Consider the following 60,948-nt stretch of genomic DNA (forward strand, 5'->3'; position numbering starts at 1 on the left):
GCCTAAGTCATGTGGGTCAGCGATGCCCACATAGTGTAAATGATACAAAATTAATACCCTCAACACCATTGGATCTTATTAAGTAGTCTTTTGTGCGGTAGCCTTAACAAACGTTTTTTGGGAAATCCAAGTATATTTCATCTACTGATTCTCCTTTATCTACCCTGCTCATTACCACCTCAAATATATTGAATAAATCTATCAGGCATGATTTCCCCTTCATGAAGCCATGCTGACTCTACTTGATTATATTATGTATTTCTAAATGTTCTGCTATTACATATTTTAAATTGGACTCTCCCTCCCTTTTTGAATAAGGGTGTTACATTGGCAGTTTTCCAATCATTTGGGACTTTCCCAGAATTTAAGAATTCTTGCATCCATTATCTCTGTAGCTACTTCCTTTAATATCCTCGGATGAAACCCATCAATTCTAGGGGACATATCGTCCTTTCACCCCATTAGTTCCCCTAGTACTTTTTCTCTCATGATAGTTATTGTATTAATTTCCTCCCCACTTTCATCTCTTGATTATTTAGTATTTTAGTCAGCAGTAAGCAGCACGATCAAAACATAAGCAGTAAGTCGCTTTAGGGAGACTGTGGAAATGGTATGATTCATTCAAATGGAAAAAAAAGATCCCTTTCAGAAAAGAACATTCTGTGAGCAAGGATTGAGACATGACATGTGGCGCGTGGAGCAGGTTTGGGAGGAACAGGCGACTTTGGGAATATAGTTTCCAAATCTCTTCCCCAATGGGAGTTTTTCTCACCTCATGTCTGGCTCTGTTGTCAAATCATAGAATTTACAGTGCAGAAGGAGGCCATTCGGCCCATCGAGTCTGCACCGACCCTTGGAAAGAGCACCCTACTTAAGCCCCACACCTCCACCCTATCCCTGTAACCCAGTAACCCCACCTAACCTTTTTTGGGGGGATACTAAAGGCAATTTAACACGGCCAATCCACCTAACTTGCACATTTTTGGACTTTAGGAGGAAACCTGAGCACCCGGAGGAAACTCATGCAGGCACGGGGAGAACGTGCAGACTCCGCACAGGCGGTGACCCAAGCTGGGAATCGAAACTGGGAATCTGGAGCTTTGAAGCAACTGCGCTAACCACTGTGCTACCGTGCTGCCCATTGATGATTCGTCAATAACTTTATCATCATTATATCGTGTGACTGACGGGATGGAAGAAGGTGAACTGGGTGGTCCTTAATCTCTTTTCATCCAGTGATTCCTATGTTTCGAATGGGAAAATGAATTTAAAGCTACCATGAGCTCTCTCCTCTAAGTCTTTTTAAACTCCTCCAAAAGTCTAATTTCTCTGAGAGCTTTGGGAATGTTTGCTCAAGCGGCCGAATAGTTTGCTCTTACCAAAGCATGTATTCTAGCTAAAAATAAAACAGTCAATATTTTAAACTGATTCCCGATCCGCTATTGGGGTAGTACATGATTTGGGCCAGTTATGGAAAACCAGGGGATTCATAACTTCCTCCGGCCAACCTATTAAACATGCTAAATTGACTTAAAATTTACTAGACGCTGTTCAGCTGCCCAGCGAGATAGCCGTTTTAAAGTGTGAAGCGCATACTACCCCATACGATGAAGTCTCATGCGGCAATAGATTTGCTGATAAATTGGCAAAGGAAGGGGCTCTCAAACATCAGCCACAACTGCAAGCGGCTGCAATTGAACTTCCAGCCACCATAACAGAACCAAAGTTAAAACAGGCACAGGAGCAAGCCTTCCTACAGGAGCATCACTCTTGGCTAAAAGCAGGTTGCTATCCAGACAATTTTGATAGGTGGATAAGGGCTTTGAAAATAGACCAAACGTATGAAGCTCTCAGAGAAATTATACTTTTGAAGGAGTTTAAAAATTCAATTCCTGATGTAGTGAGAACTCATGTGGAAGAGCAGAGGGTTAAAACTGTGAGATTAGCAGAGGAAATGGCAGATGATTATGAATTAGTTCATAAATCAAAGCTTGGTTTCCGACATCAGTTTCAGCCTGTGAGGGATAGAAACTGGGGACATGAGAAATACTCAAGTGGTAAAAGTAAAGGTGATCTGATGGGAGACAATAAGGAGAGTGTACCTCAGATTAAAGAAGAAATCCAGGAGGGTGGAAAAGAAGTGAAAAGTTTCAAATGTTTTCACTGGAATAAACTAGGCCATGTAAAGTCACAGTGTTGGTGGTTGAAGAAAAGCACTGGGAAGGCTGATGTGGTAAAACAGGATAAGACAGTGGGGTTTGTTAAAGTGGTAAAGGAAAACCGAGGTGAAGCGAAGGAGGTGCAAAATATTGTACAGCCTGATCAAGAGGTGATTGATAAGAAGGTGCCAGATCTTTTTAAATAATTTATTTGTGTGGGTAAAGTTTACTCATGTGTATCAGGAGGAGCAGGTAAAGAAGTCACAATTTTAAGAGATACGGAAGCTAGTCAATCTTTGATGGTAGGAGATGAGGAGTTATGTAGTCTGGGAAGAATGTTGCCAAAAAAGGTGGTGATATGTGGAATTCAGGGTGAGAGGAGTAGTGTTCCATTATATAAGGTAAGGTTGGAAAGTCCAGTGAAGAGTGGTGAAGTGGTAGTAGGAATAATAGAGAAACTATCTTGTCCAGGAATACAGTTTATCTTGGGTAACTATATAGCTGGATCGCAGGTGGGAGTGATGCCTACTGTGGTTGATAAGCCAGTGGAAAATCAGACAACTGAAGTGTTGAAGGACGAATATCCTGGGATTTTTCCAGATTGTGTAGTAACAAGGTTGCAAAGTCACAGGTTAAGACAAGAGGAGAAATCAAAGAGTGAAGATGAAGTTGAAGTGCACGTATGATTTGTCAAAGGAATAATCGGTGATAGTGGACGTGTTTTGATGGTGGGTAGAGGCTTTTCCAACCAGAAGAGATGATGCTAGAATAATGGTAAATATTCTGGTGGCAGAGAATGGTTAAAGGAAATAATACCTAGGTTTGGGATACCAATGGCTATTAACAGTGACAGGGGAACTCATTTCACTAGCAAATTGACCAAAGCCCCAACAGAAGCCATGGGATTTGATTGGAAATTGCATATCCCATATCAGCCACAATCCTCCGGAATGGTGGAAAGGGCGGATGGAATAATTAAAACTGTAGTTACAAAAGTGTGTCAACAAAATGGGCTGCTATGGCCAGATGCCATACCCATAGTAATGTATGCCCTGCAAAATCAGAGAAATCGTAATACGGGTTTAACCCCATATGAGATATTAATGGAACATCCTATGACAACTGAAACTAAACCCCCAATAACTCCAGCGGCAGTAGCCTTAATATGGGCAGATGAGGCATCACTAAAATATGCCCAGGCCATGTGTGAAACCGCTGAAAAAAAAAAGAAAGAAAAAAAATGAAAAGGTGCAAAAGGCTCAGATGCATCCAAAAGAGGGAAATACACACCCTTTAAACCTGGAGATCAAGTATATGTCAAAGCACTAAACAAAGATTCTTTTTCTCCTCGGTGGAATGGACCCTACCAAGTGCTGCTAACAACCCGAACAGCCGTTAAAGTAAAAGAAAAGCCAGATGGGATCCACGCAACTCGTGTAAACTACATCACACGGAACTTTGAGAGTACTAGTGAGATGCTAACCTGAAGAGAATGACGGTGTTGATGTTTTTATATTATCATATTAATCCAACATCATGTAGAGGGTAAACTGCATACTAACACCTTAATATACATGTCTCACTCATACGCAGAGAGGGTAAATAAATTCAGTTGTTGGGTTTGTACACAAATTCCCAGATGCTTGGAGGAGGGTTTCCCTGTGCGACCTATCCCATTCACCAGTAAAGAGATAGCAGAATGGGCTCTAAGACAAAATAGTACAGGACGTGGAGAAGATACACAGAATATGTTCGATTGGAGATTAGCTGGATACGATATGAATAGATTCGAGGAATGGTGGGGGTCTAGGTTTAATGTAACACGTCAAACGCCCTGTTTGATCCTTCCCAATTATACTGGAGTCCCAAAGGGTAGCATATGCTTTAGGAAACATAAAACATATGGGACCTACCCAGTCGGCACAAGTCAGTGCGACCAGACCTTGAATTGGCAAACCCCTATGTTCCACCTTACAGCTAAAGGACTATTCATCTTTGGTTGGTCAGGAGTTGAAAATCAAACTAGTGGAGGCTCCTGGGAAGGGGATCAATTAGACTAATGATGACTGATAGTAAAGGAAACCTGACTGCGTATAACGGCACATATTTTATCTGTGGCCACACCAGAAAATTGGGAAGGGTCCTGCTATTTGGGATAGGTAGTCCCTTATGTGCATCACATTCAGCAATTCCAGGACCATCCCCATCATAGGACGACACAAAGTATTATGACATGGGCACAAATGCTGGGAATAATGATACCACCATTAGGAATAGCCACTAATGCATACGAACTACGCGAACTATGAGACATCCTTGAGCAGGTCGCTAATGACACTGCAGACGCTGTTAACCAGATAGAAACTGAGATGGTTGCTATAAGAGCGGTTGCCCTACAGAATAGAATAGCTCCTGATTTCCTGTTAGCTGAAAAGGGAGGCACTTGTGCACTGATTGGAAGTGACTGTTGCACGTACATCCCTGATAACTCAGAAAAAATGATAATCTGGTGGATCACATTCGTAGAGAGGTAACAAGATTACACAAAAATGAGGGCTGGGACTTTAGCTTTGGATGGTAGGATCGTCAGAACAGAGGATTATATTCTGGATTATAATCGCCATTGTAATCTTGATTGTCGTATGGTTACTGTTTAATTTGCGCAAGATATTTTTATTGTACGAACACGGGAGAACAGCCCTAGTCGCCTTGCGTCCTTGCTACCAGGCTCATAACATGGAGGGAACTGTCATACATCTGTTCCCCTTACATTATAAACCACCCTTCTCTACGGAGGACATGATAATTTACTAAAAGGTGTTGATCAAAAGATCAACAAGGAGGGAATTGTGGAAGGGAAGTTAATGAGTTACCAATTTAGAAGCATGCTGGGAATATTAACTACATTTTAACACTGCTTTTGAGCGAAAATAAGTAGGTCAAGTAATGTAAACTAAATACTGCTTAGTATTTTGTACTCTGCATTATTATGATAATAAGTTGTTCTTCCGAAGGACAACAAAATGCGTACTCGAATTGTTTTTAAACCAAGGGCAAAACATTCATATTTCCTCTTGCGTATGTTCCCAAGCTTTATATCTTCAAAGTTGTTTATTTCAACCTATAAATATAATAGTTTTTGACTGCATAACTCAGAGTACAGTGCCTTGGCTTTGCAGCAACACCGTCTCTCCACAAGTATCTTTGTGTAAATAAATTTCCTTAAATCGAACCTCGAGGAATTTGTCTTTATTATGATTTCTTTATTATTATTATGAACATGCACCTCCATATGCAAATACAACAGTTTGAACAACCTTAGTTTTGAAGATCCATGATGAATTGTAACTTGTGAGGTCCTGGAAGACTTAAATAACAACATTATTTTTCAGTCCCAGGATAAAGCACTTACACAGAAATTGATGCAGTTGAGTTCATGTATTGAAATTTATTTTCAGGATTCACTTTAAAACATTCCTGCATTTATTTCAAACATCTCAGGGAACCGCACCGCAGGAGTTGCGCAATAAGGCAATTATACCAAACTCAAAACCAAAATATATAGTGTCATAATATACACCAGTATATTATGGTGCAGACACACACACACACACTGATGGACATGCAGTGGGACCAATCAGCATACACAACACCGCAGCCAATCACCAGTGAGAGCACACGCACTATAAAGACAGGGGACGGGAGAGTTCCCACTCTTTCTGGTAGCAGCCAGCTTGGAGCACAGAGCTCACAGCCTGCAACACAGACATTCACCATGTGCTGAGTGCATCACCTGGTTAGGACTAGGCAAGGGTCAACAGTTAAAGCTGGTATTGCATTTACCCACAGTTCAAGTATGTTAATATAGTTAACCTTATAATAAAATAGAGTTGCACCACTTCCAGTGTTGGTGACCTGTTTGTGATCCAGAACACCCAACACATCATGGTACTAAGGCGTGGTTGCATACTAGCACTTCTGAGACCTACCTGGCAACTAATCAGCGTTCCGGCATCCTGCAGTATGGAGAACATCAACCTGCCGCCGCCACTCCGCATCGCCGGCACCTCAGCGTACAGTGACAACAAGCAACGATATCCAGGCAAGATGTTGAAGATCCGGGTTCCGCAGCAGCTCCAGTGCCACGGCGATCTCCGCGATCGGGCATTCCGGCAAAAGTTTGAAATCTTCCTGCTGGCAGCCGAACTAGAAGACCTGACCAATCCTGTAAAAACAGAGCTTCTCCTCACCATCGCCGGTGCCAGAGCAGAAGAAATCTTTTAAAAATTCAAGTTCTCCAAGGGGCAAAACAGGAGCGACTTCCAGGCAGTCCTGGACAAATTCGGCAAATACTGTGAGGAAAACACGCTCCAACCAGCAAGGAAAGGTAAGAGAAGCACCAGTACTCACCTCGAGGCCGAAATCCCGGAGCAGAGAACGATTTTGGTCGGCGGCCATCTTTCTCAAGGAACTGCACTTGCGCAATTGAGCAACGCCGCGCATGCGCAATCACGAAAACGGCCATCAGTAAAGGAACCACGATCTGCGCATGTGCTATGTCACGCGCGTCATGGTGTCAGAGGCCCCGGACCACGCCCATTTAAAGGGGAAACGTCCCAAATCAAAGAAAAAATCTTTTAAAGCTGTAAAACAACCTTCCTTCACCTGGAATGACAGCATAATGCCTCAAATTGAACCAGTAAATGAAATAAACCTCCGAAGAACCCAGCAACAAGCAGTTACCTACCCCCAAACCGAGTCCGATTCCGACTTCCCGCAGACCAGTGACTCTGAGGACCTGAGGGAGCCTTTTCGAGTCGCTGTTATAACAAAGAACAGGCTGTCCCCGAATCAAAACCACCAGCCGATGTTGGTGCACAGCATTGATCCAGACGACGAGTGGTGTGCCACCCTGTCGGTCAACCGACCCCAGATACGATTCCCCCTGGACACTGGTGCTTCCGCTAATCTCCTAGCGTGGTCAGCCTTTCAGACCCTTGGGATTAAACCAACCAATCTTCCGTCGGCCTGCCAACTAGTGGACTACAATGGCAACGTCATTCCTGCTACCGGTTCATGCCAACTCGAAGTGACGCACAACTCGCAAAAAGCCATCCTTCCCTTCGAGATCATGGGCTCCTTGAAGGACTCTCTGATAGGCGCACAGGTGTGCAAACTCCTAAACCACGTTCAACGAGTACACTCTCTCTCCAGAGGACACGTCTGCCTTCCAGGATGCGGACTTCAGGGCGCAACTCAATGTCATCATCGACCAGCACCGCGACGTTTTCGAAGGCATGGGCACGCTTCCATACACTTACAAAATCATGCTCAAACAAGACTCCACGCTTGTGGTTCATGCACCTCGCAGAGTCCCAGCACCCATCAAGGACCACCTCAAGCAGCAACTGCAGGACCTCCAGGACCAAGGACTGCTCTCCAGAGTGGCGGAACCAACCGACTGGGTCAGTTCCATGGTGTGCGTAAAGAAGCCCTCCGGCGAGCTCCGGATCTGCATTGACCCAAAGGATCTGAAACGCAACATAATGAGGGAGCATTACCCTATCCCCAAGCGCGAGGAGATCATGTGCGAGATGGCTCGGGCCAACATCTTCACCAAACTTGACGCATCGAAAGGATTCTGGCAAATTCAACTAGACAGGTCCAGCAGAAAGTTGTGTACCTTTAATACCCCGTTGGGCAGATATTGCTACAACAGGATGTCGTTTGGGATTATATCGGCATCAGAGGTATTCCACCGGATCATGGAGCAAATGATGGAGGGCATTGAGGGTGTGCCGTCTATGTTGACGACATCATCATTTGCTCCACCACCCCGCAGGAGCATATCAGTCGCCTTGTAGCCACTTAAATTGGCCAACTCCCGATTTAAAATGGCGAAAGGCAAAGGCTGATGGGAAAGTCAGCCAACAAGACAAAAACCAGCAGCTGCAGGTTTGCTGTCTATTTACCTCTGCAAAAACCAGACAACATCGAGACCAGCGGCCATCAGCATAACAAAGTGAACAGCCATCTGCATACTGATGAGCAATCCCCGGGAACAATAAGTAACATTTTGACACACAAAGCAAAGCCAGACTCCTCGGCGCCAGCAGGAGCCAAAACAAAGGAGGTGAACAAGCACCTCAAGACCGCCCATCGATCAGGGAACCGCTCCAGTATTGGAGAAAATCGAACCAAGAGATTGGGACAAAGTCCAATCACTTGGGACCAGGTACAGGGTCCACCCCGAAAGGCGGGAAGCCCCTGGGGACTATAAGAATTGAGCCCCAAGTTCAAATCGCTCTCTTCTTCACTCGTCACCTCTCTTCACCGCTCTCTTCTTCCTGCCCGGGTCACCCAGCAAAAGGAACCAACATTGACCGTGACCGGCGCAGTGACTCCAGTGATCATCGAAGCCAGTAAGTCTTAATTCAACGCTCGCTACGAGATAGGCGCTCCAAGCTACCAATCCGTACCAACTTCTAATCCCGCAGACTCAGAACCCAAACTAAAGGCCATTTGTTCCCCTGACCTGGTGGGCCAGTTCAAAGTTAAGTATAGGCCTGTTAGTTGTAGAAGTAGCTTAGACGTAGAATTTGTGCATGAGTAGCGATTACTGTGTATAATAAATGTGCTTTGATTTAAATCTTACTAATCGGTGTATTGGATTATTGATCATTACTCGGACTTGAACCTCGTGGCGGTATCATAAAGATACCTGGCGACTCGAGAGCAAAGGTAATAAAACAGAGCAATTGAACCAAGGAGAAAATTAGCAACATTATTTGGCGACATCCTGACGGGACCCAATCTATAAGTGGAAAACCACTCCGGGAGAACCCAGAATTTGAATTTGAGATCCAATTGGAAACAGAAAACCACAAGTGTTCAAGCAGTTCTGATCAATACTCATAAATTCGGAAGTGTGTGTATGCATGCGTAACTAACAGGGCGATAAGGTAAAACTGATAGATTTTTTGTTGCGACAAAACGTCCGGAAGTTTGTATATCGGAAAGTAGTGAAAGCCGTACCCGTATTTACAGCACCGCCTTAATACCCCTGTCCCAAATTTGAAGGGCAGCATTCGGATTAATACCCCTGTCCCAAATTTGAAGAGCAGCATTCGGATAGGAAAGATGGCAATGCAGGCAATGCAGCGCCTAATGAACCCAGAGGAATTTGCGGTCGCAGCGACCAGCAGCAGTAGAGTGGGACAATGTCCCATTTGGGAAGAAGAGATCAGGAAATATCTCAAAGGGAAAGGATGGCCCCTTTGGAATGAATTCTGTGACAACGAGGAATCAGGCCCCGGGAGTATAGGACATACTTGGTGGGAGAACCTGAGCAAGATCCACAAAAAGAGCTCAGGGAAAGCTCGCAAGCCGATGGCAATCGTGTCCTGCTTGGCACAATTGCGAGGCACAGAGGTGGTCGTTAGGATGCTCCGGAAAGAAGTTGAGGGCATACATCGAATGAGTAAGGTCGATGTAAGCGAGGTAGAAAAGGAGAATTTGGAATTGAGAAGGAAGTTGGCAGCAAAGGATGGAGAGGTGGAGGATGCCAAAAGGGCACACCAGTCTTGTCTGGCGCACTTAAGCAGCTTCAAGTCTCAATATGAAAAGGCCTATCAGGACACACAACGGGCAGTCCTGGTACGTGAAGAAACGGAAAAGGTAGAAGCATTACAGAGACAGTGTAGTGACCACAAGGCAGCATTAAGAGCACTCCATGCTGCCACCACAGAACAAAGACAAAGCACGCTAGATCCGAACGGGTAGAGGGCATCCTGAAGGGGGAGGGCAAACAGGCAGAGGTCGTTGTACATATTGGTACTAACGACAGAGGCAGGAAGGGGCATGAGGTCCTGCAGCAGGAGTTCAGGGAGCTAGGCAGAAAGTTAAAAGACAGGACCTCGAGGGGTGTAATCTCGGGATTACTCCCTGTGCCACGTGCCAGTGGGGCTAGAAATAGGAAGATAGAGCAGCTAAACACGTGGCTAAACAGCTGGTGTAGGAGGGAGGCTTTCCGTTATCTGGACCACTGGGAGCTCTTCCGGGGCAGGTGTGACCTGTATAAGAAGGACGGGTTGCATCTAAACCAGAGAGGCATAAATATCCTGGCCGCGAGGTTTGCTAGTGTCACACGGGAGGGTTTAAACTAGTATGGCAGGGGGGTGGGCACGGGAGCAATAGGTCAGAAGGTGAGAGCATTGAGGGAGAACTATGGAATAGGCACAGTGTGGCTCTGAGGCAGAGCAGACAGGGAGAAGTTGCTGAACACAGCGGGTCTGGTGGCCTGAAGTGCATATGTTTTAATGCAAGAAATATTACGGGTAAGGCAGAGGAACTTAGAGCTTGGATTAGTACTTGGAACTATGATGTTGTTGCCATTACAGAGACCTGGTTGAGGGAAGGGCAGGATTGGCAGCTAAACGTTCCAGGATTTAGATGTTTCAGGCGGGATAGAGGGGGATGTAAAAGGGGAGGCGGAGTTGCGCTACTGGTTCGGGAGAATATCACAGCTGTACTGCGGGAGGACACCTCAGAGGGCAGTGAGGCTATATGGGTAGAGATCAGGAATAAGAAGGGCGCAGTCACAATGTTGGGGGTTTACTACAGGCCTCCCAACAGCCAGCGGGAGATAGAGGAGCAGATAGGTAGACAGATTTTGGAAAAGAGTAGAAACTACAGGGTTGTGGTGATGGGAGACTTCAACTTCCCCAATATTGACTGGGACTCACTTAGTGCCAGGGGCTTAGACGGGGCGGAGTTTGTAAGGAGCATCCAGGAGGGCTTCATAAAACAATATGTAGACAGTCCAACTAGGGAAGGGGCGGTACTGGACCTGGTATTGGGGAATGAGCCCGGCCAGGTGGTAGATGTTTCAGTAGGGGAGCATTTCGGTAACAGTGACCACAATTCAGTAAGTTTTAAAGTACTGGTGGACAAGGATAAGAGTGGTCCTAGGATGAATGTGCTAAATTGGGGGAAGGCTAATTATAACAATATTAGGCGGGAACTGAAGAACATAGATTGGGGGCGGATGTTTGCGGGCAAATCAACATCTGACATGTGGGAGGCTTTCAAGTGGCAGTTGAAAGGAATTCAGGACCGGCATGTTCCTGTGAGGAAGAAGGATAAATACGGCAATTTTCGGGAACCTTGGATGACGAGCGATATTGTAGGCCTCGTCAAAATGAAAAAGGAGGCATTTGTCAGGGCTAAAAGGCTGGGAACAGACAAAGCCTGCGTGGAATATAAGGAAAGTAGGAAGGAACTTAAGCAAGGAGTCAGGAGGGCTAGAAGGGGTCACTAAAAGTCATTGGCAAATAGGGTTAAGGAAAATCCCAAGGCTTTTTACACGTACATAAAAAGCAAGAGGGTAGCCAGGGAAAGGGTTGGCCCACTGAAGGATAGGCAAGGGAATCTATGTGTGGAGCCAGAGGAAATGGGTGAGGTACTAAATGAATACTTTGCATCAGTATTCACCAAAGAGAAGAAATTGGTAGATGTTGAGTCTGGAGAAGGGTGTGTAGATAGCCTGGGTCACATTGAGATCCAAAAAGACAAGGTGTTGGGTGTCTTAAAAAATATTAAGGTAGATAAGTCCCCAGGGCCTGGTGGGATCTACCCCAGAATACTGAAGGAGGCTGGAGAGGAAATTGCTGAGGCCTTGACAGAAATCTTTGGATCCTCACTGTCTTCAGGGGATGTCCCGGAGGACTGGAGAATAGCCAATGTTGTTCCTCTGTTTAAGAAGGGTAGCAAGGATAATCCCGGGAACTACAGGAAACAGATAGTTGACAGTAACTTTGTAATTTAAAAAAAAAAAGTATTTCAAAAAAAAAAAGACAAATTTTAATTTTAATTAATTGACGCAATGTCAGTTAGAGGGGTGCTGTGCTCTGACTGTGAGATGTGGCAGGTCCGGGAGGCTTCCAGCGTCCCGGATGGCTTCATCTGCAGAAAGTGCACCCAACTGCAGCTCCTCACAGACCACATGGTTCGGTTGGAGCAGCAATTGGATGCACTTAGGAGCATGCAGGTGGCGGAAAGCGTCATAGATCGCAGTTATGTAAGTGTGGTCACACCCAAGGTGCAGGCAGAGAAATGGGTGACCACCAGAAAGGGCAGGCAGTCAGTGCAGGAATCCCCTGTGGTTGTCCCCCTCTCGAACAGATATACCCCTTTGGATACTGTCGGGGGGGATAGCCTATCAGGGGAAAACAGCAGCAGCCAGAGCAGTGGCACCACGGCTGGCTCTGATGTTCAGAAGGGAGGGTCAAAGCGCAGAAGAGTAATAGTTATAGGGGACTCTATAGTCAGGGGCACAGATAGGCGCTTCTGTGGACGTGAAAGAGACTCCAGGATGGTATGTTGCCTCCCTGGTGCCAGGGTCCAGGATGTCTCCGAACGGGTAGAGGGAATCCTGAAGGGGGAGGGCAAACAGGCAGAGGTCGTTGTACATATTGGTACTAACGACATAGGCAGGAAGGGGCATGAGGTCCTGCAGCAGGAGTTCAGGGAGCTAGGCAGAAAGTTAAAAGACAGGACCTCGAGGGTTGTAATCTCGGGATTACTCCCTGTGCCACGTGCCAGTGAGGCTAGAAATAGGAAGATAGAGCAGACAAACACGTGGCTAAACAGCTGGTGTAGGAGGGAGGGTTTCTGTTATCTGGACCACTGGGAGCTCTTCCGGGGCAGGTGTGACCTGTATAAGATGGACGGGTTGCATCTAAACCGGAGAGGCATAAATATCCTGGCCGCGAGATTTGCTAGTGTCACACGGGAGGGTTTAAACTAGTATGGCAGGGGGGTGGGCACGGGAGCAATAGGTCAGAAGGTGAGAGCATTGAGGGAGAACTAGGGAATAGGGACAGTGTGGCTCTGAGGCAGAGCAGACGGGGAGAAGTTGCTGAACACAGCGGGTCTGGTGGCCTGAAGTGCATATGTTTTAATGCAAGGAGCATTACGGGTAAGGCAGATGAACTTAGAGCTTGGATTACTACTTGGAACTATGATGTTGTTGCCATTACAGAGACCTGGTTGAGGGAAGGGCAGGATTGGCAGCTAAACGTTCCAGGATTTAGATGTTTCAGGCGGGATAGAGGGGGATGTAAAAGGGGAGGCGGAGTTGCGCTACTTGTTCAGGAGAGTATCACAGCTATACAGCGACAGGACACCTCAGAGGGCAGTGAGGCTATATGGGTAGAGATCAGGAATAAGAAGGGTGCAGTCACAATGTTGGGGGTATACTACAGGCCTCCCAACAGCCAGCGGGAGATAGAGGAGCAGATAGGTAGACAGATTTTGGAAAAGAGTAAAAACAACAGGGTTGTGGTGATGGGAGACTTCAACTTCCCCAATATTGACTGGGACTCACTTAGTGCCAGGGGCTTAGACGGGGCAGAGTTTGTAAGGAGCATCCAGGAGGGCTTCTTAAAACAATATGTAAACAGTCCAACTAGGGAAGGGGCGGTACTGGACCTGGTATTGGGGAATGAGCCCGGCCAGGTGGTAGATGTTTCAGTAGGGGAGCATTTCGGTAACAGTGACCACAATTCAGTAAGTTTTAAAGTACTGGTGGACAAGGATAAGAGTGGTCCGAGGATGAATGTGCTAAATTGGGGGAAGGCTAATTACAACAATATTAGGCGGGAACTGAAGAACATAGATTGGGGGCGGATGTTTGAGGGCAAATCAACATCTGACATGTGGGAGGCTTTCAAGTGTCAGCTGAAAGGAATACAGGACAGGCATGTTCCTGTGAGGAAGAAAGATAAATACGGCAATTTTCGGGAACCTTGGATGACGAGTGATATTGTAGGCCTCGTCAAAAAGAAAAAGGAGGCATTTGTCAGGGCTAAAAGGCTGGGAACAGACGAAGCCTGTGTGGCATATAAGGAAAGTAGGAAGGAACTTAAGCAAGGAGTCAGGAGGGCTAGAAGGGGTCATGAAAAGTCATTGGCAAATAGGGTTAAGGAAAATCCCAAGGCTTTTTACACTTACATAAAAAGCAAGAGGGTAGCCAGGGAAAGGGTTGGCCCACTGAAGGATAGGCAAGGGAATCTATGTGTGGAGCCAGAGGAAATGGGCGAGGTACTAAATGAATACTTTGCATCAGTATTCACCAAAGAGAAGGAATTGGTAGATGTTGAGTCTGGAGAAGGGGGTGTAGATAGCCTGGGTCACATTGTGATCCAAAAAGACGAGGTGTTGGGTGTCTTAAAAAATATTAAGGTAGATAAGTCCCCAGGGCCGGATGGGATCTACCCCAGAATACTGAAGGAGGCTGGAGAGGAAATTGCTGAGGCCTTGACAGAAATCTTTGGATCCTCGCTGTCTTCAGGGGATGTCCCGGAGGACTGGAGAATAGCAAATGTTGTTCCTCTGTTTAAGAAGGGTGGCAGGGATAATCCTGGGAACTACAGGCCGGTGAGCCTTACTTCAGTGGTAGGGAAATTACTGGAGAGAATTCTTCGAGACAGGATCTACTCCCATTTGGAAGCAAATGGACCTATTAGTGAGAGGCAGCACGGTTTTGTGAAGGGGAGGTCGTGTCTCACTAACTTGATAGAGTTTTTCGAGGAGGTCACTAAGATGATTGATGCAGGTAGGGCAGTAGATGTTGTCTATATGCACTTCAGTAAGGCCTTTGACAAGGTCCCTCATGGTAGACTAGTACAAAAGGTGAAGTCACACGGGATCAGGGGTGAACTGGCAAGGTGGATACAGAACTGGCTAGGCCATAGAAGGCAGAGGGTAGCAATGGAGGGATGCTTTTCTAATTGGAGGGCTGTGACCAGTGGTGTTCCACAGGGATCAGTGCTGGGACCTTTGCTCTTTGCAGTATATATAAATGATTTGGAGGAAAATGTAACTGGTCTGATTAGTAAGTTTGCAGACGACACAAAGGTTGGTGGAATTGCGGATAGCGATGAGGACTGTCTGAGGATACAGCAGGATTTAGATTGTCTGGAGACTTGGGCGGAGAGATGGCAGATGGAGTTTAACCTGGACAAATGTGAGGTAATGCATTTTGGAAGGGCTAATGCAGGTAGGGAATATACAGTGAATGGTAGAACCCTCAAGAGTATTGAAAGTCAAAGAGATCTAGGAGTACAGGTCCACAGATCACTGAAAGGGGCTACACAGGTGGAGAAGGTAGTCAAGAAGGCATACGGCATGCTTGCCTTCATTGGCCGGGGCATTGAGTATAAGAATTGGCAAGTCATGTTGCAGCTGTATAGAACCTTAGTTAGGCCACACTTGGAGTATAGTGTTCAATTCTGGTCGCCACACTACCAGAAGGATGTGGAGGCTTTAGAGAGGGTGCAGAAGAGATTTACCAGAATGTTGCCTGGTATGGAGGGCATAAGCTATGAGGAGCGATTGAATAAACTCGGTTTGTTCTCACTGGAACGAAGGAGGTTGAGGGGCGACCTGATAGAGGTATACAAAATTATGAGGGGCATAGACAGAGTGGATAGTCAGAGGCTTTTCCCCAGGGTAGAGGGGTCAATTACTAGGGGGCATAGGTTTAAGGTGAGAGGGGCAAAGTTTAGAGTAGATGTACGAGGCAAGTTTTTTACGCAGAGGGTAGTGGGTGCCTGGAACTCACTACCGGAGGAGGTAGTGGAGGCAGGGACGATAGGGACATTTAAGGGGCATCTTGACAAATATATGAATAGGATGGGAATAGAAGGATATGGACCCAGGAAGTGTAGAAGATTGTAGTTTAGTCGGGCAGTATGGTCGGCACGGGCTTGGAGGGCCGAAGGGCCTGTTCCTGTGCTGTACATTTCTTTGTTCTTTGTTCTTTGTACAGGCCGGTGAGCCTTACTTCAATGGTAGGGAAATTACTGGAGAGAATTCTTCGAGACAGGATCTACTCCCATTTGGAAGCAAATGGACGTATTAGTGAGAGGCAGCACGGTTTTGTGAAGGGAAGGTCGTGTCTCACTAACTTGATAGAGTTTTTTGAGGAGGTCACTAAGATGATTGATGCAGGTAGGGCAGTGGATGTTGTCTATATGGACTTCAGTAAGGCCTTTGACAAGGTCCCTCATGGTAGACTAGTACAAAAGGTGAAGTCACAAGGGATCAGGGGTGAGCTGGCAAGGTGGATACAGAACTGGCTAGGCCATAGAAGGCAGAGAGTAGCAATGGAAGGATGCTTTTCTAATTGGAGGGCTGTGACCAGTGGTGTTCCACAGGGATCAGTGCTGGGACCTTTGCTCTTTGTAGTATATATAAATGATTTGGAGGAAAATGTAACTGGTCTGATTAGTAAGTTTGCAGACGACACAAAGGTTGGTGGAATTGTGGATAGTGATGAGGACTGTCGGAGGATACAGCAGGATTTAGATTGTTTGGAGACTTGGGCGGAGAGATGGCAGATGGAGTTTAATCCGGACAAATGTGAGGTAATGCATTTTGGAAGGTCTAATGCAGGTAGGGAATATACAGTGAATGGTAGAAACCTCAAGAGTATTGAAAGTCAAAGAGATCTAGGAGTACAGGTCCACAGGTCATTGAAAGGGGCAACACAGGTGGAGAAGGTAGTCAAGAAGGCATACGGCATGCTTGCCTTCATTGGCCGGGGCATTGAGTATAAGAATTGGCAAGTCATGTTGCAGCTGTATAGAACCTTAGTTAGGCCACACTTGGAGTATAGTGTTCAATTCTGGTCGCCACACTACCAGAAGGATGTGGAGGCTTTAGAGAGGGTGCAGAAGAGATTTACCAGAATGTTGCCTGGTATGGAGGGCATTAGCTATGAGGAGCGGTTGAATAAACTCGGTTTGTTCTCACTGGAACGAAGGAGGTTGAGGGGAGACCTGATAGAGGTGTACAAAATTATGAGGGGCATAGACAGAGTGGATAGTCAGAGGCTTTTCCCCAGGGTAGAGGGGTCAATTACTAGGGGGCATAGGTTTAAGGTGAGAGGGGCAAGGTTTAGAGTAGATGTACGAGGCAAGTTTTTTTACGCAGAGGGTAGTGGGTGCCTGGAACTCGCTACCGGAGGAGGTGGTGGAAGCAGGGACGATAGTGACATTTAAGGGGCATCTTGGCAAATACATGAATAGGATGGGAATAGAGGGATACGGACCCAGGAAGTGTAGAAGATTGTAGTTTAGTCAGGCAGCATGGTCGGCACGGGCTTGGAGGGCCAAAGGGCCTGTTCCTCTGCTGTACATTTCTTTGTTCTCTTTGTTCTAGATCACGCAAAGTGCCGGAAGCAGATTGCAGAGCTGCAATCGCTGCTTTCAGTTCAGAAAGGTTTCCAGGAAACCTTTGGAGAAAAATTAGATCAGGAAGATGGCCCTGATTGGGAAGAATTGAACGAAACAGCGCAGAGATATGTTCAGGGAACATGTGCGCAGGGAAAGCCACAAAAGAGGAAAGCGCCCCAACCCCCCACACAGCAGATAGTTCAAGCTCCAATGAACCCAGTAACCACCCACCGCACAGATACATCGGACAATGCGAAATTTCTATACTCCACCCCCTTAACAGTGACCTAATTACGGCACGCGTGCGATAAGATCCCACCGTTCCTCCCCACCTCAGACCCCCACCATTTCTTTGCCACTGTTAAGCATCAGGCGACCATGTACAGCCTTGATGAGCAAGAGCATGTAAAGCTCACAGTTTTAAGTTTAGATCCGTCAGTAGCGGCAGCCCTTCCCAACCCACAGAATGTAGGAGGAGGCACCCTTGCAGAAATGCATACCGCGATCCTGGATGCGATCGGGTATAACCGGGGTGACCCCGTAGATGGCCTCAACAAATGCAGGCAAAAGAAATCCGAGCACCCCACAGCGTTTGCTGGACGCCTGTGGATCCACTTTGCAGCAGTCTTTGGAGACTTTGACCGTGCCCATTTGTCCCCAGACAACATGACCAAATGGACCCGCACCCTTATCTCCCATGCCACAGAAACAGGACAGAAAGCTTGCGCGAGTTATGATCCCTCAGAGGAGGCCCATAACGAGAAGTGGGTAGTGAAAAGATTGTCCTGCGCTTGGGAGCAATCTGTACAAAGCAAACCCGCAGTCAAGAATCCCGAAGAAAAGCAGGCCGGAGCAGATATGCAGGCAGTAAAAACACACCAGAACCCCGCACGGGTGAATGAGGGAAAGAACAGCCCCCCACCCAAGTCACAGGAGTGTTACAACTGCGGCCAGTTGGGACACTTCGCAAGAGGGTGCAATGCCTCTAAAAAGCCACTGAGAGCCCAGCAGACGGGCACTCTGAGTAAGAAAAAGACAGAGCCCATTCATAGCGTTAGCACCCGTTCAGATCAGACGGACCTGACCGGAACGGACTGACAGTGTACGGGCTTCCGCCAGTTGGGTCTGCGACACCCTTTGGGATAAGTCCGGACGACCGGTAGTTGCAGCGAAAATTCGGGGGCAGCCCATCGAATTTCTCTGGGACACAGGAGGGTCCCGCATCACAATAAATTCCTCCACCCTGTTTCAAAAAGACACGTGGCCCACTACAGCCACTATCACCCTCAGCGACTTTACAGGCCACTCACAGCTGGGACACATCACAGCCCCTGTACCCATTCAAATCGGTACCATCACAACCAAGCACCCCGTAGTTTTAGTTGACCTGCCCCACACAGCAGAACACATTCTGGGAATCGATTTCATGAATTCCCATAATCTTTCATTCGATCCAGTCAACCAGTGTGTCTGGAAGATGGCAAAATCCGCAAGAGTCCCCCCAACGCTCAACATAGGAGAGTATGCAAACAAAATTAGCGCAGTAGGCGAATTTTGGTTCAACCCGACCACGCTTAGTACGGACAAGCAGGTTAGGGCAGTTCTGCAAAAGAACAGGGCAGCATTCGCGACCCACAAGCACGACTGTGGACGGATGACTGGCTCCATACAAATAACAGGACCTGACCCTAGACCCCCAAAACAATATGGATTTCCTGAAGAGGCAGAGGGAGAAATCTCAAAGGTAATAGAAAGCTTATTCGAGCAAGGCGTCCTTAGATCAGTAGCCTCCACTAATAATGCCCCGATTTGGCCAGTGAGAAAGCCCGATGGATCATGGCGACTGACCATCGATTACCGGGAACTCAACAAAATCACCCCCGCAGCAGTCCCCACAGTAGCAACAAGTCCCAAGACCATGCTCAAGCAGGGACTCAATTCCCGATTCTTTACGGTTTTGGATGTCAGTAATGGATTCTGGTCCATTCCATAGGCAAAGGTGTGCCAGTACAAATTTGCCTTCACTTTTAAAAATCAGCAGTACACGTGGACATGCCTTCCACAAGGCTTCCACAACTCCCCCTCCATTTTCCACCGACAGCTGGCAAATGGTTTAGCCAAATTCTCTCGCCCCGAAGTCTGGTTCAGTACGTAGACGACCTACTACTGCAGACAGACACCAAGGAAGACCACATTGAGCTTCTGTCCGAACTCCTGGAACTATTACACTCAATCGGTTGTAAAGTCAACCCCAAAAAGGCCCAGATTTTGGAAGATAAGGTGATATATTTGGGAACAATTATCAAACATGGTAAACGCGAGATCGAGCATAAAAGGATTGACTCGATTGCTAAATTGCCCCTTCCCCAGAACGTTTCAGCCCTCCGGTCATTTTTAGGACTGGTTGGCTACTGCCGAAACCACATTGACGGTTTCGCTAACAAGGCAGCCCCCCTCTCAGACCTCCTAAAGAAGTGAGCCCCCTGGGAATGGCTTCCGCAGCATACGGATGCTGTGGACTCTTTAAAACAGACACTCATAGCAGCCCCCGCACTACAAGTTCCAGACCCGCTTTCCCCTTACGCCATAGAGGTAGCGACCACAGACCGCACCCTTTCGGCCGTGCTCCTCCAGGAACGGCACGACCAGTTAAGGCCCGTAGCTTAGGCCTCCAGAATTGTAGATGCTGTGGAGCAGAGATTTTAAGCCTGTGAGAGGCACCTGCTCGCAGTATTTTGGGCAGTTCAGTATTTTTCATATATTACCGGACTGAACCCCATCACAATTCTCACCGAACACACCCCCACCCAACTTTTACTGGACGGACGACTCAAGGACGGTACAGTCAGCCAGATTAGAGCAGCGAGATGGACCCTTCTCTTGCAGGGACGGGACATCACTGTAAAAAGGACAAAGACGCACAACTATTTAGCCAACAACTTACAGTACCCCAGAACCCCCCATGAATGTGAAATTATCTCTCCACACCACAACCCTTTATCGCTAAAACACCGCCCAGAAAGATAGGTAGTTCAACCCAGAGCCCCCAGCACACAGACACGTGTGAGCCCAGAAAGATCTATGTGGACGGATCTTCCATAGTCTTGGATGGGAAGCGCATAATAGGTTGTGGTATCTATGTCGAGGACGCGCAGGGACGCGCCCTTGAGGAAATATCGTTAAAACTTCCAGGCCACTTAGGCGCACAGGCAATAGAGCTCGTGGCCATTGCGTATATAGTGGAACACCCAGATTCCTTTCCCAGCCCAGCAGACATATACTCGGACAGCCTCTATGTCTGCAACAGCCTCACGGAATTTCTGCCCCTGTGGAAAGCAAGAGGATTTGTTTCCGCAGACGGAAAACCCCTCCCCTCAGCCCCATTGCTCCGTCACATTTTAGAGAAAGCCCAGAACAGGACTTTTGGGATAATCAAAGTCCGCAGTCACCATCGTTCCTCCACCCCTGGAAATGTGAAAACCGACGCACTGGCTAAAGCAGGTTCCAGGCATGGATATTTTTGGACACCCCTCCAAAAGTGCACCAGTGAGTGCAGTTCAGGTCTCACAGACAAAGATCGAGGATCTAGTGGAGGCCCAGAAACGGGACAGCAATCTCAGAGAGATTGTTAAAGGAAAATATCCAGCTCCCTACGAGAGATTTAAAAATGCTCTGACCACACATGACGGTGTGGTGTTAAAAGACACCCTTTATGTGGTTCCTGAACAGGACAGGAATCAACTGATTTGTTTGTTCCATGACGGTCATGGACATCAGGGAATTGATCCCACTACAGCCCATCTCAAGCAGCTTTGTTGGTGGTCGACTTTAAAGGAAGATGTAAACCACTACATCGAGAATTGTCTTATCTGCACCCAGAATAATCCGGACAGATATGCCAAAAAGGCTCAACTCAGCCACACCCGACCCGTTAATGGCCCCTGGACTAACCTCCAGATTGATTTTATAGGACCATTGCCCCCTTGCAGGAATGGCTATGAATATATACTTGTGGTAATTGACACATTTACGAAATGGGTGGAAGCATTCCCAGCCCGCACAAACACTGCAAAAACCACAGCCAAGATTTTGACCCACCACATCTTTACAAGATGGGGACTCCCCCGCAGCATTGAATCTGACCAAGGCTCCCATTTTACGGGACGCATCATGCAGAACGTCCTCACGATATTTGGCATCACCCAAAAATTCCACATAGCACACCACCACAGTCGAGTGGTATCGTGGAGCGCATGAATCGGACCCTAAAATCCACCCTCAGAAAAATGGTCCAGCAGAACAATACCACTTGGGACTCAGTCCTCCCTTTTGCGCTGATGTTTTTGCGTAATACAATTTCTACTTCCACAGGTTACACTCCACACACCCCCATGACCGGACGCCCCATGAAAGGCACAGAATATTTGTTAGGTTTAGACTTGGCCAGCCCCGAAGTGACGGCCCTCACACACGAAAAAGCAGTAGAGCAATTAGTTGAAAATGTTAAAACGGCTCAGCTAGCAGCCGCAGTAAAATTGGGCACCAGAAAGAAACAGAGCAAGGCTTGTTTCGACAAGACAGTGCGTGCGACCGAGTACAGTATAGGACAGCAAGTCATGCTCTCCGTATATAACCCCAGCACATTCCTGTCACCAAAATACTTGGGTCCATACTCCATTGCGGACAAAGTAAGCCCTTCCGTATATAAAATAAAGTATCCCAACGGTAAGACTGCGTGGTTCCATATCAACCAGCTGAAGGCATATGGAACACAGTTTAACCACGCACACCACGTCATGCTCGACGCAGCACACCACGCCCCGCCCACAGCCAACGTAACCCTACCATCCCCCAACACGTCCAGCCCAGCCACGGACTCGACCTCAACTCCACCCCGAAATATACACTCCGCCCTGGGACGCCCACCGACTGCAGCAGCAGAGACAGCGACTGTGACTCGGACGATAGCCACAGCACGCCTCCCTACTATCCCCATGCAACAGACCCCACACCCAGCGATTCCGACTACGATCCGAGTGATGCCTTCATGATCACTTTCCTAAATAAACCCCACCACCGACCACCGAACTACACTGACGACCCCGATTCTGTCCCCACACAACTAGACACCAACTATTGGCACTGAGATAACTCGTTCCGACGCATCCGCAACGACAAGACCGACCCCACCTCACACCATGCAGCCCTTTCAGCCCTAAAACACTAATACAAGAGTTTGGCACCCAGGAGAAGATGATGACCTTGGGTCTGACTCCCATACCGAGAACCCCTTTGCGACCCTATGCGCAACCGAGAACTGAGGTGTCCAGATGATGTTTTAAAAGGAACCCGCTCAGGAGAAGTGGTGTCCTTTCTGATGGAACCTGCCGCATGTTCTATGTTGTTTGTAAGTTTGTTAAATGTTGTTTGTCAGACCGGAAAAAAAAAATTCACGGCCCCACACCTTTTCGGCCGAAACCTCTGAGAACTTGTCTGCACGCTCATCAGCAGAAACCTCTGAGGACTTGCCCACAGAGACTCACTATTGCCAGACACTAGTTCAGAGGAACTAGCTTGTCTGCAGACACTTGTTAAGGTCCCAGACGCAAGTTCAGTGGAACTCGTCTGTCGACAGATACCACACGCCCGTTCATAACTGCCCTTCTGGTTCGAAAGAAAGAACCACTACGGCAGCCCCACCACGATGACTATATTTCTTGCCAGTTCTTGTTGGTTGCTCAGGCAGTGGAGAAACGGCTTGGCACCCGCCCTGCCTGGGAACCCCCCCTCTGGTCAACTACGCTCAGGTAGGAGAGACACGGCATTGGTAGCCGTCCTACCCGGGGACTCCATCCATCTCTTACCCGTCGCGACCCATACAACCTCATTTTGGAAATTTTAATTCAAAAAGTTTTGTTTGTTTCAGGTAACCTTTAGGTTGCCACCCACATGCTATTTACATCCTGAAACATTTGGATGGTAAACCGCACAGTCTGCGAGACGGCTCGCACTGGTTCATTATTTGGAAGTGTGTCTTGTCCTAAGATTCGTTTTTTGAAAAACAATGAGGGAGTCACACATAGTGACCAATTATAAAGGGAGTAATTGGCACTAAAGGACAGACAGACTATCATACGAGATGTTAGGCTAAGATAGTTACAGACACTATGCTTGTTTCCACAGAACTCCAGAAGCTCCAGGACCGGAGAAGAAAAGAAAAGGAAAGAGAAGAGAAGAGCCATGAGGACTTCCTCCACATGGATCAGCATCATACTAATGGATATTTGGTTGTGAGTGAACGCGAACCCCATGACCTCGAGTCCCCCAGCCGTTAATGATTCACTTCCCCACAGTACCCAGAGCCCAGTCACCAGCGACACCACATCATCTTGGTGTGCCAGGTTTATAACCTGGTACTCTCTGTCATATGTAATAGAATCCTTACTGGTATTAGCGATACTCTGCTGCATAGTGCAGACTATGCGTCTAAGAAAATGGAGAAGGAGACCCTACCGCGCTCGCACCCCGGTATATAGGATCAGATCCCCTATTTTTGGATATGACCAGACCCCCGCAATCTATAATAAAGAGCATTCATTTGCGGTTTTATTGTAAATAAAGAAATGTAAAGAACCGTTCATGAGCAAATTGTACGATCCTGAGCTTGGCTGCCAAGCCAGGAAACATGTGTATAAACTGCTATGATTTTGTTTGTATGGTTGAGGAAGTTAGAGTGATGAAATGTTTAAGTGAGTGTAGTGTATTCAGAATAGTTAGACGTTCCCAGCTTATTGTTTTGTAATGCATGTCCCTGTTTGACAGAGCGCCCCTTAGAACTGTCAGTTAAAAGTTTTTGCATAGTTATGGTCAGTGTAGAGGCCATGAAGGAAGTGCCCCCCCAGGTCAGGGAATGGAAAGCAACATAGTTATGTGATCCTTCACGCTTCGCGTTAGGATCGCAAGGAGGGTCTGTAGCCACTTAAATTGGCCAACTCCCGATTTAAAATGGTGAACGGCAAAGGCTGATGGGAAAGTCAGCTAACAAGACGAAAACCAGCAGCTGCAGGTTTGCTGTGTATTTACCTCTGCAAAAACCAGACAACATCGATACCAGCGGCCATCAGCATAACAAAGTGAACAGCCATCTGCATACTGATGAGCAATCCCCGGGAACAATAAGTAACATTTTGACACACAAAGCAAAGCCAGACTCCTCGGCACCAGCAGGAGCCAAAACAAAGGAGGTGAACGAGCACCTCAAGACCGCCCATCGATCAGGGAACCGCTCCAGTATTGAAGAAAATCGAACCAAGCGATTGGGACAAAGTCCAATCACTTGGGACCAGGTACAGGGTCCGCCCCAAAAGGCGGGAAGCCCCTGGGGACTATAAGAATTGAGCCCCAAGTTCAAATCGCTCTCTTCTTCATTCTTCACCTCTCTTCACCGCTCTCTTCTTCCTGCCCGGGTCACCCAGCAAATGGAACCAACATTGACCGTGACCAGCGCAGTGACTCCAGTGATCATCGAAGCCAGTAAGTCTTAATTCAACGCTCGCTATGAGATAGGCGCTCCTAGCTACCAATCCATACCAACTTCTAATCCCGCAGACTCAGAACCCAAACTAAAGGCTATTTGTTCCCCTGACCTGGTGGGCCAGTTCAAAGTTAAGTATAGGCCTGTTAGTTGTAGAAGTAGCTTAGACATAGAATCTGTGCATGAGTAGTGATTACTGTGTATAATAAATGTGCTTTGATTTCAATCTTACTAATCGGTGTATTGGGTTATTGATCATTACTCGGACTTGAACCTCGTGGCGGTATCATAAAGATACCGAGAGCAAAGGAATTGAACCAAGGAGAAAATTAGCAACAGCCTCCAGCGCGTTTTCAAACGAATACGGGACCAAGGCCTTTGCCTCAACAGAGCTATATGTTCCTTCGGCCAGACGGGACTCAAGTTCCTAGGGGACCACATCTCCCGGTTGGGTGTGCGGCCGGATGCGGACAAGGTGGCAGCAATTCCGGCCATGCAGAAGCCAGCGGATAAGAAGGCGGTCCTCCGATTTTTGGGCATGGTCAACTTCCCGGGGAAGTTCATCCCCAACCTTGCCTCCCATGCCACAGCTCTCCGGAATCTGGTCAGGAAGACGACAGGCTTCCAATGGTTTCCGGCCCACGAGCGTGAATGGGAGGAGCTTAAGACCAAGCTTACCACGGCCCCGGTATTGGCATTTTTTGATCCCACGAAGGAAACAAAAATTTCAACGAATGCCAGTCAATCCGGCATCGGAGCGGTGCTCCTGCAACGCGATGAGGCCTCATCATGGGCCCCCGTTGCATATGCATCACGTGCCATGACCCCCATGGAACAGCGCTACGCGCAGATCATAAAGGGGTGCCTGGGCCTGTTGACTGGGGTCGACAAATTTCATGATTACGTGTACGGCCTCCCCCCAATTCACTGTCGAGACCGACCATCGCCCGCTGGTCAACATTATACAAAAAGACCTGAATGATATGACCCCTCGCCTCCAGCGCATTCTGCTTAAACTCCGGCGGTACGATTTCCAGCTCTTATACACCCCGTGGAAGGACCTGATCATAGCCGACGCTCTGTCCAGGGCAGTCAACACCCCGTGTGACCCAGGGGGGTTTGTCTGCCAGGTTGACGCCCATGTGGCCTTCACGGCCTCCAATCTGCCGGCCACGGATGAACGCCTTATCCACATTCATCGCGAGACTGCGGCAGACCCCCTACTACAGCGTGTCATGCGCCACATGACGGACGGGTGGCTCAAGGGCCAATGCCCGCAGTTCTACAATATCAGAGATGATCTGGCAGTAGTCGATGGTGTCCTCCTGAAGCTGGACCGCATCGTGATCCCGCACAGCATGCGCCAGCTCGTTTTGGAACAGCTACATGAGGGCCATCTTGGCGTGGAGAAGTGCTGATGGAGGCCCGAGAGTCTGTGTACTGGCCCGGCATCAATGAGGACATCGCCAACACAGTGCTCAACTGCTCCACCTGTCAGCGGTTCCAGCCGGCCCAACCACGTGAGACCCTACAGCCCCATGAGTTGGTCACGTCCCCTTGGTCTAAGATAGGCGTTGACCTGTTCCATGCGCTCGGCAGGGACTATGTTCTGATTGTAGACTATTTTTCGAACTACCCGGAGGTCGTACGCCTGCACGACATCACATCATCGGCGGTCATCCGTGCCTGCAAGGAGACCTTCGCTTGTCACGGCATCCCACTCACTGTGATGTCGGAAAATGGCCCCTGCTTCGCAAGCCAGGTATGGTCCAACTTTGCCAGCAGGTACAACTTTGTGCATGTGACATCGAGTCCCCTGCACCCCCAATCCAATGGCAAAGCGGAAAAGGGCGTCCACATCGTCAAACGGCTCCTCTGCAAGGCTGCCGATGCAGGATCCGACTTCTACCTCGCCCTGCTGGCCTATCGTTCGGCCCCACGCTCCACGGGCCTGTCGCCAGCCCAGCTGCTCATGGGTCGCACCCTCAGGTCCACGGTGCCATCCATTCATGTCCCAGACCTCAACCACGTTCCGGTCCTTCAGCGGATGCAACAGTCTCGTGCACAACACAAGGCGGCGCATGACGCTCGGGCGACTGATCTCCCTGCTCTGGCGCCGGATGACAACGTCCGCGTCCATCTTCCGGAGGGTGGCTGGTCTGCAACTGCTGTGGTTCTTCGGCAGGTGTCTCCACGCTCGTTCCTGGTTCGACTGCCAGATGGTTCCATTTGCCGCCGCAATCGGCGTGCCCTTCGTCTCGTTCCACGCTCGTTATGTGATCCTCCACCGGTGCCATGCCCTCTTGTTGTCCCCAATCTGGACTATGTGGAGATTCCGAATACTCTGCATCCTCCTCACTCTGCCGTGTCCCAGCCCGTTCCTCAGCCAGTGGCTCCTGACCCACCCTTGAGGCGGTCAACCAGAATTTGTCGCCTACCTCAGAGACCTGACTTATGAGTTTTACGATGTTGGACTCTTTGATCTGTTCTGTTATCCTGTTTCATCGTTCCAGTAGTTTGTATATAATGTTCATTTCGTTGTTGGTGTGACACCCTATTTCTCGGCACCAGGCACCTTCCCGTGGAAATAGATTAGCCTCATGTACATAGTCATGTAAATAACACACACACATAGTCAGGTACATTCACTACATGATATTTATTGCCACGCAGGCACATATTCTTTATATAAAAGGGGGGATGTCATAATATACACCAGTATATCATGGTGCAGACACACACACACACACTGATGGACATGCAGTGGGACCAATCAGAATACACAACACTGCAGCCAATCACCAGTGAGAGCACACGCACTATAAAGACAGGGGACAGGAGAGTTCCCGCTCATTCTAGTAGCAGCCAGCTCGGAGCACAGAGCTCACAGCCTGCAACACAGACATTCACCATGTGCAGAGTGCATCACCTGGTTAGGACTAGGCAAGGGTCAATAGTTAAAGCTGGTATTGCATTTACCCACAGTTCAAGTATGTTAATATAGTTAACCTTTTAATAAAATAGTGTTGCACTACTTCAAATGTTGGTGACCTGTATGTGATCCAGAACACCCAACACATCATATAGATTTTAATGCTTTAGCATGTCATTAGCGAGCACTTTCTCTGGGCCTTCGCCCCTCACAGAATATTCCCCGGGCACCAACATAAGTAACAACAGGTTTATGTAAGCGTGCTGCTGGCGGCTTCACCGCCTGGGTGGATATCGGAGGTGGGCACTGAGGCAGCCATGAATCTCCATCCAGGCACTTCACTGCTCAGGATTCACCGGAGAGGGTGTAGGGGACACAGATAACTTCAACTCGGGGCCGGGACTGGGTGTTAAGTTCCTCAACCGCATGGGGGGAGGGATCGCTAGCAGGCCTTACCTTTGTTGTCTGTGCTACCATGGGGCACCAAATGTAGTTTGTAAATTATCAGACAGTTCGATCAGTTCATTATTAAAACATTTTACCCAGGTGCCCGTATTTGCGAGGTGAATAAAGGACAAACACAGATTCATGGTTTAATCCAATTTTAATCACAATTCTCTCATTCACACAAAATATGACTCAGACTCACAGCTGAGCTCTAGGTCTTACCCACACTTAGTGAAGGAGGATGCCCAGGTTGCAATCACTCGATGTGGATGTCTTTTCTGGGCTAGGAACCCAGGGCTCCTTCTTCTTGTGATGGTTGAGCCTGGGGGACTCCCAGGTTATCGCTGAAGATCTGTTCCGATGTTCCTTCTTTTATACTTTTATATCGGCACCGAGTCACAGGTGTACGCCCACACCTGGTCTGAGTTCCAACGTCCCATGCAGATTTAAACTCATTAATGGAAAGAAACAGGATACTCCTGTTCAGTCAGGGCGATTCAATCAAGATCCATTATGCTCTGAAACACTTGTCTGACCAGCTATTAGCCCATTATGGAGTCTGGTGGCCTCTTTGTTTGTCCTGCTACAAAGTTGATCACTTGTGTCTGGAAGTTCATTACATATTCATAGTATGGTCTTGTTATTTTGTGTAAACATGAGTGGGTAATTACAAAGTCCATATAGCGATAATGAATTTATGTGTTGACTTGAGTGCTCTTGCAGATGGCCAGTATCAATTCCAGCCAGGGCCACATTTGACAATTTCTGGGCCTATGGGTTTTGTCACCATGTTCCCAGTACCGCACCATCCATTCACTTTGGGGCATCCCTTTCTTTAAGGGAGTCTGGAGGCTGGCATGCAGGGATCAATTCCTATGTCCTCCTTGCTGGGCATGTGGTCAATTCACTGCTGAGGGCGTGCCCGTCCTTAGTAGGAGCTGGAAAGTGGGTGTGAGGAAGTGATTGCTGAGGGTCAGTACTGGGGAGGTGACTGTGGGGTAACTGGGTGGGGTCCCTTGATACGCCAGGCTACAAGGGCACCTCAGGAATGGCTTGCATCCCTGCCTCATGAGTAATGAAGACGCTCTCACTTGGGGAAGCACAACTGAACTATGCGTAGAACCCCCACCCTCAGGCAGAACTCTGTGTACCAATGGATTGAGCTCTATTGAATACCAATTGCACTTGTCTCTCAGGAATAAGTGTATAGGGTTGTGAAATGGGAGAATAAGGGTACCCTCTAGATGTGTACTTGCCACGCTTATTTTATGCTTTATTCTAATTAGTTGTGCCTCATCTGTCACAAGAGGAATTCAATTGATTGTAAAGCAATTTCATTTCCAACTCAACAGTGCCAATGAGATATGCAAAGCCGAAGAGAACTGCCACTGATTTGAATCCCAAGAATTGAACCCCAATGCTCAATCAAGAGATTACATCACACAGGATACATTATTGTGACCCCTAAAGCAAGGCTTCATGCCATGGTGTCATCACTCACCCTATTACATGGCACGATAGGGAGATTCTTTGAGGTGTCCCGTGATGACGTAGATGCAGGTTCCATGCACCCACACAATAACCCAGTCACCTACCTCAAGAAATGGGGGAGGGGAGGTTGGAATGGCCATGAGGAATTGTCCAGCGGGACTCTCAAGTGTCCAGGTGAGTAATCCTGTTGGGCGTGAGAGGGGCACGAGTGATGATATGCCAGTGTGGGAGGGGAGGATATGGGGCTCAGAGGAGAGGACTCACTAAAGGGGCACATGGTGGAGTTCCCAGAGGAGTGGAGGGCTGAGGGCCAGGGCTTGCTCAGGATTCCTCACTGCTCACTTGGGTGTTATTATGTTTTTAGTGCATGATTCTGCAGAATCATGGAGCCTGTCGAGTTGGCATTTCTACTCATAGTGATAGAGCAGCAGCAGAGACAGAGATGTTCCATTGCACCCTGGACCAGCACCCTGCTGAGGAGGGGGAGGCTGGGCCCACAGTTGTCCTGGGAGCAGTACCACAAAGGGTCGGGTGAATTAGAATCAAACATTGGCAGAAAAGACAGTGGCTGAACAATGGGCTACCTTCAAAGAGACAGTATAGCGGGCAATGTCTGCATATTCCCTTGAAAGGGAAAGGTAGGACAAATAAATCCAGAGTGTCCTGGATAACGAGAGAGATAGAGGTGAAGATGAAGAGGAAGAATTGTGTGTACGACAGATACCAGGTAGAAAATACAATGGAGAATCAGGCTGAATATAAAAGGATCAGAGTGAAAATGAAAACACAAATTAAAAAAAGTAAGGAGAGAGGGTGCAAAGAGACTAGCAGCTAACACAAAAGGAAATTCCAAGGTCTTTGATAAACAGAAAATAATAAAAGGGTATTAAAAGAATGAGTGGGGCCAATTAGGGATAAAAAAGACTTGCATGTGGAGGCAGGAGAAACAGTGGAGGTATAAACAAATACTTTGCATCTGTCTTTACAAAGGAAGAAGATGCTACCCAGGCCAAAGTGAGAGAGGAGGTAACTGATACAATCGAGGAATTTATAATTGAGAAGTAAGAGGTGTTAGAAAGGCTCTCTTTACATATGATAGATAAGTTATCAGGACCGGATGAGGTGCATCCAAGGATACTGGACGAGGTGAGAGTGGCAATTGCAGAGACATTAGTGATAATCTTCCAGCCTTCCTTAGACACAGGGGTGACAGAGGACTGGAGAATTGTGAATGTTACACCTTTGTTCAAAAAGGGGTGTAAGTATAAAGCCAGCAATCACAGACCAATCAGTTTGGCCGCAGTAGTATAGAAATATCTGGAACAAAATCTATAGTTATTTAGACAAGTGCAAGTTAATTAAGGAAAACAATCATGGATTAATTAAGGGAAAATCACATTTAACTAACTTTCTGGAGTTTTTTCATTAGGTGACAGAGAAGTTTGATAAGGGCAATGTTGCTGATGTGATATATATGGATTTTCAAAAGGCATTTGATACAGTGCCACACAACAGACTGGAGAGCAGAATTCTAGCTCATGAAATAAAAGGGAAAGTAGGGACTTGGATAAGAAATTGGCTAAGTGACAGGAAGCGGGGAGTAGTGGTAAATAGTTGTTTTTCAGATTGGAGAAAGGTTTGTAAGGGAGTTTCCCAGGGGTCATTGTTGGGACCCTTGCTCTTCTTGCTATACATTAATGACCGAGACTGTGGTGTGCAGGGCATGATTTAAAAATCTGCAGATTATACAAAGATTGGAAGCATTGCCAACTGTGATGAGGATAGTCTTGAACTTCAAAAGGACATAGATATGTTGGTGGATTGGGCGGACAAGTGGCAGATGAAGACCAATGCAGGGAAGTATGAACTGATTCATATTGGCAGGAAGAATAGGGAGAGACAGTATAAAATAAAGAGAAAACTCTAAAGGCGGTGCAGTAACAGAGGGACCTCGGTATTTATGTATATAAGTCATTGAAAATGGCAGGGCAAGTTGAGAGAACAGTTAATAAAGCATATAGTACCTTAGGCTTTATTAATAGGAGCATTGAGTATAGGAGTAAGGAGGCTATGTTGAACTTGTACGAGACAGTAGTTCAGCCTCATCTGGAGTACTGCTTCTAGTTCTAGCTGCTGTACTTGAGGAAGGATGTGAAGGCATTGTGGAGAGTACAGAGGAGATTCACAAGAATTGGAGCTATGAGGCTAGGTTGGTGAGGTTGTATCTGTCTTCCTCAGAGAAAAGAAGGCTGAGAGGAAAATAGAGATATTCAAGATCCTGAGGGGTATGGACAGGGTAAATAATGTGAGTTTCCTTTCAAGAATACATCAAGAACTAAAGGGCACAGATTCAAAATAATGTGCAAAAGGAGTAAAAGTGAGGTGAGGAAAGGTTTTTCCACCCAGGGGGTGATTGGAGTCAGGAACGAACTTCCTGGAAGGGTGGTGGAGGCAAGTTTGATTGAGGTATTCAAAAGGGAATTAGATTGCTATCTGAAGAGAAAGAATGTGGAAGGTTACGGGGATAAGGCAGGGGAATGGACTCGGTAGAATGCTCTTTCAGAGAGTCAGTGCAGACTCAATGGGCTGAATAGCGTCTTTCTGCACTGTGAAGATTCTGTGATTCCATGAATCATTCCTCTCACTTTCTTCCAGCTACTATTAAGATGTTTGTTCTTCACGAGGAACTGCAATTACATCACCAAAGACATGTTTGAGGAGAGAACTTACATTATATCTAAAGTACCTTCTCATGCCTGTTAGAAATTTCACAAAGTGTTACACACATAATAGATTACATTGTTGTATTGTTACGCGAGTTAAATACACAACCAGATCCACCAATGAAATTACTTTTTCTCCATATTGTACATGATTACTGTGTTGTAATGTTCAACTCCTAACTTCATTAATGGGCCAATCAAACAACCAATTATTGCAAGTATATGAAGTCTATGACCCGTGGTTTTTGAACTCTCTGCCAAGGGAAACAGGTTCCTCCTGTCTACTCTATCTCTGCCCCTCACAATTTTGTGTACAAAAGTTAATTTTGTTTGACATGGAACACCTTATTTTCATGCCAAACTGTGTTGGCTTTTTCACGATTAGAAATAGTTACAAGATAAAGGCACGAACAATTTGCATTGCATCTCATTTGACAATCTCCAGTATAAAGCATAAAGCTGTTTGAAGTATCTGAAAATTGGATTATTTATAAATACAATTATACATTTCTGAAATATACTGAGTCAACTTTATAAAGAGAAAGGTTTTGTGCTTTTAAGCATTACAGTTTAATGCAATGTTTGTAAAATATATGGAAAAGGGTTGACAGACAACAAAAGAATATCAGTGCATTCCAACAAAAAATTGAAAGATACCTCAGTGAACAGTGTCTGCATTATGTTCTTATTGAGTCTTCGGGGAACTTATAAATATGCAGTCATAAATTTGACCTCCTCTTACTCAGAACAGCAGGCAATACCTATCATATAATTACTCCAAACAGCTGCAGATTGCTTCCTGTAGATGTGTGGTGTGCTTTATGATATAATTATGAATTAAATTTCAGTCTATCAAACCTTTCTGAGACCACACTTGAAGTACTGTGTGCAGCTCGTGTCGCCAGCTTGGAAAAGAGATATCGGGATTTAGGAAAAGTCCAAATAAAATCTACAAGGCTGAGATTGAACTGCCAAGTTATACCATCAAGAAAGGATAAACCGGTTGAGTTTCTCTTCTCTTAAAAAGAGAAACCTGATGAATACCCCAACAAATGTCTTTATAATAATGTATGGATTAGATAGAGTAGACACAGAGAGTGTTTCCAGTCGTGAGGAAGGTCACATATAAAGCGATCAATATAAGATAGTCACCAAGAAATCAAATAGGGCACTTCCCTGAGTTTGGTGAGAATATGGAACTCCCTACCACATGGGCAGTTGAGGTGAATGCATTTCAGGGCAAGTTGGGGAAGTACATAGGGCTGAAGGGAGTAGAGTTTTGTTAATAGAATTAGATGAGGAAGGATGGGTGGAGGCTCGAGTGAAGCATAACCTCCGGAGTGGACTGGTTGGGTCAGGCGGTACTGTAGCCGGTAGTGGTTAGCACTGTTGCTTCACAGCGCCAGGGACCCGGGTTCGTTTCCCGGCTTGGGTCAATGTCTGCGGACTCTGCATGTTCTCCCCGTGTGTGCTTGGGTTTCCTCCGGGTGCTCTGGTTTCCTCCCACAAGTCCCGAAGGATGTGCTTGTTAGGTGAATTGGACATTCTGAATTCTCCTTCAGTGTACCTGAACAGGCACCGGCGTGTGGCGACTAGGGGATTTTCACAGTAATTTCATTTCAGTGTTAATGTAAGCCTACTTGTGACATTTGAAGATTACTATAAAATAGCCTGTTTTTCTGCTCTATATCCTCTGTCATGTTATGTGATAATTGTATGGAGTTAAAACCAGCTGCTTACATAAACATGTGGTGCTGTCATTGGGACTTTTTACAACAATGAATGACTTAATTGTGCTCCAAGAAGTAGAGAACTCATAGTATAAAATGATTGACTGAAAAATGAATAAACATCCTGTAATGATAGGGCATCCCATTTCACTAAACCAAGGAAACATCAATTAATACTCGCAAAGGATAAACGTTGAAGAAAATGAAACCGCTCATTACAGACAGGTAATTTTAAATCATTTGTGAAATATAGGAGGGTAGAGTGGAAAAAAGCTTCCCCGCATTGAATCACTAAATCTGGGATATATTTACATAATATGTTGGCAGTTCCACAATATTTTGTATTTGGACAATTCTGTCACCATAACTGAAAAATAGCTAAATGATACAAGGCTTATGTTAGCAAGTTGCCTCTGGACTCTTGACCCCTTTACAGTACAAATGACATCAGAAATAGGAGCAGTAGGTATTGCAGTCCCCCGAGCCTGTTCTGCCATTCAATGAGATCATGGCTGAACCTCTCCTTCAACCCCATCTTTTTGCACATCCCCTGATTCCCTGAGTACCCCAAAATCTATAAATTTCTGTCTTGAATGTACTCAGTATGAGCATCCACACTATTGCGAATTTCAAAGATTCACAACTTTCTGAGTGAAGACATTTCTCCAAATCTCTGTTCTAAATGACCAACCCTTTATTCTGACACTAAGCCCCTGTGTTTTAGCTTCCCCATCCAGGGGGAAACAGACTCTCAGTATCTACCATGTTAAACCTTCGAAGAATCCTATATATTTCAATGAGTTCACCGCTATTCTTCCAAGCTCCACGGACTATAGGTGCATTCTGCAAAATGCACCGTTACAAAATAAAGGTGCTATTTATTCATCTGCACCATTTAAGTTTCTGCTCCAGTTCCCCATGTCTTCTATCATGATGTTACCGATACATTCAAAAACATCAGGCAGAAAAATATAATAAATTAAGGGGGGGGGGGGGAAACAATAATTTATAATTACATATTTTGCAGCATTTACCATTTCATAAAAAAGCAACTGAACAGTTATAAATAATGTTCAAAAAATTCCACGCCAAGTTGCTTGGTAATAAAATTCATTAAAGTCTCTTCCTGGAGAAGATTGAGTGCTCCTTTTTGGATTCAGTCTGATGGGTTTACAGCTCTTGCCGTTCCAGCTTCTAATGAACTAATCTCATAACTGCAATGGGATAGAGAATCTAATTTGCTTCTCCATTTATGCACACCAGATCTCAGTTTGTGTAAGTGCACTCCTTTTCAACCTAAATAGAATCAACAATAAAATGCATTATTCAAAGTAAATGATTTGATGCATAATTTCTTGTGTTATTAATGGCATATTATTCCAATTATATTTTAAGATTACAGGGTATTGAGAGACACCCAGAGACATCAGCGTGTGAGAGCCAACTGCTGTGGTCAAAGATTCCATTTTAAAAGTGTCTCAAAATATCTAACACAAAATTGGAGGTTGGCAATGTAAGATAGATTAAGAATTTCATAAAAGCAAGTTTTTAACATAACCAACTGATTGAAATAACAGTTTATATATTATTATACAATGACTGCATTTACATTTCAAGTCTGTTTCCTGAAAAGATCAGTGAGGTATTTATTCTGCAATAAGATGTTTGAAAATGATATGCATTGTTGATATCATCAAAATGTGTAATTCTGGGAAATGATTCCAGATACATAATGGAAATAATGCATCTGATCTCTTGCAGCCGGTGGAAGATAAGCTGATGGTGATTAGACTGCAGAATAGTACATGATTTCATTGAACAAACAGATCCCCAGTTTTTTTACCTGCTATATCTTTACTAGATAATACATTTACTAAAATACATTGGAGTATTGCTGAAAAAAGTCACTTTGTCAAAGCTTTTCATCTTGCACTCGCCAAAACAATCACAAGAATACATATGCCAAAGGAAACGACAACTTGATACTGTTTGAGAAACGAGTGCTGGTTGGTTGACAAGTAGACTCTGATTTGAGAGCCTTTGCTATTGAGAAAGCACCAGTTAACGGTGACTGACAGTTAGCTGCCAAGCATTAATGAGAAGTTTAAACCTTGGTATTCATGCAATTATTCTGATGCGTGCAAGACAAGAAACTTTGACAAAATGTCTTTTTTCAGCAATACTCAAATTCTGTTCTACCACCAAACAGCTATTTAAAACACATTTGTGTAATTAGTCTTGAAAAAGGAAGGCTGAGGGGTGAACTAGTCAAGATCTTTACAATTCTGAATGGTTTTGATGGAGTGGATATAGAGGGAATGTTTCATCTTGTGGGGAAGGGTAGAACTAGACATAGTCACTGAGAAATCCAATAGAACGGTTACAGTACAGAGAGGGCTATTAAGTCTATCATGTCAGTGCTGACTCTCTGCAAGAGTAACTCACCTAGTCCCACTCCCCTACCTTTTCCCTGTAGCCCTGTATTTTATTTTCTCGTCAGATAATTGTCCAATTCTCTTTAGAAAGCGACACTAGAATCCCACCGTCAATACACTTTTAGGCAGTGCTTTCCAGACCCTAACCAATCGTTGTATGAAAAGGTTTTTCCTGGGCTTCCGATGGCGTTTGCGAGCGGGTCGGCCGCATCGAGAGGAGCTCCCACTGGTGGCCACTATTTGCAGCGCTTTCGGTGGTTTCCCTGCTTCTTCGCTCTCCCCCCCCCCCCCCCCCCCCACCCCGATTATTGTCGGCCTTTGGGGCCGACCCGGGCATCAAGAGGGGCCGGTTTGAAAACCGACGAGGAACCCCATTTTCAAGCCAAAGTGAATGAGCCGCCAAGAGCAGTAATTATCTGCTTCCATAAGTACTGCATGAAGGAGAAGGTGTTAAGCTGGGCAAAGCAGAAGCGCGAGGTGCAGTGGGATGGTGCTAGAGTTCGGATCTACCAGGACTTGACGGTGGAGTTGGCAAAGACGAGCGGCATTCAGGCGAGTGAAGGTGGCACTGTACAAAAAGGGGGTGCGATTTAGTATGTATATCCGGCGAAGCTGAGGGTGACGTATGATGCCAAAGACTTTTATTTCGAGACAGCGGAGGCGGCTGAGGCGTCATGAGGGCAGAAGGCTTGGGACAGACGTGAGGAGCGGAGCTGGAAGAGAGACTGTGGACTGTGATTGGGGAGCTGGAAAATATATAAATGCTATAACTTTCTTTTTACTGACGTGTATTGTAATTTACTTCTCTTCACATTGTTACAGAGTTCAAGTTATTGGTTGGGTCGATTGGCATTCTGTATTGCGACGGTTGTATCTTATTTTAGTGAATTGTATGGGTTGGATTGTTGTTTTTGTTTTTTCTTTCTCTGGGACTGAGTGGGAGGGGACGGTCTACCTTGGCGGGGGGAGCCACCTGCGCTAGTTAACTAAAGTGAACGGAGGTGAGGTGAGAGGAGGGCTGCGGACATTGGAGCCCAGTTAGCAGGTTTTGATGGGCCTACGAGGCGAGTGAGGGGGGGGGGGGGGGGGGGGGGGAAGGGATTGATGCTGGGAGATGTTTTATCGAGAGGAAATGTATGGGGGGGGTGGTTTGGGAGGGGGGGAAGGAGTTTGATGTTAATAATGGATAGGGGCGGGTCAGGCTCATTAGGCATGCCCGGTGGTATGATGATGATGGATAAGAAGGGTGGGGGGACGGGGACGGGGGGTATGACAGATCCCCAGTTAGGATAGTCACCTGGAACGTGAGGGGGTTAGGAGGTCCGTTCAAGAGGTCAAGGGTGCTTGCGCATCTTAAAAGTTTGAAAGCCGATGTAGCAATGCTGCAGGAGACTCACTTGAGGGTGAAGGACCAGATGAGACTTAAAAAGGGTTGGGTTAGTCAGGTGTTTCACTCTGGATTTGATGGAATGACTCGAGGGTTAGCGGGAATGATCAGCAAAAGAGTACACTTCCAGATGGAGAAGGTGGTGGCAGATCAGGGGGGTAGATATGTGATTGTGAGAGGAGCGCTGGAGGGGTGGTTAGTGGCGCTGTTAAGTGTATACGGTCCCAATTGGGACGATGTGGGATTCGCAAAGATGTTTGGGGCCATCCCCGACTTGGACACACACGAACTGATAGTGGGGGGGGACTGGAACTTGGTGCAGGAGCCAAGGTTGGACAGGTCACGGCCGCGCTCGCTGGTCCCATCAGGGGGGTCGAAGGCATTGGCTGGGCTAATGGTGGAAATGAGAGTGGTTTCTGCACCCGAGGGAACGGGAGTACTCGTTTTTCTCGGCAGTCAATAAGGTATACTCGCGGATCAACTATTTTGTGGTGGGGAAGGCTTTGCTGGCTGGGGTTAAGGGGTCGGAATACTCGGCAATTGCAGTGTCAGATCATGCTCCACATTGGGTATATATGGAACTGGAGAAGGGGGTAGCGCAGAGGCCGGAGTGGAAATTAGATGTGGGACTTTTGGGGAAACCAAGGGTTCTGTGACAAAATTGAAAAGATAATTGAGGAATATGTAGGTTTCAACTGTACAGGTGAGGTGTCGAAGGCAGTTGTCTGGGAGGCTCTAAAGGCGGTGGTGAGGGGTGAGGTGATTTTGTTTAAGGCCAGGGTGGACACAGAGGAGAAGTTGGAGCGGCAGAGGTAGAGTGTTGGAGGTAGATAGGAGTTATGAAGAAGATGGGGACCCAGCGAAGCTGGAAAAGTGGAAGGAACTACATGCGAGCTTCGACCGACTATCTACCAGGAAGGCAGTGCGCCAACTGAGACGAGCAAGGGGTGCAGTTTACGAACATGGAGATAAGGTATGTTAGCAGATCAGCTCCGGAGGGAGGCAATGGTAAGGGAAATTGTTCAGGTGAGGGATAGGGCAGGGAAGTTGGTGGTGGCTCCGGATCTGATTAACAAGGTTTTTGAGGAATTTTATGAGAGGTTGTACAGGTCAGAGCCACCTGGGGGAGACCGTTGAATTTCTAGATGGGTTGGAGTACCCGAGGTTAGGGGAGGGGGACAAGGCTACATTAGAAGGAGCAATAGTGGAGCAGGAGATAAAGGATGCGATTGGGAGGATGCAGTCGGGGAAGGTGGCAGGACCGGATGGGTTTCCGGTGGATATTATAAAAAATTCAAGGATAAGCTGGCACCCCTGCTGGTGGGGATATTTGAAGAGGCGATAGGGAGGAGGGTGTTGCCACAAACTTTGGGGCAAGCATCAATTTCCCTGTTGCTAAAAAAAGATAAGGATCCGACGGAGTGTGGGTCGTATCGGCCCATATCACTTCTGAATGTGGACGTAAAAGTATTGGCGAAGGTACTGGCAGGTAGGCTGGAGGAGTGCCTCCCGAAGGTGATAGGTGAAGATCAGACGGGGTTCGTGAGAGGGAGGCAGCTGTTTTCAAACATTAGAAGGGTATTGAACGTGGTTATGGCACCGGCAGAGGGAAAGGAAACAGAGGTGGTTGTGGCATTGGACACTGAGAAGGCGTTTGACCAGGTAGAATGGGGGTACTTGATGGTAGTTCTGGAGCGGTTTGGGATTGGACCAAGATTTGTGAACTGGGTAAAGCTACTATATAAGGAGCTGAGGGCGAGTGCCCGCACAAACAACATCAGCTCGAGATACTTTTCTCTCCACCGTGGGACTAGGCAGGGATGTCCTCTGTCCCCCCTGCTGTTTGCACTCGCGATTGAGCCGTTGGCCATCGCATTAAAGGGGTATGGAAAGGAATAGTGCGGGGGGGGGATAGAGCATAGGGTGTCCTTATATGCCGATGACTTGCTGTTATACGTGTCGGAACCGAGTGTGTCGATAGGGAGCTGCTTCGAGTGTTTGGGTCTTTCTCGGAGTACAAACTAAATCTAGACAAGATTGAGTATTTTGTGGTGTCTCGGCTGGGGGTGGGGGCTGGGGTGGGGGGGGCTGCCATTCTGTAGGGCAGGGACTCACTTTAGGTACCTGGGGGTACAGATTTCCTGGGAGTGGGGGGGGGGGGGGGGGGGCTCCACAGGTACAACATTTCTAGTTTGGTGGGGAGTGTAAAAGCTGATCTAGCAAGGTGGGATGGTCTCCCTCTGTCACTGGCGGGTCGGGTACAGGCGGTTAAAATGTACGTGTTGCCGCGATTTCTGTTTATTTTTCAATGCCTGCCGATTGTCCTGCCAAAGGCTTTTTTCAGAGAGATTGAGGGAAGGATTACTTCGTTCATATGGGGAGGGAAGGTGGCCAGAGTTAGAAAGGGGCTGCTACAGAGGGGAAGGCAGGCAGGGGGTTTGGGTCTTCCGAACCTGATGTATTATTACTGGGCGGCGAATGTGGAAAAGGCATGGAGCTGGGTCAGAGGGGCTGATTCCCAGTGGGTCAGAATGGAGGAGAGTTTGTGCAGGGGGTCGGGATTGAAAGCACTAGCAACAGCGCCGCTCCCGATAGCCCCGGGGAAATACTCAGGGAGTCCGGTAATAATAGCTTCATTGAGAATTTGGAGGCAGTTTTGCCAACACTTCGGGTTGGGGGCAGGGTCAAGGGAAATGCCGATTCGGGGGAACCACAGATTTGAGCCAGGGCGGTGGGATGCAAATTTTTGGAAATGGGAGGAGGAGGGGATTAAGACACTAAAAGATTTGCTTCTTAGGGGTCGGTTTGCAGGATTGAAGGAGCTGGAAACGAAGTATGGGCTGGAGCAGGGGGAAATGTTTAGATACATGCAGGTTCGAGATTTTGCCAGAAAGGAGATACAGAGCTTCCCGGAGGAGCCGGACTCCACATTGCTGGAGGATGTGCTGACGACAGGGGGACTGGAGAAGGGGATAGTGCCAGCGGTTTACGGAGCTATTTTGGAAGAGGAGAAGGCACCACTGGGAGGGATCAAAGCAAAGTGGGAGGAAGAGTTGGGAGAGGATATGGAGGAGGGGTTCTGGTGTGAATCACGTTCATATGTTTTGGTCCTGTCCAAAGCTACAGGATTACTGGAAGGAGGTTTTTAGGGTAATTTCTAAAGTGGTGCATGTGAAACTGGACTCGGGCTCCCGGGAGACCATATTCAGGGTGTCGGACCAGCCGGGGTTGGAAACAGGTGCGGAGGCAGATGTTGTGGCCTTCGCCTCGTTTTTTTTTTAATAAACGTTTTATTGAGGTATTTTCTTTGGCATTTTAACAGCAACAGAATCAACAATATAAATAACAAGAGAAATATATACATAGTGCAAATTCCGCCACCCTCTCCCGCAGGTCTTGCCATTACTTACCCCCCTAACCTACACTAGCCTAACACCACTGTGGTAGTATGTATTGGGGGTCATGTGGGACTGGAAGCCATAATGTCATTGGCTGACAGATCCCGGGTCCTGGTTGGCCGTTGACCTCAAGCTCCGCCCTGAAGGCGGAGTATAAGAAGCCGGAGTCTTCCCCCGCAGGCCAGTTTACTATCGAGCTGCTGGGGAACAGACATGCTTAATAAAGCCTCATCGACTTCACTCTATTCGTCTCATGGAGTCTTTGTGCGCTACAATTTATTAAGCGTGCCTAAAAAGGACTATGGAGCTCAGGATCATTCCAGATTGCCTGAGGATCAGCCCCCACGCAGTGAACGCGGCAGCAGCCTTCAAACACTGGCAGACTTGCTTCGAGGCCTACCTCAGAACGACCACCGGCTGAGTCTCAGACGAACAAAAACTGCAGGTCCTGCACTCGAAGGTGAGCACGGAGATTTTCACCCTCATTGAAGACACCGACGATTTCCAGACGGCGTTCGCAGCACTCAGAAGTCTCTATGTTCGCCCAGTTAACCAAATCTACGCTCGCTACCAGCTCGCGACGAGACGGCAAGCTCCCGGAGAATCGATGGACGAGTTCTACGCCGCGCTGCTGATTTTGGGACGAGCCTGCAGCTGCCCGTCGGTGAACGCAAACGAACACACGGACATGTTAATGCGCGATGCTTTTGTGGCAGGTATGCAATCCTCCCAAATCTGCCAAAGACTTCTAGAAAAAGAGTCACTAGGACCCTCAGAGGCACGGGCCCTAGCAGCCTCCCTAGACGTGGCCGCGCGTAATACCCGCGCCTACGGCCCCGACCGCGCGGCAGGCCATTGGGCCCCGTACGTACCCGTCGCGGCAAACCCCCTAACCCCCCCCGGACACCCCACAGGTTTGCGTGGTCCAAACGCCGAGTCGCACCGGGGGCGCCCGCTGTTATTTCTGCGGCCAGGCGAAACACCCCCGACAGCGCTGCCCGGCCCGCGCAGCTATCTGCAAAAGCTGCGGGAAAAAGGGCCATTATGCGGTTGTGTGCCGGTCCCGCGTGGTCGCCGCCGTCCCGGGAGCACAGGGAGCCCTGCAAGCAGTCTATGCGCCCCAACCCCCCCAGCACGCCATGTACGACCCGCAGGCGCAGCCGCTCTGGGTCCCGACCATCGCGGTCCTGGGAGAACTGGGAGCCCTGCACGCCGCCTACGCTCCCCAGCCCCCCTCCCCGCAGCCCACGTATGACCCGCCGCCAGCGCTACCGCTTTAGGTCCCGACCAACACTCCCCACGGAGAGGAGGGAGTTTTTCGCGTCCTTAACGCCACCCTAACCCCTGTCCCGCGCCCCACGCCTGACCCGCCGGCGCCACCTACTTGGACCCCGACCACCGCTGTCCCCGGCGAGGGAGCTCCTCGCGGTCCTTGCGCTCGCAGCCCCACACCTGACCCGCCGGTGCCACCTACTTGGACCCCGACCACCGCTGTCCCCGGTGAGGGAGCTCCGCACGGTCCTTGCGCTCGCAGCCCCACGCCTGACCCGCCGGCGCCGCCGACTTGGGCCCCGACCACCTCTGTCCCCGGTGAGGGAGCTCCGCGCGGTCCTAGCGCTCGCGGTCCTAGCGCTCGCGGTGAGGGAGCTCCGCGCGGTCCTAGAGCTCGTGGTCCTAGCGCTCCCCAGCCCCCCCAGCACACCATGTGCGACCCGCAGACGCCGCCATTTTGGGTCCCGACCACCACGAGGGGAGGAGGGCCGCCGATGTGCGACCCGCAGACGCCGCCATTTTGGGTCCCGACCACCACGAGGGGAGGAGGGGCGCCGCCATCTTGGACCGCCCCAGACCTGTACGACGCATGGGGCGGCCATTTTGTCCACCCCGCCGCCATCTTGTGACCCCCCAGCCACGTGTGATGTATGGGGGCGGCCATTTTGTTCATCCCCGACGCCATCTTGGACAGCAACAACGGACCCCACTCCACTACTACAACCACGGCTCGCTTCGATTACGCTCGATCTGTAAATAGTTGCAACAGGACGAAACTGTCCAATACTGTACTACCATGTGAATGTGAATGTTCTATCCTCCCAGGACCAGCCCTGTAAACCCTTACCACCATACGAAGCATCACCCCGCCGGGTTCATTTTTGACAAGGGGTGAATGTGGTAGTATGTATTGGGGGTCATGTGGGACTGGAAGTCCTAATGTCATTGGCTGACAGATCCCGGGTCCTGGTTGGCCGTTGACCTCAAGCTCTGCCCTGAAGGCGGAGTATAAGAAGCCGGTGCCTTCCCCCGCAGGCCAGTTTACTATCGAGCTGCTGGGGAACAGACACGCTTAATAAAGCCTCATCGACTTCACTCTATTCGTCTCATGGAGTCTTTGTGCGCTACAACCACCCCCCCCCCCCCCCCCCCTTTCTGCTGACGATTAGTTCTCTGCGAGGAAGTCGACAAATGGTTGCCACCTCCGGGCGAACCCCAGCTGAGACCCTCTCATGGCGAACTTAATTTTCTCCAGGCAGAGGAAGCCTGCCATGTCTGAAAGCCAGGTCTCCGATTTTGGGGGCTTTGAGTCCCTCCACGCCAGCAATATACGCCTCCGGGCTACCAGGGAAGCAAAGGCCAGAATGTCCGCCTCTCCCTCCTCCTGGATTTCCGGGGCCTGCGATACCCCAAAATATCGCCATCCCCGGACTCATTGCCACCCTCATATTTAATATCGTGGACATGGTGTCGGCAAACCCCTGCCAAAATCCCCTCAGTTTTGGACATGCCCAGAACATGTGGACATAGTTCGCTGCCAACGCACCCCCCCCCCCCCCCCCACCCCTGTGCACACTTCACACACTTCCCACCCCAAAGAATCTGCTCAGCCGGGCCACCGTCGTATGAGCACGGTGAACAACCTTAAACTAGATCAGGCTGAGCCTGGCACATGTTGCGGTAGCATTGACCCATCCTAGCTTGTCTGCCCAAAGGCCTTCCTCCATCTCTCCCCCCAGCTCCACCTCCCACTTACGCTTCAGCTCCTCGGTCTGTATCTCCTCCGAACCCATAAGCTCTTTACATATGTCCGGGCCCCCCGCCCCCGCCCCCCCCCCCTCCCCTATCCATCCTCTAGAGACCACCCTATCCTGAATCTCCCTTAACGGCAGGAGTGGAAAGGTTGGTACCTGCCTCCGCAAAAAGTCCCGTACCTGTAAATATCGGAGTTCATTCCCTCCAGCCAGTGCAAACTTCTCCTCCAGTGCCCTCATACTCGGGAAGCTACCTTCCAAGAACAAGTCCCCCATCCTCTCTATCCCCGCTCTCCGCCAAATACGGAACCCCCCCGTCCATCCTCCCCGGGGCAAACCTATGATTGTCGCAGATTTGGGACCACACCGATGCTCCCTCTGCTCCCACATGCCTCCTCCACTGCCCCCAGACTCTCAGGGCCGCCACCACCACCGGACTGATGGAGTACCGCGCCGGCGGGAACGGCAGGGGCGCCATCACCAGTGCCCCTAAACTTGTGCCCTTACACAAAGTTGCCTCCATGCCCAACCACGCCGGTCCCCCCCCCCCCCCCCCCCCCCACCAGCCACCTCCTAACCGTGGCTATGTTAGCCGCCCAGTAATAATTACTGAAATTCGGCTGCGCCAGTCCACCATCTCCCCGATTCCGCTCGAGCATTGCCCTCTTCACTCGTGGGGGCTTACACGCCCCCCCCCCCCCCCCCCCGACACAAAGCTCACAATAATCTTATTAATCCGCTCAAAAAAGGACCACCGGATGAAGATGGGGAGGCACTGGAAAAGGAAAAGAAACCTCGGGTGGACCGTCATTTTTACTGACTGCACCCTACCCGCCAGAGACAACAGGAGCGCATCCCATCTCCAGAAATCCTCCTTCATCTGGTCCACCAACTGGGCCAGATTCAATTTGTGTAGCCTGTCCCAATCCCTCGCCACCTGAATGCCCAAGTACCTAAAACTGTCCCCTACCACTCTGAACGGCAGTTCCCCCAGTCGCCTCTCCTGACCTCTCGCCTGGACCACAAACAACTCGCTCTTCCCCATATTAAGCTTGTAACCCGAAAACCGGCCAAAATCCCCTAGGATTCCCAGAATTTCCCCCATCTCCTCCATTGGGTCTAAGACATACAGCAGCAAGTCATCCGCATACGAGACTCTGTACTCCACCCCCCACCCCAAACCAACCCCTTCCAGCCCCTTGAGGCCCTCAGAGCAATTGCCAGCGGCTCTATCGTCAGTGCAAACAGCAGTGGGGAGAGTGGACATCCCTGCCTCGTCCCCCCGGTGTAGTCTGAAATATTCCGAAGTTGTCCTATTTGTCCGTACTAGCTACCGGAGCCCGGTATAGCAGCCTAACCCAGTCAACAAAGCCCCTCCCAAACCCAAACCGCTCCAGCACCTCCCATAAGTAATCCCACTCGACCCGGTCGAACGCTTTTTCCGCGTCCATCACAACCACCACTTCAGCTTCCCTGCCTTCCGGGGGCATCATAATCACATTGAGCAACCTTCTTACATTGGGCCCCAGCTGCCTACCCTTAACAAACCCTGTCTGGTCCTCCCCTATAACGTCCGGTACACAGTCCTCAAACCTAGAGGCCAGAATTTTGGCCAGGAGTTTGGCATCCACGTTTAACAAGGATATCGGTCTATAAGAACCACACAGCTCCGGGTCCTTGTCCCTTTTCAAAATGAGCGAGATCATGGCCTGTGACATCATCTGGGGTAAAACCCCTCTTTCCTTGGCCTCGCTAAAGACTTTCAGCAGTACCGGCCCCAATATTCTGGAGAACTTTTTATAGAACTCGACTGGGTACCCGTCCGGCCCAGGGGCCTTTCCCGACTGCATGGCCTTCAAGCCCTCCACTATCTCCTCCAGCCCGACCGGGGCCCTCAGCCCTTCTACCAGCTCCCCATCCACTTTCGGGAAAGTCAGCCCATCCAAGAAGTGCCTCATCCCCTCAAGCCCCCAGGGGGTTCCGATCTATACAACCTACTATAAAAGTCCCGAATGATCTTGCTCACCCCCTCAGAATCCCCAACTAAGTTCCCATCACTGTTAACCACTTTCCCTATTACCCTAGTGTCATGTGAGTGTACCTTTAAGACATGGATGTTTAAGCAATGTACCTTTAAGAAAACAGTGATGTCAGAGAGTGGGTGGAGCTGAGGTTAGATCAGCCATTTTGTAGTTTAGTTTTGCAGTTTGAAAAGAGCTTGTGAGTGTCTGTGTTTTGCAGTGAGCTGGATTTGCTGTGATATCTGCCATAAAAGACTATCTCTGGATCATTTGGATGATTTAAACTCATAATAGTAAAGCCTTTAACCTGATGTGATTTTGTTTAAAGGTGTTAAGTCTCTTGGAAGTTTGAAGGAACATTTTGAGGAATTATTTACTGTTGCAATATTTTCTGAGTTATCTTTGAAGTAAGGGGTGTAAAGAAATCCAATGTCTATTTAAGATGTTAAGTTGAGTTCATGGAATAAACATTGTTTTTGTGTTTAAAAACCCACATGTCCATAATTGTAATCCCACACCTAGGGAACAAGCCGTGTGCTAGGAAAAGCAACAAATACATTAAAGGGAGAGGTTGGTTGAACTCCATGATACATTTTGAGGTTCTGAAAATGCCTCACCCATAACACTAGCTGCCTCCCTCTTTCTGAGCTGCTGTGCAAGCATCCTACTGGCCTTTTCCCCTTAGATCGCTCCCTTCACCTTCCTGAGCTGCTCCACTGCCCTACCTGTAGTTAACAAACCAAATTCCGCCTGCAGCTTCCGGCGTTCCCTCAATAGCCCTGCCTCCGGAGCCTCCGCATATCTCATATCCACTCGTAGGATCTCTCTTACCAGTCGGTCCGTTTCTGCCTTTCCATCCTGTCCCTGTAAGCCCGGATCGAGATCAGCTCCCCTCTCACCACTGCCTTCAGCGCTTCCGTGACCACCACTGCTGAGGCCTCCCCCGTGTCGTTTACCTGCAGGTAGTTCAGCATGCACTTCCTCAACCTCTCGCAGACTGCTTCGACCGCCAACAGCGCCACATCCAATCTCCATTGTGGGCGCTGCTTACTATCCATACTGACCTGCAGGTCCACCCTGTGCGGAGCATGGTCCGAGATCGTAATCGCCGAATAACCCGTGTCCACCACCCCCTGCCCACAACAAAGAAATCTATCCGGGAATACACCTTGTGAACATGGGAGAAGAAAGAAAATTCCTAAATCTCCACGGATCCCCCCCATCTACTCCATGAACCCTTTCAGTTCCTTTTCTTATAAAATTCTTGATTTCTCGAGGAATTAAGGGCTATGGAGAGAGAGCGGGTAAATGGAGTTGAAATCAGCCATGATTGAATGGTGGAGTGGACTCGATGGGCCGAATGGCCTTACTTCCGCTCCTATGTCTTATGGTCTTATGGTCTTTGCCATTGCTGGCACCTTGCCCGTTCTCGAACATGACTGATCCAGGCCTGGATCAATAACCGTGTTGGAATTCCCACCCATAATCCAGGTGCGAATCCAGGTCCGGAATCTTCCCCAGTACCCTCTTTATAAAATCCCCATCGTCCCAATTTGGCGCGTATACGTTGACCAGCACTACCTTCATCCCCTGCAGCCTACCACTAACCATGATAAATCTACCTCCCACATCCTAGACTATCCTCCCTGCCTCAAACGCTACCCGTTGTTGATCAAAATCGCAGCCCCCCTTGTCTTTGAGTCCAGCCCCAAGTGGAAAACCTGACTAACCCAACCTTTCCTCAACCTGACCTGATCCACTACTTTAAGATGTGTCTCCTGCAGCATCACCACGTCCGCCTTCAGTCTCCTCAGGTGTGCAAACACACAAGCCCGCTTCACCGGCCCATTTAGCCCCCGGACATTCCAGGTGACCAGCCTAGTTGGGAGGGCAAAGTGCCCCCCCCCCCCCCACCGGTCAGCCATCACCTTTCTTGGGCCCACTTCTAGCCCATGCGCCGCACCTTCTCCGGCCCGCCCCAGGGCGGCCCCCGACCCCCTCAGTGACCTTCCATCGAAGTCCCTCCCACATCAGCAGAATCCACCCCCCCCTTCCCTCCCCCCCCCCCCCCCCACCCCCACCCCCCGAGCAACACTACTCTAAATCCCAACCCAGCTGATAAACTAAGCATATACACCCCCCCACTGTGCTTCCGTGAGCTAGCTCACCCAGCTAGCTTGGTGACCCCCACCTCTGGCGCCAAGATGACTCCCACCCATTGTTCCCTCACTCCCCTCCCCCCGCTCCTGTAAACAAGTTCCCTCGTCCAACAATCCCCAAACAAACACCCAGCAGCAAGAAAACACAAAGAACAAAAGCACCACCCACCGAAGCCCAGACAGGCACGTCGCCATCCCACCAAAGTGCACAATAGTATAAACACCCAAGAAAAAACACAAAAGGAACGTTACCAAAATCTACCCCCAAAAAAAGAACCAAAAACAAAACGGAAAATCGATTCCCCCCCCCACCCTCTTCCCTCTCTCCTAAACAGAGCTCCAAAAAGAAGACTGATACAAACCAATACGAGAAAACATAGCCAATTTTAACAACAGAAAGAAAAAAAAACAACCGAAACCCCACCAACATTCCAAGGGGGAGAAAAGAAAAACAAATAAACAAAACAAAAACCCGAGGAAAAACAGAAAAAGAAAAAGGGCCCAATATATACCAACATATTGTCACTGAGTCTAAATGTTCTCAAGCTCCCACCAGTCCTTTTCTTTTTGCATAGTCCAATGCCTCATCGGGCGACTCAAAATAATGATGTTGGTCTTTGTGCATAACCCACAGACACGCCGGGTACAGCAGGCCAAACTTCACCTGCTTCTTAAAGAAAATCGCGTTGACTTGATTGAAGCCTGTCCTCCTCCTTGCCACCTCCACGCTCAGGTCCTGGTACACCCGCAGGATGCTATTCTCCCACTTGCAACTCCGTAGAATACATTCCTTGTCCAGGAACCTGTGGAATCTCACCACCATCGCCCTCGGAGGGAACCCCGCCCGCGGTTTCCTGGCAAGCGCCCGATACGCCCTGTCCACCTCCAGCGGTCGGAGGAATGCCCCCTCCCCCAGCAGCTTTTCAAACATACCCGCCACGAATGCCCCAGCATCTGCTCCCTCAGCTCCCTCCGGGAGCCCGACAATTCTTAGATTCTGTTGGCGGGGCCGGTTCTCAAGGTCTTCCACCTTCTCCAAGAGACTTTTCTGCTGTTCTCGAAGCATCCCCACCTCCAGCTCCACAGTTGTTTGGTGCTCCTCTTGTTCCAGCAGCGCCTTCTCCACCTTCTGAATCACCCGGTCCTGGGCGTCCAGTCTGCTTTCCAGGCGATCAATTGACTCCTTGATTGGGTCCAGGCATTCCCGCTTCTGTCTGGCGAAGCCATCCTGAATGGCCTGCACCACTGGGTCCGTTGCACGCTGCGCTGCCACCCCAGGGGTCCGGCCCTCGGCCATACTGTCTCCCATTACAGCTTCAAGACCACTCGCTACTGGCTTCTTGTTTCTGCCCTTTCGCACACTTCTGATCCTTTTTTCCATAAACCAATGCGAGGAAACAGTGCCCAGCTGCCTCAGCCTACCGACAAAAAATCCGGGGGAAAGATCCAAAAGTCCAACCAGAGCGGGAGCCACCAAATGTGCGACTTACTCCTCCATAGCCGCCACCGGAAGTCCAGCCTTCGCCTCGTTGATCGCCTCTCCACCCTGTGCCCTGGAGTGGCGGGGGGGACCTGTTGGAATTCCTGACTCTTGAGAATGTTACGTTTAAACTGAGGTGAAGGATGGAGGGGTTCTACAATTCATGGGTATTATTCATTTTGCACTTTCAAGAACTGGATAACATCGAACATTAGTTGGGGCGTGTGGGTGGGAGGGTTGGGGGGAGGGGGCTGTGTGTGTTAATGGCGACTATGGGTGATCCCTAATTCCTTTTTGTCATTTGTTTATGTTAACATGCGGGCTAATGTTTGGGGTTTGGTGGGAGGATGGGATCGTTGTTATTGATATGGGGATTGACAGATTTGGTACTGATTATTGTTTATTGCTGGTGGGTGTAAATTTGGGAGAAAATGTGAAAAAGGAGAATGAAAAACTACTTTTAAAAAAAGAAAAGGTTTTTCCTTATGTCACCATTGCTTCTTTTGCGAATTATCTTAAATCAATGCCCCATCTCATTCTCGATTGTTTGCAGCAAATTACCCAGCCTTCAGAACAGCGACCACGACACCACACAACCCTGCCATGGCAATCTCTGCAAGACGTGCCAGATCATCGACATGGGTACCGCCATTACACGTGAGAACACCACCCACCAGGTACACGGTACATACTCGTGCGACTCGGCCAACGTTGTCTACCTCATACGCTGCAGGAAAGGATGTCCCGAAGCGTGGTACATTGGCGAGCCCATGCAAACGCTGCGACAACGAATGAACGGACATTGCGTGACAATCACCAGGCAGGAATGTTCCCTTCCAGTCGCCTGATGTAATTTCACCCCCCCCTCCCATGCAGGTTACACATGTGTAGGGCAGAAGTAGCTTTAATCAACTAAAGTTCCAAATTTTGTGAAATAGCTAGTTTGTTGTGACCAGGCACATTATGGACTAAGGCCTGTTAACCTCCACATTAAAGCACTGGCCTTAGTCCATAATGTGCCTGGTCACAACAAGCTATTTCACAAAATTTGGAACTTTAGTTGATTAAACTCCGCAGTTGGAAACCTGGCACCTGACTATAATGCTTGCATCAATGGTGCATTCACTACACTCATTTCCCTGGGGAGTCTGTGAGATTGCAAGCTAGGCTGGATAATGATGACCGGAAAGACCACCCTTCAATTAGAGCTTAAAATGAGCTGGAGTGCGGGTCTCACCTCTGGAGAAATGTGTCCAGCACCATCCTCATGCGGTGTTGTGGATCCCGGTGTGGTGGAACCCGGTGCCAATGCCCCGCTGTGCCAGCTTCTGGCGACTGGATTGCACTGCTTCCATGGCCCTGCGGTTCTTGTACTGCACCATGCCCAGGGTGATCAGGGCATTCCAGCCCGCGTCCTGGGGGCACCGAAAGTCCAGCTCCCTCTTGTCCGCCATCACCACCGTGAAATACATGTACTTGCCCTTCCTCTCCACGCAGTCCACCGTCTTCATGTCTCCAAAGCGGAGCTCTTTGCCGCCGCCACTGCAGCTGTGCTTGGCCCCAGGCGGTGTGTCCTGGTGCAGATGCTGCTCCAGGTACTGCTTGGGACGGAGGAGAATGAGACCTTCCCCGGTCAGAACGCAGTGTTTCTTCTTCCAGAGCTGGAGCAGACCTTCGCTCCTCTTCTCCAACACTCCTTCTTGCATTACCTCCCCACTCCCCTCCAACATCCTGACCATTTAATCACAGAAAAGTAACTCGCAGGATTAAGGGTTTTAAAAAAAAAAAGGAAATCTCAGTCCTGGTCGCAACGTGCCTCTCTCGCCTTTTTGTTATTTGCCAGAAGCTGCAGCGGGAGCGCTCTCTTCGCAATGATTCAAGAGATTTTTGCAGACACTCTGCTCCCACCATGTGTCGTCAGGAGGAAATGTGGCCGCAAACACCGTCAGCCAGCGTACAAATCAAAGCAGAAGCGAATGAGTGGGAGTTCTGAAGCCCCCCCCCCCCCCCCCCATAGAATGGTTACAGCGCTGAAGGCCATTCGGCCAACCGTGTCTGTGATGGCTCTCTGACTGAGTAATTCGCCCAGTGCCATTCCCTCTCTCTCTGTAACCCGAACATTTTTTTCCTTTTTCAGATATTGATCCAATTCCCTCTTGAATACCCATTTGAACCTGCCTCCACCACACTCTCTGACAGTGCTAACCACTGGCTGTGTGAAAACGTCTCTCCTCATGTCATTGCTTCTTTTGCCAATTACCTTAAACTAATGCCCTCTGGTTCTTGATCTTTCCACAGACAGTTTCGCCTGCTCCAATCCGTCCAGACCCCTCATGATTTTGAACATCTCTATCAAATCTTCTCTCAACCATCTCTTCCCCAAGGAGAGCTTCTCCAATCTATCCACCTAACTGAAGTTCCAAATCCCGAGGACCATTCTCGAATGCCGTCACCTCCTTAGTAAAATGTGGTGCCCAGAATTGGATGCAATACTCCAACTGAGGCTGAAGCAATGTTTTATACCAGGTTAACATAATTATTTTGTACTCCATGCCCCAATTGATCACAGAGAGGATGTAGAATATTATGCAGGGAGAAGTGAGTGATCCAGTGAGTGATCAGTACACCTTTGAACCAAAGATTTCGGGAGGTCGGGTATTGAGATCCTTCGGGAGCTCGAGAAAAGGTTTATAAGTAGGAGCTCGAAGGTAATAATCTCTGCATCACGCGCAGCGTCACATACTAGCTAGGGTAGAAATAGGAAGACAGGGGGGATTAGTACGTGGCTTGAAGAATGGTGCAGGAGAGGGGGCTTCAGGGTCTTGGCGCATTGGGACCGGTTCTGGGACAGAAGGCACCTATTCCAGAGGGTCGGGCTGCAACTCAGTAGGACTGGGACCAATGTCCACTAGTGTGGTCGGGGAGGGTTGAGATTTGCATGGAGACAGGCAGTAGCTTATAGAAGTAGTAAAGAGGAATAAGGTGCATAAGGTTAGAATACTAGGCAGTGAATAGTTCCATATTAGATAAGTGCAGAGTAAGGGGAGTTAATAAGTTATTAGGTGGGTTCATAATACAGGAGAAAATAATAATATCAAAATCAGGATTACAGAGCATGTATGTAAATGCATGGAGTGTGGTAAATAAAGTTGGTACGTTGCAGGTGCAATTAGCCATGCCGAAATATGGTGTTATGGTGATAACAGAGACCTGGCTCAAAGAAAAGCAGAGGCTGGGTGTTCAATATTCTTGGACACAAGGTGTTCAGTAAAGGTAGGAAAGGAAGAAAAGGGGGAAGGGTGACAGCATAGATTTCAGAGAACATTGCAATGCTGGAGAGAGAGGATGTCACAGAGGGATCAAGAACACATTTTACTTGGCTACAGCTAAAGAATACAAAACGCACCATTACACTCCTTGGGGCGGTGGATAAGCCACCAACTAGTGGACGGAGTGTAGAGAAACAAATTTGCAAGGAAATCACAGAGAGGTGCAAGAATTGTAGAGTAATTCTAATGGGGGAACTTTAATTACCCAAATATGAACTGGGAAAGTAGTGCAAAGGGCAGAGAGGGGAAAGACCGTATTCAGGAGAATTTTCTACAACAGTATGTTTTTAGTCCAATAAGAAAGGAGGCACTGTGAGAGCTAGTTCTTGGGAATGAGGTGGACCAAGTGGATCAAGTGTCAATACGGGAGCATTTAGGGGACAATGATCATTGTATCATAAGGTTTAGGCTGGCTGTGGAAAAGGACAAAGAACAATCCAGATTAAGAATAATTAACTGGGGAAAGCCAAATTCAATGAGGATCTGGCCCAGATACACTGGAAGCAAAGGCTGGCAGGCAAAATTGTACGATAAAGTCCTGCTTTTCGTGGGAATTAAAAGTGAAAAATTGTGAAGACAAACATACTTTGCAACGGAGGTCAATTAGATAGGTTCCATCCATCCTATAATTTTACATATATAAAGGATCAAAGGCAATAAGAACAATGTTTAATAAATGAATAAGAAACTTATATGAGAAATTGTTTAATACAACAATAAAACAAGAACAATGTAAAATGTGTCACATTTACAGTACCATACTTTACTTTGGTGTTGAGGGGGGGGGGGGGGGGGGGGGGATGACTTGACTGCTGGAGGTGTTGATGTGCATTAAAAAAAACAATGGCCAGAATTTTTGGGATTCAGGGGCATGGCCACATTCCTACTGACTCCAGCAGGCCCAATGTTATTCCACGCTTAAGTGAGCATTGATTGCAGAAAGCAGGACTTCTGCCCATCACTGGCTCTATGTGTCTGTAATAATTCTTTCAGGTCATTCTGATTCTGCTCTAGAAGATAACTCAGTAATTTATCCAAGTTTCCTATTACTTCTGCATTATCCAATCTAATAATAATAATCTTTTTAATAATAATCTTTATTAGTGTCACAAGTAAGTTTACATTAACACTGCAATGGAGTTACTGTGAAAACCCCCCAGTTGCCACACTCCGGCGCCTGTTCGGGTACAACAGGGAGAATTCAGAATGTCCGATTCACCTAACAAGTACATCTTTCGGGACTTATGGGAGGCAACCGGAGCACCCGGAGGAAACCCATGCAGACATGGGAAGAATGTGCAGACTCCGCATGGACAGTGACCCAACCCGGGTCCCTGGCTCTGTGAAGCAACAATGCTAACCACTGCACTTCGTGGGTGACAAGGAATATTTAAGGATTTATCTCTTATCTCTTCTCCCTAAGTTATAACTGTTATGACTACTAACACATCCTCCTCCTATCCTTCCCTATCAATATACCTTTTGAGCATATTAGCATAACTGACACAGTCTGTCAATTTTCCTTATCAAATAATTCATCTCACTCAATTTCCTCTCAGTTTAATAAGCCCCACTAAATCTTGCTTTTAATGGTTCACTTACCACTGTTGACAACACTAATATTTTCTCCCATTAACAAAACTACGAGTTTTTTATTTCATATCTGCGTCTTGTTTCATCACATGTTGTGACAATTTTAAATGCTTACTAGCCAACTCACCAGTCCGATTTAATCTCTCCCTAAAGTTTGACAGATAATCCAAAAATGTAGCCTCAGAACTCTGACTCGCCAATTTCTCCTTAATCAATTTAAGTGGTCCTCTTACCTCATGACCAAAAATCAATTTGAACAGACTGAATTTAGTTGATTCATTAGTTGCATCCTTAATTGTAAATAGTACCAGTGGAATCCCTTTATCCCAATCCTCTGGATATTCCTGACTTTACCCTCAATATGGTCTTTAAGGTTTGGTGACACTTTTCTAACACTCCCTACGATTCTGGATGATACACGGTTGATTTGAATTTCTTTACCCCTAAGCTATCCATAACTTCCCTAAATAACCTCAACATAAAATGTGATCTTTGACCTGATTGGATTTCTTTTGGTGGTCCTTATCTGGTAAAACATTAATAATTACCACACTTTTGCGAAACCGAAATCATCGCTCTCGCAGTCATTCCATCTGTATGCACCTTCAGGTGACAAAAAGGTTGACAGGTTGGGCAAAAAGCGGCAGTAATAATTGACCATCCTGAGAAAAGACTTCAATTCCGATGCATTCTTTGGTTCTGAAACCTCTTTGATTGCCTTTATCTTATCTTCAAGTGGTGTAACCCCTTTGCATCAACTCTGAAACCTAAATACACAACTTCATCAACCTAAAACAGCATTTTTCCTACTTTAATCGAATACTGGCTTCTTTAAACCTCTTAAGAACTTCTTCCAAATTCGTTTTGTGCTCCTCTGATGTTCTTCAGAATTCCCTGCAATAGGCTGTCCAACATGCGCTGGAATATCACAGGCTGATGAGATACTGAAGGCAATCATGTTTATTGGAATAGCCTTTCTGGGTATGTATAGTAACACATTTTCTTGACTCTTCTTCCAGTTCAAGCTGCTGGTATACATGCTTAAATCTAACTTTGTGTATTTAAGACCTCCAGCCAACTTAGCATATAAATCTTCTATCCTAGGTATCCTTTAATCGCCCTGTTGACCGTCATCTTATAATCACCACAGATTCATGCGGTCCAGCTTCAACACTGGTACAATGGATGCTGCCTATTCTGAGAACTGTAGTGGAGTAATCACCCCCAAGTCCTCCAGATGCTTCAAATCCATCTCCACTTTCTGGTGTCAAGCTTAAGGCACTGGTCTGGCACGCAAAAATGTAGGTGTTGCTTCAGGCTCTACATAGATCTTTGCCTTCACACCTTTGATGCATCCTAACTCTCTCTGGAAGACCTTGTGGTATTTCTGTAGAAGATCCTGGCAAACCCCGTCGGTGATACTGAATATTTCTAACCAATTCAATTTAATTTTCTTCAGCCAATCATGCCCCATGGGGCTTGGCCTCTCTCCCTTTACAATGATTAACGGTAACTGGGCATACTGTTGGTACAATACTGGCATGGATGCCGCCTCCAGTATTGGTGGCTAAGGTAGTCAAAGTATTGCTGAGATTCACAGGCTGCAACCCTCCCTGCAGTTACTTAAATATCTACTCACCAACTACTATGGCAGCCGCCTCTGTATCAACCTCCATTTTGAGTGGATGGCCATTGATGATGAGGGTGATCTCAATGGAGGGTGTTTTGCTTAATCTCACCATATTAAGATGGTTTACTACGAATGTTTCTTCAGGGTCTTCCTCAAGCTTGTTAACTGGAATGGCCGTCATTTTCATTATGAACTTGAATTAGTCTGTCTGCCTCTGCACGTGGCTTGCAAATGGCCTCTCTTGTTACATCTGAATTATTTATACCAGTATCTGCCCTGGAGTGTTCTCCCCCACAATGGTAACAAACCTCTAAGCTTTGTGACTGTCTGTCACTTTCCTTCTTTTCAGACTCTCTAGCGCCTGCCACTTCCCACCATAATTGGTTCGCCTCGGTTTGCACGCTTTGCTATTCGAAAGCGCTTTGCTCGGCGCTTTCAGCCATTGAGCCAACTCAATCACCTTGTCCAAGAATAACTTGGTTTCTGCCAGCAACTTCTTCTGAATATTTAAGTTGTTGATCCCACAGGCCAACCTGGCACGCAGCATGTCGCTGAGAGAACTACTGAATTCACAATGTTCAAATATATGTCAAAGTCTGGCTACGAAAGCAGATATCGTTTCACAAGGGCCTCTGACAGCTGAATCAAAGTTCTATCTCTGCATAATGACGGACAATCAGGGGTTATAATGGTCCCTCGCTAACTGCACCAATTGATTAAAGGACTTGGGAGTCTGGAGCCTCCGTAGATGTTAAACTTTGCATGAGGTTGTATGCTTGTGGGCCACAAACATTAAGTAATATTACTTTTTGTTTTCCTTAGCCGTTATTTTATTGGCAGCAAAGAAGTATTGAAGCCTTTCAACATATTGGCCCCAACCTTCGATTGCCTGATTAAATTGATAAATTTTTCCAAGCAGTTGAGGCACGATCAATTTGGATGGAGACGAAGTTGAATTCAAACTGAGGCTTTATTAGTATCTGAAGTGTGGCCTCCTACAGCAGCTGACGAAATGGCTGCAAGCTGAAGGCTACGCATATTTATAACCCGGCTCCTTGGCGGAGCTAGCATGCAGGGGCCCATGGTGATCCTGTAGTGCAGGTTCTACCGTACAACCCTAAAGGATGGCTAGGCAGTTTGTACGGAACACACACTTCTCCTTTTTATTACATGAGGTTGAGGAGAGTGGTGGTGCGGAGAAATTTAGCGAGGTTGGCGTCGTGGTCCTGCTGATCATGGCCGCAGATGGTCACATTGTCTAGGTATGGAAACGTGGCCCGCAAGCCGTACCGGTCAACCATTCGGTCCATCTCCCTTTGGAAGACCGAAACCCCATTGGTGACGCCGAAGGGGACCCTAAGGAAGTGATATAGCCGGCCGTCTGCCTCGAAGGCAGTGTATGGCCGGTCCGATTTACGGATGGGGAGCTGGTGGTAAGCGGATTTCAGGTCCACCGTTGAGAACACTCGGTACTGTGCAATCTGGTTAACCATGTCAGATATGCGTGGGAGGGGGTACGCGTCGAGCTGCATGTACCTGTTGATGGTCTGGCTGTAGTCCATGACCATTCGGTTTTTCTCCCCAGACTTAACCACTACCACTTTAGCTCTCCAGGGGCTGTTGCTGGCCTCGATCACTCCATCCTGAAGCAACCGCTGGACCTTGGACCTGATGAAGGCTTTATTTTGGGTGCTGTACTGTCTGCTCCTGGTGGCGACGGGTTTGCAATCTGGAGTTAGATTGGCAAAGAAGGAAGGAGGATCGACCTTTAGGGTCGCGGGTCTGCACACAGTGAGGGGTGGTAAGGGTCTACCGAATTTATGGGTCAGGCTCTGGAGGTTGCACTGAAAATCCAGGCCAAGGATAAGTGCAGTGCAGAGGTTAGGGAGGACGTAGAGGTGAAAACCGTGGAACTCTACGCCTTGGACTGTGAGCGTGACCGTGCAGTATCCCTGGATCGCAACGCGATGGGATCTGGAGGCCAGTGAGATACTTTGATTGGTAGGGTGTACCTTAAGGGAACAGTGCCTTACCGTATTTGGATGTACAAAGCTCTCGGTGCTCCCGGAGGCCAGTAGGCAGGAGGTCACGTGGCCGTTGACTTTCACGCTGGTGGATGCGTTGGTCAGAGTGTGTGGTCTGGACTGGTCGATTACCATGGATGCGAGTCGTGGTTGATCGTCAGGTAGTGAGGCGGCCGCTGCGTCGGGGTCCTGAAACGCCGTTGGTCTCCATGTGCTGCGGGGTGGACAAGATGGTGGCGCCCGGAGGTCCTGGGTGTCACAAAATGGCAGCACCCATGGAACGCACATTGCGGGGGTGGAGCAAGATGGCGGCACCAATGAAACGCACGTATTGTGCGGGGGAGAAGATGTGGCGCCCATTGCTCGCACATGGCCTGGGGAGGAGGGAAGGATAGCGGCGCCCATTGTCTGTGACTGGGGGGGGGGGGGGGGGGGCGACCGCTGCCGCTGAGTGGGCCTGGTACACCGCTGCGTAGTGGCCCTTCCTCCTGCAGGCCTTACAAAGGGCAGCGCGGGCCGGGCAGCGTTGGCAGGGGTGTCTTTGTTGGCCGCAAAAGTAGCATCAGGGACCCCGGAGATCACTGGCTGGTGCAAAGCGCAGGCGTATTGGGTGGGTAGCGCCCCCACTGGGGCGGCTGCCTGTGGGGTCCATGAAGCATAGGAGGAATGGGCCGCGCGGTTGGGGGCGTAGGACTGTACATTGCGCAGGGAGACCGTCATGGAAAGCGCTAGTGTTTTAGTCTCTGCGAGGTCGCGCATGGCCCCTTCTAGGAGCCGCTGCCTGATAACATCGGACCCAATCCCAGTTACAAAAGCGTCCTTCATAAGGAGATCTGAGTGCTCCTTAGCTGTAACATCCTGGCAGTCACAGTCCCGAACTAGTGGGATCAGGGCCCTCCAGAATTCCTCGATTGACTCACCAGGTAGTTGAGTACGCGTTGCAAGAGCGTGTCTGGCGAAGAGCGTGTTTGTCTTCTGCTCATAATTCTCTCTGAGTTGAGTCATGGCATCAGCGTAATTGGGCGCATCCTGGATCAGCGGGAAGATTTTAGAGCTGAGTCTGGAGTACTAGATTTGAATCTTCTGAGCCTCTGGAACAGGGGTCGGCACCGCGTTGATATACGCTTCAAAACAAGCTAGCCAGTGCTGAAAGTCCTTTCTGCCGTCGCTTGCGTGTGGATCCAGCTGCAGTCGATCTGGTTTAATCCGGAGGTCCATCTTCTGAATCAGATACTAATAAATTGAGGCACCATCAATTTGGCTGGAGACGAAGTTGAATTCAAACTGAGGCTTTATTAGTATCAGATGTGTGGCCTCCTACAGCAGCTGACGAAATGGCTGTGAGTGTGGTGCATTTTTATAACCCGGCTCCTGGGCGGAGCTAGCATGCAGGGGCCCAGGTGAACCTGCAGTGCAGGTTCTACCGTACAACCCTTAATATAGGAACACAGTGGTGTACCACAGCAGTGGCATTGCTATTCAACTGTCTTTTATCTTTTAGGATTCTGAGAGGCTCCTCCCCTCCGCCATACAAATGTTCCACAGTTTCCTTTGGCTAGCATGTTTTACTCTTGTCGTCGATGTTATATTACAAGGCGATCGACAAGACAGTGATGAAACACAAAAGAGGCTTATTGAACTAAGGCAAACTATATACACTAGACAGCACAACTAATACACAGGTCCTGTTCCCATAATTCCCGGGCTAACTCTGACCAAGTCCCAATGGCCAAAACCATACCTAAACTCCTGATAGGCTTACATAGGCTCACTGTGTCCACAGAGGCTCTAGGTATTTGACCGAGTATGGCATTAAGAAGCTCCCGCAAAACTGGAGTCAATACGAATCAGAGGGAAAACCCTCCGCTGAGTGGAGTCATACCTGACACAAAGGAAGGTTGTGGTGATTGGAGCTCAGCTCAAGGCCATCTCTGCAGAGTTCCTCAGGCCCAACCATCTTCAGCTGCTTCATCAATGACCTTCCTTCCATCATATGGTCAGAAGTGAGGATGTTTGCTGATGACTGCATGTTTGTGACTTCTCAGATACTGAATAAGTCCAATGCCAACTGCAGCAAGACCTGGACACTATCCAGGTTTGGGTTGACGAGTGGCAAGTAACATTTGTGCCACACAAATGCCAGGCAATGACCATCTCCAGCAAGATAGAATTTAACCATTGTCCCTTGGCATTCAATTGCAGTACCATCAT

General features: G+C 48.2%; 1 protein-coding gene across 1 annotated transcript; it reads right to left on the reverse strand.

Annotated features, from left to right (window-relative positions):
• Positions 1-32,592: 32,592 nt before the first annotated feature.
• Positions 32,593-52,069, reverse strand: LOC140396288 (pleckstrin homology-like domain family A member 1). Its single transcript, XM_072484703.1, has 2 exons — positions 51,399-52,069; positions 32,593-35,551 (listed from the first exon to the last, which is right to left on the reverse strand). Exon 1 carries the CDS (start codon positions 51,898-51,900, stop codon positions 51,427-51,429), a length of 474 nt encoding a protein of 157 aa, XP_072340804.1. The 5' UTR covers positions 51,901-52,069; the 3' UTR covers positions 32,593-35,551; positions 51,399-51,426.
• Between the last annotated feature and the right edge of the window lie 8,879 nt (positions 52,070-60,948).

Source organism: Scyliorhinus torazame, chromosome 19 (assembly GCF_047496885.1).
Source record: "Scyliorhinus torazame isolate Kashiwa2021f chromosome 19, sScyTor2.1, whole genome shotgun sequence".
Lineage (NCBI taxonomy): Eukaryota > Metazoa > Chordata > Chondrichthyes > Carcharhiniformes > Scyliorhinidae > Scyliorhinus > Scyliorhinus torazame.

Coding starts and splice junctions, on each gene's coding strand:
- LOC140396288 (XM_072484703.1), bottom strand. CDS start 51,900: ATGGTCAGGATGTTGGAGGGGAGTGGGGAGGTAATGCAAGAAGGAGTG.